General features: G+C 38.4%; 2 protein-coding genes across 3 annotated transcripts; one reads left to right on the top strand and one right to left on the bottom strand.

Moving 5' to 3' along the window:
• Positions 1-1,023: 1,023 nt before the first annotated feature.
• Positions 1,024-42,456, bottom strand: MRPS27 (mitochondrial ribosomal protein S27). Its single transcript, XM_041426920.1, has 11 exons — positions 42,347-42,456; positions 40,466-40,543; positions 34,979-35,049; positions 33,013-33,071; positions 12,982-13,096; positions 12,403-12,481; positions 11,018-11,133; positions 9,426-9,528; positions 7,115-7,257; positions 5,445-5,600; positions 1,024-1,433 (listed from the first exon to the last, which is right to left on the bottom strand). The coding sequence occupies exons 1-11, from the start codon at positions 42,408-42,410 to the stop codon at positions 1,194-1,196; spliced, it is 1,224 nt and encodes a 407-aa protein (XP_041282854.1). The 5' UTR covers positions 42,411-42,456; the 3' UTR covers positions 1,024-1,193.
• Positions 42,457-42,467: 11 nt separating this feature from the next.
• Positions 42,468-60,082, top strand: PTCD2 (pentatricopeptide repeat domain 2). 2 transcript variants are annotated; one of them, XM_041426921.1, is made up of 10 exons: positions 42,468-42,592; positions 45,001-45,093; positions 47,378-47,507; positions 48,274-48,391; positions 49,685-49,763; positions 51,103-51,194; positions 53,948-54,061; positions 55,491-55,565; positions 56,305-56,418; positions 57,798-60,082. In XM_041426921.1, the coding sequence occupies exons 1-10, from the start codon at positions 42,487-42,489 to the stop codon at positions 58,017-58,019; spliced, it is 1,143 nt and encodes a 380-aa protein (XP_041282855.1). In that variant the 5' UTR covers positions 42,468-42,486; the 3' UTR covers positions 58,020-60,082. The 2 variants fall into 2 exon arrangements, with proteins under 2 accessions (XP_041282855.1, XP_041282857.1); XM_041426923.1 differs by lacking the exon at positions 42,468-42,592 and adding an exon at positions 42,645-43,039.
• The last annotated feature ends 12,007 nt before the right edge of the window (positions 60,083-72,089 follow it).

Consider the following 72,089-nt stretch of genomic DNA (forward strand, 5'->3'; position numbering starts at 1 on the left):
AACGTATGCTTTCCTACACTTAAAACAAGGTTCACAGGTCTGCAGCATATTCTCACGGGATTTACAGTAGGATTGTGGTGTGAGTTTTATCACTGCAAAACTACACAGATGCACAATAAAACTTGAAATGCTTATTTTATTAATTTAAAAATAAATTATAAAATTATAATTTCATTATTTAGACCCTGTGGTAAAGCACAGTGAGACAACAGTCCTGTTGCCTTAACAAACCTCAGTTACATCAGGGCTGTTGCTCAGGTCTCCCCTGTTTTAAAGGACCTTGTCCCACTACGCACTCCAAAAAGTTGCTGCAGATGACAAGATTCAGTGGGAATGTATGAAGGGATGAATGCTGATGTATCACAACCACAATCAATGCACTATGATTCTTTCCTCCCTTGCCACTTCCTTGTGCTCTTGTGAATAGCTACATTGTTTTACTGATCTGAAGAATGGGGCATGGGACCATGAAGGGAATTAGGTCAAAAACCTAATGAAACAGTGCCCAGAATATAAAAGGAAAGCGCACTGCAGTATGAGGCTCCTTGGTGTGTGCCGAGGTGATTGCACATTTCTCTAGTGTCTAGAAATGGAGCAAAGCAGCACCAGTAAATGCAGAAATTTCTAACATCCTTAGAGTAAAGACAATCTGAATGCATGCTCAAGTGCTAACTCACTGGGCTGAAACTCTTGTAGTTTTAAAAATAGCCTAAAGTTAGGCTTCCTACCTTCTTACTCCATACACAGAAGCTTGAATTTTCCAAATGGGTTGGGAAAAAGAAAAAACCCAATCAATATATGTTAATCCTCTTAGTGTCTGCAGTTCAGAGTAGCAAAGGCATTCTTTCCTGTGAGAAACCCCTACTGAAACAACTTGTGTTTTAAATTCTTCCCTTTTCTTTTGTTATTTCCACCCTCTAGACCTTTCATCACAAGCAAGCTACTCCTTATACTTTTGTTTCTTTGTGTTGTCTTTATCTCTTGCCTGGCCAATGGTAAAAAGAAAACACAGCATATACAGGATGAAGATTTCTAAACCACGTGTGCTTTACTTCAGGAAACAGAGAAAATGGGATGCTTAATTTGCATACAGCAGTCACACCTGCAGCATGATTGAAGTGAAATATTTATAATGGTAAGCACTTCAGTTCACTGACAGAGGAGTGCACACCACTGCATTTGTAGTTCCAGTACTAAGCAGATGCTTTAGCTAGCTTCCGAGCTTCCATTTCCTGCTTAGCCTGTTCTCTCATGTCTCTTTCTCTCTCAATGAGAAGTACTTGTAGTTCTTCCCACTTCTTGAGGTTCTGCTCGTATTTTGCAATGTCTTCCACTTCACATTCTGGCAGTTTCTCCTTGACAAGTTGGGTGGTCAGGGTTAACAGGCTTTCAGATTCAACCTTGCCAAGTGAATGCAGTTTGGAGTACAGCTCCTGTCAGAAAAAGAGATTTGGTAGGAGTGTCAAGGAGAAAGCCAGTCAATCACAAAACAATCAGACACAAAATACTTCTCTACAGCCAACACATTGAATTGTTATTATTATTATTAGTAGTAGTAGTAGTAGTATTGCTGTTGCTGCTGCTATACAGGCCAGGTTAGTATCGCAAAGAAGTGTTTCAACTGTGGCAGTTGCTACCATTTCTTGAAATACTAACCTCTAGAGTATTTGTCTTTATAGCAACAAAACTGAACCAATTAAATTTCATTTTCATTAACTATTCAAATTCTCTTCTTTTTCCAAGTTCAGTTATCTGGTATTAACAAAGATCAGTTGACCAGTCAACCAAAATAATTATTATTTAGACACCTTGGGTTTGTGTCTTGCCTCAAAACCAACTGCATGATTTCATCCACACTGTCTGCATCAGCATCCCTCCCAACAGGTGCACTTCACTTCAAATGTTCTCTTTCTAACTGCATACTAAGTAACTCCCATAATGTTTCTTCCAAACTTACTGTGCCTGAGGTGTGACTACACTTACGCACATTACAAAACACTATTAAAGGAAGTGATATTTTTTCAGGGATACTCTACACTGAAACAAAGCAAAACCTCAGAAAGGAACTCCAGTTTTCTTTCTTAAGCTTTACTTACATAGATTTCCTGCAGCATAAAATGTTAATACACTTAAGATGATTAATCATCCAGTGATACTGTTTCTGGCTTTCTGTGATCTTTCTGTGATGGCTCCTTAACATTCTGATTAATTGCCTTGAAAGTGCAGATACACAACCAAGGAGAAGATGATACAGCAATGGAAAATTCTTTATCCTTTGTTCACTCATTAGGTGAAAACACATTTTCCCAACCCTTCTTTTAAATAAAACATTTTACCCAGCCCAGCACTTGCAAAAATGTTTAAAGTAAGTAAGTGTTCTAATGAAAGGTACATTTGTATTTTCTTCATTTGAATGAAACTTGTTTTGCGTTGCAGTACAATGGAATGAAGATGTGGGGATTGTTCTCCAAACAAAATGGCAGTTCCAGAGCCATGCAGATATCCAGACTTCCAGTTATCACTGGAAAGTTTAAGCACTATGCAGCTGATCCACAGTGTCCCTCTAACCCAAGCTCATGCTGGCAATAATCTGCAAATGCATATATCCTCAGCTCCTACCTGGAGGCTCTGCCTTGCTCTTAGGCAGGAAACTATTATTCCCCTCTGAGGCCTTGCCACTTCTCTCTCCCTCAGCCAACACAACGTGCAGGCTTTGTTGTGTTTCACCTCGGAGGTCTGAACTGGACAGACAGCGGATTGAAGACTGAAATGCTAGAGAGGCAGGTCTGAGTGGCTTGCATATTTGGTTCTGTCTCTTTTTTGATTTCATGATAAAGAATGAAGACCAAGCCAATGTCTTCAAAGCTAATGAACTAAAATCAAACTCAGTAAAGTATTTAGGTGTATTAGTCTCAGTAGGTACACAAGGCATCAGTGAGAAAACAAGAGAAAAGAGCTTGGGTTTGGGGAAGAAATTTGACAACAATGTTCACAGATTAGATATGTAACTAGTTTAGATCATTCACACTCTTCCTACTAAACTCTACCAAGGATGTCCTGAAAAGGGGCTGAAACACCTTCCTAAAACACAGGAAATTGAAATACAGAAAGGCAATAAACTGTAAACTAGCAGGTCATGTCTCCTAAGCCATTACTGGTATCATTGGTATCCTGGAATACTTCCTGCTCTTCTCTTAAACATTATTAATAGTGATTTAGGAAAGCAGGCTGTATGTCCCACAGGTACTAAAAGAGCACATTCTTAAATGGTTAAATCATTATTTTTATAAGCAGTCTCCATGCCTCTGTATGCAGACAAGTTAGGGAAGAAGGTGCATTGCTTTTGGAGAAGGTGTTCCCAGCATTTATGTGATAAAATGTTTGCCACCTACTGATCACTGACACAGCTGGAAAGAATTGCCTGAAGAACACTATAGTGAGCAGTGAGCCTCAGCATATAGGATCTGAAAACAGGTAATTACAACACAAATGAGTGTCAGAGTCTAGATTACAGCTCTAACAGCTTTTTGTGGAAAGAGCCAAATGCCCTTAGGTCCTCTTTTTTTTAGTGGAAGCAAAGACAAGTATCCGTATCTGTTAGACTTCCATGCCTTTTTCAGGAACTTTACAAATGGTTGTTCTGAAGGTTGGTATGAGACACAGAGGCAATTCAATGGAGTACCAAGGAGGAGCATGTGTATGTCTGGAGCAAACCCATATGCTTTTGCCTGCATGCTGAGGCGTATGATTTGTGAAGCAGAACTGGGAGTCCAGGCTAATTAAGGCAGGGCTAGACAAAGCGCAACTGAATTTTTTCAGCACCAGAAGTGCAAACCCTCTGCTGGGGTTACACAGAAGGAGCAGATGATCTGTGCTGGGACAGCAGCTGGGAATGCACACATCACCAGGCTGACTCAGAGCTGCCACCTGCCCTCACACCTGTAGGATTTCTAGTGCAACGTAAACTACACCTAAGTGTCCCAGGGCACCTGGGAAGAGCCGCTATGGCTGGCCTAATGGATTTGAGAAAAGAATCTAGGAACTCCTTCAGGCTTAGCTGAAATGGCATTCTAACTCATGAGCTCCTTTCCTCATTCACAAAACCAGAAATTTTGGCTTATTACTGCTGGATGCCTAGATGTCACATGGTGCCACGGTCTTTCTAATATTCAGACTTTCCTGGTCAGATTTTAAACAGCGGGACTAGTTTTTTGGCCAAAGGTCACTGCCACACCAGGGAAGCCTGAATTGGGATTAATTATGGAATTTGAGGAAAGGTTGAGCTGAAAAGAAAACTAGGTTCTTGGCACTAGTCCCCAGTTTGATATTCAGACCTCATTTTGAGCACTATGCATTATTTTCTTCAAGGCTAGACAATGGATGGACAATAAGAGACAAATAAATAAAATAAAAAACAAATAAAAAACTTCTCATTCCCTCCTTCAAAGAACACTTGTGTTTACCTAATCACTGAAATTCATCCAGGCATTACCATGTGCTGAGCATCCACTGATTCCCAAACACTTCAATTAAAAAGTTTTAACTGTCTACAACACAAGTTTAGTATCTATAGATTAGTGGCAAAGTTATGTAAGTAAAAATTAAAGCAAGGGAAAGTGTGTGTGTGAGCTGAAACCACAAGATACTACTCTTTTAACTTTTGAAATTTCTTTTGAACAGTCTGTATCCAGCACAACTGTCCAGCACAACTGTCCCAGCCATCCAGCAGAAACAATGGAAACTGATGGGTTATGGAAAGAGTACTGCTCCTGGAACTGTAAGCCAGGTAAGTTTCAACCTGAAGTACTTGATTTTTACCACAGCACATATCATTTAGCTAATTTTGAGACGATAAATAAAATCAGATGATCAAATTAAATGCACTTATTATATAGATTGCCTTAATGAACAGCCTTCTGTGTTTCTTAATGTTATCATCAGCATGATGATAATAATCTAAAGATAAAAGGAAGGTGATATGAACCTAATTTAATTCTCCAGTCTGAAAGTACAAGATACAACATTCCTACATAATTATAATGTACACAAATGGACAACAAATTCAGGGTAGTCTCACATCCATTTAAATTTATTTTAATGAGCAAGAGCCCACACAAGGTCACATAATAGGTCTCTAAAGACATTCCACTTTTGCAAACAGGACTGGAGTTACCATTTTCATGTATGAAAAGTGAAAATAAAATCCCAGCAGACAGACAAAAGACAAGTAGCCTTGAGCTTTTATGTCTTTGTAGGCTGCTGCTTCCTGTTTGGGGAAGTGAAAATGTAAGGTGACATTAGTTTCAAAAATGCCAAACAGAACTCCTGATGCACTGAAAGGGTGTCAGTCTACCAGCCATAGTAAGTCAGCATCTGTATTTTCTAGTATGCATCACAGAGATCTACCACAGCTTAGAATATTTAGAGAAATTAAACTGCCTTACCTTGAATCGGCTGTAGTACTCAGGTACTTTGGACTGCTCTGTTTCTTCTGACTCTGCACATTGCAATTTCTGCTCTAATTTCTTGGCTTCTTCAGCAGATTCTGGATCAGGTTTGGCTTTAAGGACAGACTGCAAAATGGTCTCCAAGGCATCAATCTGAACAATCACATTTGTCAAGGTTAGAATCAAGAGTTTGGGAATACAATATAAGTAACACAACTGTCATGCATTCAAACAACTTAATTCATTACCTTGTATTTTGAGATGACTTCTGTATATGCTAAACAGAAAACCAAATTCTAAAAGGAAATGAGACAATCTTGGAAGAATTTTGTATTGTGGTTGGGAACTTGGGAGTGTGTGGCTCTCACTCACAGTTAATGCATTACTTTTTGGGCTCTACTACTGGGTATGTACAGAAATGCAGCATTAGTAAAGAATCAGCAAGAGCCTTCTTTTACAAGTTCTTAGTTATTTGCTGAACAAAGTAAAAAGTACCTCTATACAGATAGCATTTCTAGATATTAATAGCATTTACTATTTTTAGAGTATCAGGATGCAGACAGATACAATCTTCTATAGACCTACAGTACCAGACACATACAGCCCTGTTTCAACACTAGGATGTTCATCTACAACTCAGAGCAAGACGAGAAATTGCTGAATTCGTCTAGGGTTTGCAAGCAGAAAAAAACCCCACAAGTGTATTAAGTTGAGTTCTTCAGACTTGAAGTGAGAAAGATACCTCCAAAACCACACACCTGAAGAGGTAACTCAAAATTGGTGGAAGTCGCATATGTGACCTGTCTTGGACTGAGCAGTATTATACTGAGAAGCTTCAGAAAATGGAGCAATAGGTACGAGTACCTGCTGAGCAGTGCCCCAGACTTCTGCTTGTCAGGGGAGACTGCAATTTTAGTAGTGACATGAGCAAAAGGGAGGCTCTCATCATCAGGGGCACCTTCAGGAAAAAGTACCAAGAGAAGGAGAGACCTCAGCAATGTTTCTGTGCTCCAGCCCATTCGGTAGTGACATACTAAGTTACTCCTAAGCTGTGTGATTCCAGCATCAGCCTGACTCCCCACAGCACCCCTAAGCCCCAAGTCGCTTAGGTAGTGCCAACCTCACAAAAGGACTGAATCTAGCCATCCTTCCTGACTGAGGACAGTACAAACCTTCTAGAAATCATTCTGTCAGCTTTTTGGACCAGTACCACTCAGGACATCATCTGAGGGCACAGAACACATACAATTAGTCATAAGATCAAGAAGATGTGACAGTTCGTCCTCACTCCTAAGAAATAAGTCTCTGAGTGGTTTCAAAAACTTGAGAAACAAAGGTGTCTTCCCATCCCTACAGACACTTGTTTCCTGTGACACAAACACAGCTGTCTCTAAAGGGAGGGCAAGGCTTAGAAAACTTACTTAAATGGTCTCTGGCAGTAGCACATACTCATTGGCAAGGACATGCCAGTAGACATTATCACTGGCTCATCAACTTAAGCACTGATTCTGTTCTAAACATTACTTCTCCTGTCTTGTAAAGACCTATGAAGTTTGGAGGGCATCTTTTCAAGATGCCCTCCAAAGGGCACAGAATTCACAGGTTTTACTGAAGTTTGTTTTATATGAAATTCCCCGTGTTCAGCGGGTTATAGCCTTTATACTTACAGCCTCTTTACAGATTTTGATGTCACCTGACAATGAAGCCACATTCTCCATCACTTGTAAGGCTCTATTCAAATATCCAGGTGTCCACATCAGTGGCATTAGATTGTATACAGCTCTTAATCCTTTTGTCAACTCCACCTTTCCTGTGATAAAAACACACTTTATTGTTAGTATTTCAATATCTGAATCTTAATGGAACCTGTATAGGTTGGCTCTGGTTTCTAGCAGTAATAACAAGTGTCTTGGCTTCGGTGGTAAAAACAACACACTTCTACAAAGTTGCTCTTATAGAATTTCCATTGCTCTAATTTTATTATTGTGCTTTTTTTTTGCTCAACATAATCTAATTATGTGCATGTTTCTGGTGCCTCCCCATTCCCCCTCACCCAGAAATTTTGCCCAGATGGAAATCAGAGTAAGTGGCCAGGTTTTCTGGTTGTCAGGCTTTGTAACAGCAGCTTGTAGAAGGACACTTGAAGATCTCAGACAAATGTCTCCTTAGCTTTCAGCTGACTGTGGAGCATATGTGCACTAAATCTGATTCTCTAGATTTACCTCTGTGGTGTCTAGGGTTTACTCACCCATAACAGCACATGTTATGGCTAAGTGCTCAGCTTACTACCCCTGTTTCTGCTGAGGCTTCCTAAGAGAAAATATGGGACTCCTGCCAAAAAGGAAATTTTGGTTCTTGATATAAGACAATCCATGCAACAAGGTGTCCATTGATTTTAGCAGGATCTGTGATGTACTGCACCACTTGCAATGTGGCTTTTCTTCTGACAGTAATTACTTGAGATCATGAAACTCCTGCATAAGAGAGGAAATGCATAATACATTGTAGTAGATGCAATTTACAATGATTGTCTCTCTTGGGCTTTGATTTTGTTATTGTCAGCATAACTGACAATACTTCTTCAAGTGCAGAATACAGGAGTTGTGTCCAAGCTCTCAATCCCATTTGCACTCTGGCTATAGTAACATAAAATAATGAGAGACACCATCTTTACATGAGAGAGAACAGTTTAGGAAAAGCAAGGTAATAAGTGCACAGACAAAGCCTATGGACCATGGCTAAATTAAAAAAGCTGAGGTTCTTGAGGCCACTCTGTGCCTGTAGACATATTTTACTCTCTCAGAGGTCAGCTCCATTAGCGTTGGCAAGACTTTGCAATATGTGACATAACAGTAAATAGCTTTTGATCCACTGAATGTCAATGTCATGGACCAAGCACTATTGCTCTCAGACAAGAGTGAAGTACATTTTTGAAATACAGACACTACTCCACCAATCTATATGACATTTAAAACTCTCCAAACTGAATGCCAACTGGACAGCAAAGTCCCTGTTTGTAACAGTATCTCCACTGGATTACAAACTACAGCGCTAGGAAAAATCCTCCTTTCAAATTAGTTTTCAAATTTATCCCTTTTTGACTGAAAATTAGTTTTTTGTTTTACAGTCATGATAAATACAAATCAGCATCCTAACTCTGCCACCACATATCATATTTTGAGGTGACATTTGAAGAACAAATTCACTTTCCATTACCCTCAATAATGCAGTAATGAAACAAAAATTTACAATAAATTGTTGACTACTTACTTTCTAGTAAATAATAATTTTGTAGAGAACAAAACCTATCTGTATCATACTCCACTAAAGAGTCACAGGAAATTCAAGAACTGTTTGCCCATGTCCCTTCCCTTCAATTCTGAATATACTCTGATCTAACTTCTCTTTAATACTATATAGCGAGTTATTAACAGCAAAGACTTCTTAACAGATACAGGAAAAAGGCACTGCTATCTGCTGTTCACAACCCCAACATTCACTCTACAGCGCCTAGTGAAAGTTCTGAACTAAGTATTTTCCAGGCTGTCCTCTCCCATCTCATAAGGTTTAAAGATTATTTTAAGATGCTCATTAACCAGAAAAACAGTCTGTTGTCCATAACCTTATAATGTGTGCCACAGAAATCTGTACTTTAGGGGTTTTTTTTAAGTTTGTTGGTCAACCAACAAACCAATCCCACTGTTATTTAAGAATATCTTCTCTCTTTCAGCATCTAACCCAAACATTTCAGGGAGCCCTAAAATCGGTTCTGACGCTGTCTGATGAATCAAATTCAAATCAGTTCTACCCTCCTGGCCTACAAAACAGGTTCATTCGTAACTCTGAAATTGTTCTTCCAGTATTTCTTTTTGTCCTTTGCCTTCTCCTTGATTACATTTTAATAAAACAAAGATGCCAATTTAATTCAACCACTGAAGACAACAGGGGAAAGCTGACAATGAGGGAGGTAAAACTTACCAAGGAATGCATAGCCATATAGCTGGGAACTAAAACCCACAGTGTTACTTTGCTTTAGACCCGCAAGCAACAGCGAAGCTCCGATATTTCTCTCTTCTTCCCACTGCAAATAATTTATCAACTAAGTAAGTGCTCCTTTAACAAACACAAATATAAAATGGCAGCATGCATGGCTTTTATCACATCTTAGCAATAAAGAATTATTAAATATGCCCAGTGTTCAGTTACAGTATATCTGTCCTGAGGAACAGTACGAATTTTACTGAGGAACAACTCTCTTTGCAGAAGACTAAAATGTGAGTGGTTGTAATTTTGCAAGAAAGCTCTTCTTACTATGTCTACCCCTAGGTCTTAAACCAAAGACAGAAAACTGGTTCTGAGCATGATGAAGTGTTGAATGGTACTTTGAATGGTGTACACAAATAAAAATGTAATTTCATTGTTGTCTTTGAATGGGATTACTTCAAAATGCATATTAAATAAGTCACAGCTATATAAATAAGCTTGCCTTAAACATGTCTTATGTTCACACCACCTTTACTTGCACATTCATTTTTCATGAAACACTACACATACTGACAAATGCTAATCTCTAAAGTATGGATATACAAACATGGACAAACACAATGGAAAAATGAGTTTTTTTTAATCCTTTTGCTTTTCACATACAAGTGACTACACATACTTTATTTCTAGGCAATGAAGAAAATATGCAAAACAGTAAATGTGCTTTTCTCTTCTTTAGTGAAAACTCAAATTACAACCCAGCTGGGTAAAACCTGAAGGTACCTGTAAAAGGCATTTTGGAAGATGTTTCACATAACACAGATGGAGGCTTCAAGCATTTGCCATTTAGATAACAACATGCTATTCAAGGCTTGAGCCAAACTACATTAAAAATAGCTTCCTACAGAGATCATGTCAGAGCCCTTTACTGAGCCCCTTCTGCAAAGGTAGAATAATGCCACTTCCAAGACCCTGAACTGTCTGTCATTCTGGCCTTAAGCAAGCAAGCTGTAAATAATAAACACATAATCCTTGGAGACAGGAGAAATGTAACAAAATTAAGTTTTTAAACAGATATGTAGTAAGAAGCAATACACCCAAAACAATACACCCAAACCCATACACCCAAAAAATAAATTTTTAGAATCCCAATCGGGATACTAAAAAGCCTAGTAAAAATGCTTTATAATTATCAAGGTCTAATGGTGAGCAATACTTAGCTTAATGGGGTCCTATACAATAGGTGACTTTTTTTTTGGTGGTAATTGAAAGAGTCTGCTTTGAACTGAAGTGTCAATTCACGTCCTTCAAATGGGCATACATTACATCTGAAAATTCCTACACACCCTTCCTTTCAGAGAAAGGATCAGAAGGGGTAACAAGTGATTTAATGGTTTTCATGTTCGGTTGTTTCTTTTTTTCCTTTCTTTCTTCTGCAGTTGCAAAAATAATGACAAAATGGAGCATTTTTTCCCCAGGTAAAATAAAGGTACATAAAGTATGTTCATGATTGAATGTCTAATTGACCTCACCATAACACTGGGAAGCAGAGGCTCTGTGTACCATTCTGAGTGTGGTCAGCTTACCGTATGTTCCGACTTGGTTGCCAGGTAGTGGTATAAAACATAGAGAGAAAGAAGCTGTGTTGATAATTCATCAAAACTTTCTTGGAGCATGATCTCTGTTACTACTGACATAGCATCTATGAAGGAAATCAATACTTAATCAGCATAGCTTCCAATACATATCTTCCTTTTGCAGCCACTCATGTTCACTGAAGCTTTATTGCTGTGATATGCTTTGAAATAGTTGAAGAGGAAGTTAAACATTTCTTGCGACTAGAATATACCTATAGAATTAGTCTTATTCTTTTGGGTTGCTCAAACACACTGCAAGAAGGAAGAATGGGTTGTATGGCATGAAACTACAGCCAAGGATCTCTTAAAATCATCTTAGCTCTACACAATTCAGTTGACTCTTCTTTCCTTAGCTCTTTAATCATTAAAAAAATTTTAAAATTATTTCTTTGTTCTTGCGTTTTGATGACAAACAAGAGAAGACTGACTTAACTTCATTAGCCTTAGGGTGACAGGAGAGTACAAAGGATAAGAAATGTTGTCAGAAATCACCCACAGTGGTCTACTCAGCAAACAGTGCTCTGGAGGAGCTCTACATGGAGTTCCAGTGACACTCCCTTATCAGGAAGGACAGTTTGGAAAAAGGCCTTCAGTTTCACACAGAACAGAAATATGGATAAAATAAGGGGGAATTCAAAGATGGAGGGGGTATGTCTCAAAATAAAAAAAATATATGTATTAATTTGTTGTTTAGCAAAACCTTTCAGTTCCTTTCCATTATCAGTTTTGTAAGAGCTTTATGTAAAGGAAAGCTTACTGCAAGTTTACAGTACTAGAAAACCTGAAGTGAAATTAAAATCTATCATCAAAATTAGTATCTGTCATCAAACGTGAGAGGACTCATCCACACACTTAAACAGTCAATAATGAAAAGTAGCCCCAGTATGGCAATTCAGCATAGCTGGCTGCCTCCAGTGGCAGACAGAAAGCTTACACAAATAATTTATATATGTAGTTTTTTGAACAGCTAAATGTATGGAAGATGAATACCAACACACATTTTAATTCTGGTAACACTAATCAATTGTCACTATAAAAGTCCTATCATATCATTACCACGTATGTCAGACTTGTAACTGAAGAAGATGGTTTACACTTGCAATAGGATTAACAACAGTAGAAAATGGGAATCTCACAAGTTTCAAAACTATGAAATTAATGAAGTCCAAAAAAAACAAGAGAAAAACATGCAGAAAATATTTCAAGGGAAGGTGAAGTTTTGTTTTATGATGAATTCAGAAAAAAATATGGCTGCAAGTTTTTAGTTTAAAGAAAAGCTCTGTAAACATAAGAGCATACAACTAAGGATGCAGTATTGGTACGTGTTTTCTTACCTTCATATTTCTTCTGCTTTATGAAGCAATCCAACAAAATATTGAATGTAAAATTATCTGGAAAAATTCCATACTGAACCTGAAGAAAAGAAGAGAAAAAAGTTGTGTGCAAATGTGCTGTTCAAATCTTCCCAAGTACAGTGCTGCAGATACCAGAAAGAGCAGAACCACGGCACTCCACACTGATGCAATGTACATCAAGCAACACAAGAGATTAGCATGGCTCCTGTCATGTAGGCTCTCCATCTTCTGATGCACTGGGTTTGTTTTAGCATTTCATCTGAGCCTTTCGGACAAGGAATAGCCCTGCCTATCATGTTATTATGCCTCCCCTGCAATTAATATGTTTTGGACACCAACACTTAAAACCAAAGAGCTTTCTGAGAAAATAGAGGATTTAAAAGCTGTAAAAAAGGCTATTGCTAAAATTGAAGAGCAATAGTAATTTGTTATTTGACAAAGAAATCTGAACTTAAACCACAGTCTAAAGGTCCTGGCCGCAACAGGAATTCCTGTCAAGCCACACCTGAATCAAAAGCCAATCAAAGACATTCGTGTCTCTTCCTTACCAAAACCTACCTTGTTTTGTATTGTGTATAAGGCTTTATCTTGGGCACCATATTTTAAGCACTGTCTGATCCAGCTGTGAATGGTCCAGTCTCTCAAGTACCAAGAATTTGGGCTATGCCGAAACCTAGATGAAAAGAAGTCCTGGTGACATTATGACTCTGCAATCACAGAAACAAACTCTGTAATCAACCCAACTATGAGTTTCAAAACCTCACCATTCATGAACTCAGATATAAATTTCTCTGTGTTTGATTTGGCAGTCAATCACCGCTCTCTAAAGAGCTCCAGATAGCTCTTTCAAATAAGAGAAACACAACTTTGACACATTAATAGTATGTACAAAGGGGAATACGACCTTTTCACAAATGCATAATATTTAAACTTCTCTATTTCCAGCAAGCCTACTGCTTTTTTTGGAAAAAAAAGAATACCAAAAAATAACAGTTCGGTATATTTATGATGGCCAACTGAGACTGGTATATATACTGCAGTATTTTTTGACCTTGTCCTTATGATTGTGTAAGATTGCATTGTATAACATTTTGACATATAATAATGCTGGGCTTGCCAAAGAGCTACAACTGATGACATCAGCAAGTATCAGAATTACATCGAAATATAACTGCATCTGAATCTTTGGAGTTTGTGTAATCTGTTCTCTCTCATCCTCTGTAAATCATGCCTCAATTCACCAGTTAAGAATTCATTATGCCTCAGCAGAGGTCATTCCTGGGCTGCTGCATGCTCTATTTGCCTTAGAAATGCTTCATCAGTGAGGCATACCTCATGCACAGGGAAACTCTGGTGGAAAGCTTTTCCCTGCCCCTCTATACTGGCCTAATCTATTCTGAGATACCTCATGCCATGACTTCAGCAGTCTTCCAAGGCAACTCACTCCAGTGCTCAACCAATTTGGAAAATTAAATACTTTTAATCACATTTCATCCTTATTCAGACACATGCACTTTGCTCCATATTTGAACAAACAGTGACAAAAAACACATGGAGCTTTAGTTTTGGCAAACATTCAAGCACCAGTTAAAAGTTCAGTGGTAGGAGTTGCTGCCTTGATCCTGAGCTGATTTTCACATCCACGTGTGAAGAGATGTATGCAGTCTTTCTCAATTCAAATGAAAACTGATCTCAGTCCCCAGCACAGAAGTGACTGCCACTTTCTGTGAAGAACACCAATGACTGAGCTGAGCTCATGTGCAGATGCTCGCAGCCCCAAGCCAAGATGCAGCACCATTTAGAGACAGGGTAGACTCTTCCATCTGAGTGAGCATGCTTTCCAGAACGTTTATCAGATTAATGCGGCCACCAACCCTCTTTCCCCTTCAGTAAATCGCTTGTCTATCACTGAGGGCTACACAGATGACCAAGGCTGGAAAAGTACTGCAGCCTAGAGAGCCTTCAGAACAAAGACAGCCATGCCAAAAGTGGAGCTAAACAACTACAGAATCTAAATACAAGTATTTGTAAGTGGCATAGAAATCTCCCCATTAAATTAGAACTTAATAGCAAAAGAAAAGCATGCTTTGAATATCAAATTGCAAGCATCCATTCTGGTGCTATAATTACTTTCCATTTTCTTCTCTCTGGAGTTCAAATACTGAGAGCAGCAAGAACGTGTATTTGCTTTCACTGAAGTCCTGTGTCATGGACAAATGCTTTCAGCAAGTATCAGTTACAGGAATTTGGATTTAATAATATTTTGATGAAAAAAATTATCTAATTGCTACAGACTCTTTCACCAGCCATTTAAGAAGGGTCAAGTTGGAACACCAGCACCCAGCAATAATGCTGCCAACATATTTTAAAGTTTCATTAAATGGTTAATATTGTTTCACAAGTGGAAAACAACAGACTTGTCTTTCAAAAAACATGACACCGATGCTCTCAAATATTCAGGCTTTCTACTGATAGAATCTTTGCAAATGAAAAGCAAGTATTCAAACAACAACAACAAACCTAACCAGCCGTTTTTAATGCATTTGAATATTCAACTTTTTTCACAGCTCTGTTTATTCTCCTGAGTACACCACAGCGAGAGAGAGCACTCCTAAACTCCCTGCACCTTGGGATTGCTCAAGCTTACTGTAATGGAAGTTTCTAAGTTTCAAAGTAAAACTGGATTTGGACAGCAGAAGGCCTAACAGGGATACAATATGGCCTAGAAACAGCATGAAGCTGATCCAATCAATGCTCATTGTTGAAATCAATATGCACAAAATCCAGAGGCATGTCGTAAAAAATCTGCATATCAGCTGTTATAGTGCTGAACTGATGTGTGTGTGCGTGTGTATGACAACCACAGGATCTCTCAGATATAATTACTGCATGTATGTTACTATTAAGATCTTTATGTTCAGATCCGGTCTTGCCTGCCCTAGGTGCTACGCAAATGAAAAGCAAAGAGCTTCTCAAAGTAATTTTCTAGTTAATTCTAACAATTAATTACAAGTCAGTTGCATGGGAATGAAGAGAGGGGACTGGTGCATGAATGCAATACATATGCATGTACAAGATCCCTCAACACTAGACACTTCCATTAATCCATGATGTGGTAGGAGAATTGGAAGGGAAACAACTACACTGCAAACTTTAATTGCTTCTGATCCATATAATGCTGAGATAAGCTCTATCTCTATTGTACTAGCTGAAAAGAGAAACCAACAGAGTATCTTTTTTTACAGTTAACCTAGACAAATCAACCAAATGTTGTGGCAGGCACTTGTATTTGAAATGGAATCAGGAAAAAGAGGAGGTTGCTCATCATTTTGACAAGCATTAACATCCTCCCCCTTCTCTCTGTCCACCAAACAGGATATAATTAAGCAAGGCAATATGTTCAGGGACAGATGAAAAGACAGAAGGAAGCTAAAACTACAGAAAAAAAGTGAGGATTCAGAATGAATTAAATAAAGGAAGTCTCTAGCAACTGCTGTGTGTTTGATGGAAAGACCAGAAGGTTATCTTGCAGATGCCTGTTGCTGAAACTCATTTTTCTGAGAGCTAATAAAAACCAGAGAAGCCAAGGTTCTTACAATGTGTTCAGAAAAGACAAGATGGAACTGTAACAGTATTGGAGAAGCTCTCTGTTGGTACACTTTAATGTTAATGGCTAAAGAATCAATATGGTCATCCTTCCAGTCACTGAACTGGGAACATCTGCCTCTATGGGGTATAAAAAAAGAAGTATTTGTAATACATGAAGAGCCTGAAATATCAACGTCATTGTGAATCTAACAGCACACAATGCAATACTCTAGAGAATTAATTTTATTTTTTAAAAGCTGTTCAAATTATGCAGTCCAGAAACTCGATTTTCACTAACAGTTGCTTTGTACTTGCAAAATGATTATAACTTGGAAGAGATAGGAGTGTACAGCCTCAGTACAAGGCAACCAGAACATTTTCAGCCAAGCAAGTACATTCTTCTCTTGCTCACAAATAGGCCAGTACATTGGGCTACATTGTCAGTTTACTAAGTTACCGCATAAAGCCCTACTGCTCATTATTTTCAGTAGTGCTGGGGTACTCATGCTGTGTGAAAGAAATTAAACAACAAAAAAGTTTAACAGATGCTGGGAGTGCTTCATGGGATGCTGTACTACAACAGCAAGCATGACTTATTTGGCGCACTGGTGCACTCACACACTGCAGAAAAGCTGAATTCCTACTCATTTATTTCAGACTAGCAATTTGTTTGTGCCATCAAGTGGTGATGCACTCTAGTTGCTTTCACAACCCTGTCTTCTCAAGGAAAGTAATGCAGCAAACCTGAGAGCAAACAGACCACCCCTTGCTGGAGGCAAGGGGCACTTCATTGCTTTGGGGACAGTCACAAATGAGGAAGATGGTGAAGGAAAATTTGCTGAATTACAGAGGAGAAAGTGCTGCAGAAGTGACATGACATACCATGAGGAAGAGCTCTGCTCTTCCTGGTCGTATAGAGGGAAAACCAGCTCAGCATATGGGTTCCCATTCTTTGTTGATCACAAGTTCCATTTTGGACTCTGGGGCTTTCTTAAGGGCCATTCCAGTTCCTGGTATTCCCAGAAGCTATCCTTGCACAAGACACTATTTTCTCTCTTCCCCATCCTTCCCCAATCTGTGAAACAGAAGGAAGAGACCCTTCCTTTCTCCACCTTTACCTGACCAAATGAGAAAGCATCTTGTAATGATCCACACATTCTACACTTCCTATCTCTCTTCTTTTAAAACTAGAGAGAAACATGGGTCTGCATGTTCATATATTTTCAACAGAAAGGGAGAGTGCCAGATTACCTCTCATCCACTTAAAATTCTACGAAGTCCCAATACAAAATGTTAAGAGACTTAAAATGAATAAATACAATAGGAAACATCTCTGCAAACCAGGAAGAAGCTATCTCAATGGAATGAATCCAAAGCAATTCCACATTTTACATGAGTCATACAGGGCTGAGAAGCATTAACAATGCCATGTTTTTTTCTTCCCAGGCACATTTTTTTCAGCTACAGTGCATAATGATCAAATGGATTCCAGGCAGGCTTAGCCTGGAAACTGGAAGGCTGTCACCCAAAACTCTCCCTTTGTTTGTCATTTCAAGCCACAAGGCTTGGGGAAAATCATCTACATTTTAAATGGACCCAGAGGCATTGCTCATATGTCAGTGTCAAAGAAAACAATTCTGGAAAAGCAATCATTATTGACAGAAATTTTCTTTCAAAAATGAACAGAACTCTATTTTTCCATCTCTTCTTCGACTGCCATTTTAGCCTTCACCTTTTTTGTATAAATCTTGTAAAAGTTTCTTGTGTAAACCTACCATTCCTATAGGAAATGCCTCACACATTAACTACCTACACTCAAAAACACAGGGAACACATTGCTTTTGTATTGAAATAAAAACCTCAAGCAGTATGTGTACTATAAGAAATCAATTATCAAAAGCAGTAATAGGACAGGTTAAAAAATTAGACATGACAACTGCAACAGAGCATAGTCTAAGGCTGAGGCAGAATCTTACACAAGCAGAAAGCTGGTTTGCAGACTCCCTGAAAAAACTCCACATTCAGCCCCTATTCTAATTCTTATTGACTTTCCCCTGTCTTTTATTTTGAACAAATTTAACTTGATTGCTTTGATGTTAAAATTAATTCTTTTAAATTAAGGTCTCTCCACCTCCACATGAATTCATATTTTATGCACAACATTTTTTGTTCAAGACTTGCACAGAGCTCTTACATCACTAACGCATATCTGATGATGGCCCCAAAACAAACCTAAATGATCAGATATGGAGAAACTACAGTATAGAACCACAGTGAAACATCAAGGCTGAGCAGGAGACTTTAAGGATATTTTAAGTATCATGTCTTGTTTCATGTAAACTACATTAAGGTTTTATTTCTGTTCACTTCAACATTACAAGTTCATCTTTTTCTTAATCCTTAAGCTTAGTAATAAGACTAGATTTGGAAAAGGAGATATTTTGGCTAGAAGTACCTACTACACAGTTATTTAGGAAGACTCAGGATATCACCTGGGTAACTTTCCTCTACCAATGACTGAAGGGAGAAAATTCATTATTCAGTAGTTTCAGGGTAGCTATTGCATTGCTCAAAACTACACTCATGCACAGAAAGCTCAGCTTCACGAAGTCTCTTTCTAACAGAGAAACAGATAGTGTAACTATCACATAGCATTCACCATATACCAGCTAGGAAGTAGTTTATTCTTTATTGTCCTAGCTATTTTGATAGTTTTTCTTTTTTTTTTCCTGTGCATTGTTGTCAGCCTCTTATCACCAAATGCTCTTCCTCCTTTTGATGAATTTAAGGAACCTTCGAGAGTAAAGCATAAGGAACAAGCTTTATTACATTAAAAGTTTATAAAACAATATGATCAAAGAGTTGAAAAATCCTAGATAAATTTTTAAAATCTCAAGATAATGTATGAAAGGACAAGCAGTTTACCACAGCATGAAAGAAATGCCTTGCTTATACATAAATAGACCTAAGAGCTATTACAAAAAAACCAGCAATACAACAGATAAAGAGCCTATGGCAAGTTTGAAGCAATTTATTGGTATTCCTGGTATCGCAATATTTTAAACAACTACTGGTATTCCTGAAAAATATTACTCCTGTATTATTTGTCAATCCTTCCATCCAGAGGCAGTCAACCTAACAGAACTGCAGTAGAGCTGCTCTTCCAGCCTTCTGCCAGCAGGTTACACCAAGCAGCCCTGAACCCCCCTAGAAATATTTGCAAAGCACAAAGCAGCAATCCTTCAGACAACCTGATTAATATCCCATGTTTACCTTATATGCTTCAAATCTTTATTCTAATAAGTTCAGACTGAAAAAGCAAAGCCAAGGCTCAAACAACATACACTCAGTACACTCTTTCTCTGTTCCTGAGAAAACTCTTTGAGGCTGCTGAACGTGTTTTCTAACAAGTTCCTCTAATCAAGTAGATTTTCAGAATTATATATTCTCTGGCAGAACTCTAATGGAAGTTCACTACTAAGAAGGCTGTGAACTAATCTGTGTCAGTTTGGCTGAACATGCTCTGTATGCCTAACCTGAAATAGGATGACATCAGTCACAGGCCTTACCTAGCTGGAAGCTAAAGACCTTAACATTTAAAAATCCAGTATCAACACAATTCCTTCTTCTAAGTTAAAGGGAAGGTCACCAGCTAGCTCACTAAAAATGGACATTTGGGGATCCTCAGCTTGACTTGTAGGTAAAAGAACACTGCTACCAAGAAAAGGTGGTGATGCCTGTTTTAGTCTCAAGAAGAAGGTAAATTTATCACATTCAGTTTTATTTCAAATGCAAACTATGAATAAAGCAACCTCCCTTTTCAACTTAACAAAATGATGAGGTGAACTGCAATGAAGAAAACCAAATAAAGACATTTTTGAACACAGTACTGATATTTTTCTCCTTTTTCCAGGACAACAGTTACCCACCACCCTTCACCTCTCCTACTCCTTTTGAAAAAAGACAATCAGGAAAAATCTAGTTTTCTTCTCACATACATGAGGAATCTATACTACTTTCACCATAAAGATGAAATTCACTCAAAGAGCAACAATTAAGAAGAAAATGTAGTGTCATAATAATAACAATAATGAAAAACCCAACATCTCCCCAAACTACTGACTATAAGGGACACAGCTCTCTGTGACAAACACTTCTGAACTTACAATTGAAATTACTGGTTTTGAATACAAATGTCACCAATACTGTATAGAAAGTATCACAGGGTGAGAAAACACACAGGGAATGAGGAAGTCAGCTGTTGCTATAGTGATGCTGATAAGATTCTCTCAAGTGCCTTTCCTTTTCCCCATGCAACCATAATCAAGTCTAATTTAAAACCGACTCCTCCATTAATTATATCTTTTTCCGGTATCCTGGCATACAAAAACAGACAAATTAAGAATCATACAAGATACTATATTTCTTGCTTCAGGGAATTTTTTTTTAATCTCAGCAGTTTCAAAGTGCATCAGGATAAAACTTGCTGTTTCAAAGCTCAACAAAGGGTCAGTTCTGCTGATTCTTTTACTTGGATCTCTGAAAACTGATTAACACAAGGCTGTAAAAAAAGGTACATGAGTAAATCACTGATTTGATTGTTACTGTTTTACTAACTCAGCTATGCCTGTCATTACTTCAACAAATTAAACCTGTCTGAAAGCTAGTATACATGTTATAAACTTGTTTCTCAAAATAAAAACCAAATGTTTGCAAAAGCTCGCTTGCAATTTCTAGTTACTGTTACCATCTTTGCACCCAGTTCACTTTGCCAAGCGACTAATGACTGCCAGAAAGTCAGTTTCCAGCAGAAAGGTAGCTCCCACTAGCTGCACTTCAAAACTAAGTTTCAAATCTTTTGTGTATCAAATAGTACTTGCGTCATGGACTTTTTTCAACCACAGATAACTCCATGTCATTTGAGGACTGAATTGCTTTAAAGCTCATTAGGCTTAATTTTTAAAAAATAAATTACTGCAGATGTTTTAGAAAACCTCCATCTCTTAGCTCTACTGCAGGGATGTCACAGTAACCATTAACCAGTAACCATTAACCAAACTGGACAGAGATGTAGCACCAAGGGCTTTCCATGCAGACAAAACAGTGATTCTAAGCTCTGTAATAGCTCAGTGTCAGAAGGAAGTGCATCACACATTAAGGTGTTTCTGCCTTTTAGCACTAAGCCTAAACTATGAGAGAATACTCCATTCACACCATATTAAATGGGCATACTTCATGCATATGCATAAAAACTGCTGTCAAGAAAAGCAGTCTTGATTTTACGGCAGGAAAAAAATATCAGCCTCTAACAGATATTGCTATTATTTTATTTGCAAACAGCAACTTTTTAATAACAACTAATATTCAGTGTAGGTTTAACTTGGAGCAAAATTAATGTAATTTAATTAAGAGACCTAATCACTGAAACCTACATGTAGCATAGTTACAATGTAGACTGAAGTCTACATTGTAACTATGCTGCATTTTCCATTTATGTTACTAAAATTCTTTATGATTCACAAAACACTTCCCACATTAGCTTCAAACCACTGTAACATTACACTGACTGACATAACCCTTGACACTTTTCAGTTTGATCACATTTGAACTCCCACAGATCATAAGTGATGTATTTCTGTCTTGAGTATGTCAAAGGCTGCAATACAGAAGTGTACAAGCCAAACTGTTTATTCTGCAGAATTAGTTTCACACCACAATCAGAGCAAAAAAGAGGTGCTGGGAAGACAGTGCTTCAGGAATACAAACACTGAATGGATCTCAGTAACCAACTTAAGCAGAGGAAGAGCCAAACCTTGCATTTGCTGCCAAATACTTCACAAACTAGATTTATACAGTTCAGGTTTTACCTTTTCAGATTTGCTGCCAGAGGCAGACAATTCAAGTTAGCCTAATTTTGACCTAATAAATTTACATTTTTCACTGCTACAGTCTGATGTCCTTGTGCATTTGCTCTCCTTCTCCACCCCATTAATGAAGGGGAGGCAGACAAGAAGACTTAAATATTAAATATAAACACCCAAAAAGAGGACAAAACCCCTGATACCTGTGGTTTCATACACAGCCATTGTCAAAAAGGCAACCATTTCCAAAAGGTCAACCACTGGTGACTAGGCCATGGCTACCACGCAGTTCATCATTATTCTGTTTACTTTTCACATCATGTCTCAATGAGCAATGCTTACTGGCATTTCTTTTTTCTTCCAATCTTGCATTTCCTAATAAAAATACTTTTAGCAAGGAGTAACAAGAAATGCTCAAATCCTTTACACATTTTAAACTGTTCTGTAACCACAGTACCCAATCACAGTACTTCTGAGGCATCTAGCTAGCTCTTAGTATATCTAACTACTGAGACCAGCAAGACCAAAATTGAGTGCTTTGCCTCATTGCATGTGTCAATCCCAAGGAACAGCAAGTACATCAAGGATAAATATGGCAAACTGGACTCAAACATTTTGTAAGGCAGTTTCAAATTTGTGGGCTCTTACCAGGTACATGATTGTTTTATTCTTTTCAGAAAAGGACTGTGCTATCAGATCCGTTATTTAAAGAGAGACGGCAGCTACCTCTCTTTAAGTACTGCACGTACTGTAGGACAAATGCTCCCTTGCGTAGGTAGCTGCAAGCTGCACAATAAAATGAGGTCGTGCTACCCAAAACAGGCAGAGGATTTCATAATGCAAAAAGGTATTTGGTAATTTCTCCCCTTTTGAGACAGGAACACATCCAAGATTGCTAGTTACAAATATAGCGGTGACAGCACCAAGGCTGCCAGAGTCCAGTAAGCATTTGGACAATGCTCTCAGGCACACAGTGTGATTCTTGGGGTGTCCCGTGCAGAGCCAAGAGTTGGGCTCAATGAGCCTGATTGGTCCCTTCCAACTCAGCATATTCTATGATAACTCATTAATGCTTTTGGTTCTGCTAATGACTGGCCCACAATGCAAGGCCAGGATGAGTTGCTACTTTGCCCTTTTACAGTCCTACTCAGACCTTGAATTCAGGCTCCAAACTGACATTCATACCACCACTTACAGAGAACGGCAAAAAGAAGTAATCACTGCAGGACAGTAACTTCAATGAAGACAAAAACATCTTTTTGCTGGTAAAGTGGACTGTAACCCTATTGCTGCACATGTTCTGCTGTCATGTTTTCAGAGTAGCTGCTACACCTCGTTCACCACCAGTCAGACACACCAGAAGCCAGTCTCGTTTGTCAACTTTGGCACAGACTGTGTAGACAAGGGGGAGGGAGATGGTGTCCATTTTACACCCAGCTGTCTGCTGCCAGAGGCCGTCTATTTAGCTTGTAGCTCAATTTAGTTCAGCTCTGCACACTCCCTAGTGGAACTCTGAAGAAAGGAGTATTTTTCCCCTTTTTTAAATGAAAGCAGTAGTTACAGAGGAGAGAGCAGAATAAATGTCAACATAAAGAGGATCATAGTAAAGTTGACTTTGGAGATTAAAGGTAGCTTTATATCCACACCAATTCTTAAACAACAGATATTACTCATAAAGGTGGAAATTGGTTTGCAAATACAGATGCCAAAATTTGTATGCTTTCACTCTGACAAGTTCTAGACTGAAGGAGTGGGGTGGGGGGGAAATAACCAAAATCCCTGTTCACTTTTCAGCATGAGAAAGGAACTAAAGGAACTAGCTGAGCAAACAGGCCTTTCTATCAGCTGCTCTCTTGTATGTCCCTTTCCAATTTTAACAACAAATCCAAGAAAGCATTCTTTGTCGCTGCTTAAATGGTCCCTAAACTAGATCCTGGGTCTAATCCTCACCTGGTCCAAAGAGAAAACACACAGTTCCTCCAAGCTACCAGGGACCTGCCCCAATCAGCCGAGGACCTAGCACTCTACACATGCACACAATCATTAATTAGATGAAAGCTGGGAGGCAAGGACAACCCCAGCACCTTTCAAGGATGTGCAGTCCAGCATCCCACAGAGATGCATCAGTGATGAAGACAGAAACCAACTGATGAAAGCAGCCACAGTGTTATTTCTGAAACAACCAACTCCACATTTAATTGAGTCCCTCAGGCCTTCAAACTGATGTAGCAAGGGGAGACAGAGAGGCAGCTGAAAAGCCTGGGGACATTCTCCTTCGGGGACTGGGGCACAAAAGCATTTTAGGAAACAGGAAAGGGGATAAAATCAGCTGACAAGAAAAGCTCGGACTTCTATCTAAGCTTCTTCCAAACCTATACTGTTGTTCCACCCCACAATACCCTCCACCAAAAAAACCCAGAAGAAAGGTAAGGAAGGGACTATTCAGGATTAGTCAACCTAGTTAGAAAGCAAGGATTTATCAAGTACATGTCTGAAAGAGGTAACAGAAACTATGGCAGAAGGAACAGTTGCAGGTAGCTCAGCAGAGTGCTTGGTACAGAGAAGCACAGAAAATGCAACTGGACTCATTCCAGCAGACAACATAGATATGTTATTTGGAGCATGCAGCTTCAAAATGCTCACTATTAAAGCAGCATTTAAGCAACAAAAAAAAAAAAAAAAAAAAAAAACCCCAACCAACCAAGCAAACAGCTGACAAAGCAACCAACACAGCAACAAAACAACCAAAAATGTTAAGTACCCTGAATGACTGTTCAGGGGTTTTTTTTTCATTTTGCTACTGAGCATCCTATATTCAGAAATTTGCACCTTAACATAACTTTTCTGTAAACAATAAGAGTAATAAACATGACCTTTGCTTATCTGCTGATTCAATACTCCTCTATTTAATTACAGCAAAGAACTGTTTTGTGGATCTGTCTGCAATCAAGCTTCTGCCCATAGGGAGAACACTTTTTCACAGGCACAAATGTACATGCAGAAATAAGAAGATATATACAAGCTGAATAAATGTAACTATTTATTTTAATTTTTGTTCTGCACTCTGATCTTCCTGGACATTTCTGAAGATGGAATTATTTAGAAAAATGAAACCACTGGAATACAGTAACATAATTGACTTTTCAAATTTCTTTAACTGGGGCCAAAAAAATCTACAGTCTATTGGATGTAATCACATAATTTTCTAAATGTCTTGATAACTAAATGTTTTTGTAACATTTTCAGTCCTACAAAAGCATGAACATCATTTTTTAAAATAAAATGGAGCTACTTGAAAATTAACATGCCAAATAATTTACAAGCTAAAGAAAGATGCATGCTAACATAAATCCACCTTCTTCCCATCATAATAATTTTCATTTGGTTATAAAATCATTTTGTCTAAAATGGAGTATAACAGAACAAAGTAGATCAGATCTATAACTGTGGTGATTATTTCATCTCTTAACATGGTCATCTTAAATGTTCTTTCCGTTTCCAAAGGGTTTTGCCTTCTGGAACTTGTATCACACCTGCTATCTGTTACTATATACTATGCAGCAATGTGCATTAAAACCACAGATAGTCTGAGCACAACAGATTATACTGGATCCACTCTACTGTATCATATTACTAAGCTGAACATCTTCACTGTTACCAACAAAGCACAGAACACTTTTCTTGACTATCAAGTCCAGTTAGATGGTGTAGGCCCTTTTTCATATGCTTGGTCAGATCATAGTCATCTTAAAAGCCTGCGACATAAGCCAAGATTTTATGAAACAATGATTTAAAACTGAGATCATATGGACTTTTCATTACATAAAGTAAAATGAAGGGATGTCCCCACAGAAATATTGCATAAGCCTTGTATTTCATACATTGGCTGAGGTATGACAGGAAAAAAAATATCTTAATGCCTTTGTCCTTCTCTCCATCAGTCTACCCTATAAACTAGCACATGACTTGCCATCATTCAAACATACTGGCAGTTTTCTTGACAAGTGTAGTACAGAATAGGAATTCTCAGGCAGTGGAATGTTAAGAGATGCTTTCGTCCCAGCATCCATACTTCCATGCAACCTGCAAGAGCATATACTGTTACCATGTAGAAAAACAAAAATGTCATGAAACTATTTGTATAGGTCTTACTAGCATTCACATTAGTCTCCTGAAAAAATGCTTCCTCAAACATTGTAAAGGAAAAAAAATATAGAAAACCAGACAGATATCCCTTTCCATGTTAAAATACCACGTGATATGCCCTGGAGTGTTTAAAAACATTTCACATTCTTAGTGGATGTCCAGTCCCACTTTCTTATAAGCCCTCTTTTAGTTACAAGTCAGAGAAAACAATTATAAGGAAAAACACAAAGTAAATTCTGGTAAGTGAGTAAAATTTACAGCACACACATTTATTCTAAGATGTATTTCCAACACAATAGCTGTGACAAGCTATGCAACTCCTATTTCCCAGACTGAGGACATTTGAAAGCCAACACTATTTATTGCATTATCTTCACTCTCCAGCTCATAACTTAAATTTTCCATAATAAAATTAACACAATACGGGCTCTAAATACTCATCCTGTTCTTAAAAATCAATTTTTAACAAAATGATTGATCTCAACAGAAGCATCCACAGCTGCTTGCAGAGTCCATTTAAGCCAGGAACACCCTGATTCACCTCCTTGGAAAACCACTTTTAATGGCAACAAAATAACATCACAACTTACCTCAAAAAACTACCTTTATTCTTTCTTTTTCTACTGATTACAGCAGAAGAATCTTGATCACTGACATTCCTAAGACATTTTCTGCCCAGAAGCCTTTTGACTTTGTACTTGGTCCTCTGTTTAAGACATTTAAACTGTTCAGGATTTTGAGTATGCTAATTGCAGTAGCACAAAAACCTGAATTTCCCAAAGTACAGGATAAACACTCCCACTTTTAGCTTATTTCATTATTTCGTATATGCTGTGTAAGAATAGATGAAAATGAAATAGCCTGATATTTTCATTTGAATGGCTACCCACAACCCAGTTCTACTCAGCACTACAATTCTGTAAATTAAAGCTAACCAAAAAATCAACAGAATTCCTATTTAAAAAATAAACCACCTCACATACCCCTCATTAAAAAAAAATCTGTATTAAAGGTATTTGTTTCCCCAAGAAACATATATTGTACAGGTAGCTTTACAAGAAAACTAGAGAAGGCTACTAGTTAAGCAATTGAAAACAGAATTTTTAATAACTATTGCCTCTTCTACAGCTGCAGACATAATATACTCCCTACTCTTCTATGTTATGTTTAGTTTAGCTCAAAAATTAGTAATGTGACTCAAAATAGCAGGAATGCATGCTTACCACATCTAAGCTGAAACAGGAATAACTAAATTACTAAAGCTAACAAAGGAACAGATCTTTGCTTGTACTTGTTTTAAATTCTGAATCTTATACAAGGTTTTAGTCTGTCCTGGCCAGTTGTATTCATATGAATGGCTCTCTCTCTACATTTCTGGCTGCATTTAACATCTGTCTGGACTTTCAGTATTTCTGAAACATAATGCAAGATCTGCCTCAAGACACGCTTTTTGCTGATGCAGGGGTTTACTAAACAACTTCTGGAATGCCACTGGACACAGCAAAACTGACCTTTAAGGAGGAGCATGGGTCAAACTCTGAGACAAAATTGCCCTATCTCCTTCAACATATGAGTGCAACAGTTGAGATCTGGTCACATTGTACTTTAGACTATTTCCCATAGAAGCTATTAGACAAAAAGCTTTGAGCTGTTGGCAAGATGCTGGGTAAAAGATATGGAAATTCTGCTATACTCTTTTCTTCCAAGAATTGTAATGAAAGCCTGTCTTCCAACATTAAATGAAAAATGTGTCCATTACATGTGGACCAAGTAATTTCTGTCAATTTCTGAACTAACTGGCTTTGTCTATCTTTTGACTCCAGAAATACTGTGGATGAGGAGGAAGAGAGATTACCCCCAACACCAATTTATTGCATTCTGTTTGTAGAAGAATCCTTCTTTTCCTCCTGTTTTAAATATAAAGCTTTTAAAATCCAAATGCTTATCCTTCTGGCATTGGCAACATACAACAAAAAAATCAGCGCTGATGAAAAGCCTTCCAACTTTTTGTGCCTAGAAAATTGTTGACTGGTTTCTGCCACGTTTAAAGAAAACTATATATACAAAAGGACAGATGAACTATGAAAAGCAGACGAATGAAAGGGCATGTATTACAGGAAAAGATCCTTCTGAATGCTCTTCAAGGTTTTATCTTTAACGATGGTTGTCCCACACTTCAAAGCATGTTACACTGAGCACACTGAAATTTGATGTTGTTACAGGATAAGGCTTGCTGAAACTTGGCTCTGGGTTCTGAAATGTAGTTACTAATGGTTTTTTTTCCAAAGATTCCAACAGTTCAGATGAATACAACACAGAAACTGTGAAAGATGAGAGGGAGAGTAAGAACATGCGCCCCTCTGTGTAGAAATGAGTGAATGCTGGCGCCAGAAGCACAGTGGAGTCCCTACAGCCAAAACACCTACATCTCACAGCTCTGGCTTGGATAGTCTCCAATATTTCTTCACATAAAGCAGCATCACACACTGGCAACCATAGCAGAACAGCACTAAACACTGGTATTTCTGTCATTCACATGAAAATAATTAAATATTCTAATGAGGTACATTGGTGTTTCCCTTCATTGTGCCTCCTTACCTTCTGAAAAGCTTTTGCAAATCTTTTGCAAATTAACTTATTTTAGAGTGCTCAGCCTAGGCAGGTGTCCAAACTGGTAAAACATACCATTCTGCCAACAAATTGTATTTTTCTCTTCAGATGCTTCCACCACTTCTCAATACCATTTAAAAATATAACTGCTGCATAACTTGAATAGCAGGCAGCTATTTCTGACTCATTTATTTTTATACCTTTTTTTTTTAACCCATATACTTCTCTGGAGGCATTGTAAACCAAGACTTGATCAGTTATTTCACCTACAGCCTTAAGAGGATGAAAATGTCTCAAAGGAAGAATTAATTATGTTATAGGACTGTGTCTACATCTCTTCTATTTGTGCTGGAACAGGTAATGGTATTCATTATGTACTGTAGATTTCTATACAGAAACAAAGTACCATAATAGTAAGAATGAATGCCATGCAAGTATCATTCAGAGATACTTTTTTTTGGTACATTGTGAAAATTTGTTATAAACAATACTTTAGAGTAACAACATTTTCAGACACTAAGCTGGTAGGAAGGTAAAAGTGCAATTTCTGTATCCACAGAACAGACATGCATAGCGAGTGCATATATACAGAGAGCGCAGGTGAAACTTATTTTGCATGTAATGTTGCCCTGAGCAGCAACACACAGGTATTATTAGGAAAAAGCACAATTTCATATGGACAGAGATTACAGCCCCAGAAGGGGCAGGCCTCAAGACTGTAACTTACTACCATCCAACCTAAACAATTCTATGATTCTAGTAAAAATAGTACATCTAAGAATAACTTCTAATCATTTGCTATTGTCCCATTTTGTGCTTAGAGTATGGTATGGACCCCAGGTAATAAATCCTGAAGTCTGCAGAAAAAGCTGTGTTTTCAAAAAAAAAAAAAAATTACCAATAACAGAAAGGCAATAAAAAAATCTAGCCAAGAATTTGTAGAGCACATGCACATACAAAAACATTCTCCAGACACTGTGTATAGTTTTTTCTACACGGTGGGTCATGGGTTTAATGCAATTAAAAATTCTCTTGAGGAGTTTCAACATAAGAAAAACTTCACCCTTTCTTTTCACACACATTGAAAAATCTTTGTTGGCATAAAACCTACATACAAAATCAGTAGTTACCTCATCACAAAACCCCTCTTCATTATGCTAATGTTTCAATCATAAGAAAAACACCCTGATGTGTGAAATAGTGACATCTCAGTGAGAGAGGACAAAGTACAGCGAACTGCAGATCTTTGATCTGGCTGAAAGTGCTCTGCATTCTGATGAGAATTTTTGCTGGGATCCTAGGAGATGAAAGGATTTTTTTAAAGTCTGACAGTTAACAGACTGGGGAAGTTATTCAGAAGAGAACAAAAAGAGAAGCACTGAAAGCAGATGACATCATGCCTCAAACTGGCCTTTAGCATCTTACTGACATGTTCCACAATAGCAGTTTCCACGCAGCTATTCTTGAGAGCTCAAGATCCTCTGTGGAGACAGTATGGCTGCAGATCCTATGCTTTAAAAGGACAGAAAATTTAAATAGGTCTAAATATAACAAATATATTTTATTTTGGGATCCTAAATGCATTATGGTAATGCTCCAGAATTTCTGAAACTATGTTCTGCCTCACATTATACATAGAAAGTCTCCAGTCTACAAAGCTAAAAATTACAAGATCTGTCACACCCATCTTCAGGAAAACCCCACACTGCATGCATGGAAATGCCATTACTTCCGTCTGATTCTTCCCACAGGCAGTTTGCCTTTTGTACCAGGAACATCTTACAACCTTGTAGGGACCTTGGAACTGATTACCTTTCCCCTCAGGTTCCCAGAAGCTCCAAACACTGGGGAGAGGTACCAGTTTTCCCTCTATATACTCAACAAGCATCTAAGGGGAAAACCACAGGATCTGGGAGCATTCTGACTAATTATGTTCAGTCAAATGCATATACAGTCAACTTACCACGCCAGGTACACAACCCTTGCTTGCAATAGACTTGTATATCTCAGAAAAAATAAAACGTAAAAAACAGATTTAAAACCAGTTTTTTTCTGATACTGCTTTTCTCCTGTTCAGAAGTTTCCTCTCCTTAAATAAAAGAAAAATTGTTCTTGGAACTTTCTCATTAAGGCAGAAAAATAGTGATTTCCTGTCAAAGCTTCTCTGCTTCTTAACTTTTCCTCTCTACACCCCTCATTTATGTTTCATGGTGTGGCCATTTACATGAGACATTTTTCTGTGTCAAATATCCTCACAGCTGCAAAGACCTGTATTTATAAAAATGTCTTTCATTTTATCTCCAACCTAAGTGCAAACTGTAAAGACCAACTAAAGGGTCTTCTAAATACCCACATCTCCTATATCCTGAAGCTAGAATGCTTATTTTCACTAGACAGAGAAAATGCTGTTACAATTAGGATTTTTACATGAATTACAGACCTCTCTATGCTGTTTCACTACCTGAATACACATTCATTTTAAGAATAGTTTGGAATGAAGTCTCCTTGAAAGTTGATGCTAATACCACCAAAAGACAGCATTTTGCAACATCAAAACACAGCACCATCACAGGGACACAAAGAAGAAAAAATTCAGCCAGAGCATGTCCGACAAGCCATGTGACTGACACATCAATACTTTTCTATTCTCTCCATATGGAGGACTAAAATCTGTATCAATAGCAAATTATTATATTTGATATGCACACAGATATACTCTCACCAGTCACAGTGGAATTTTATCTTAGGAAAATTGTAAATAACCATTATTGCTTTTGAACTGCAACTCTCTCTGCTAGAATGTGTTCTTAAGGATAGAAATCCTGTGTTATTACCTGAGCTACTAACCAATAATATATTAAGACTAAGAAGGATATTTACACGTCAGAGACTCCCATAATATTCTCTCTCTCTTACTATGGATCATTTTTTATGCTTTTAAGTTTTTGTCACTCTTTTTGAACTCCTTTTTTCAAGAAAGAATCTGTAAGATACATTACAGACACCTCACTGTCTGGATTTTATCTGTGCCATTTTGAGATTTAGCAATTAAAACTATCCCACTTTCCTTTGCATGTCAGGGAAGTCAAAGGCCTCTTGAAATCCCTGACCCTAGAGGGCCTGACTCCATCACAGAGAAAGTAAGGACACGTGACATAATGCAACACATTCAAGAATACTACTAAAAGGTACTAGAGGGCTTGCATTAAACTGGCTTTACCTTCTTCTGTTGTCATCTCTGCAGCTGCAAGAAATCAGGAAAACTGATTTCTGACCACAGATTCTGGTAAGACTAGTGGAATCCTGATCAAAAGGAATGAAAATGTCACTAACCTGCCCTCTGTGAGTGATTCTTCTTCCTACTTTTATTTTTAAACTACAGGATATTGCTAGTATTCACCCATTTCTATTGTTTCCGTCTTGAAGTTCCAAGGTTTGGATACTGTCCCAGTAGTACCATAGAACCAGGGACATCTGAAGTCTAATGCAGTCATGTACTTAAAACTGTGCATACAGTTAAACCAGCTATCCAGAAAACATCTTAACTAAAAAAACGCAATCATTATTATTTATAAATAACAACCTGACATTGTTTGTAAGGATGCTCTCTCATGCACTTTGACAGGATGTGTTACTTTCTCCATCACAAAACTTAGTTCTCAAAATGTGTGTGCAACTGTCATAAAATAACTAATTTATTCTAGTGATCAGCAATAATTGCTATCCTCTTAAAGTCAATATTGAGAGGTATTGACTTGAAACAAGCAAAAACCTGTACCAGAAAACCTGTACACTTCAATCAACACAAAAATAGTTGCCAAAAACCATAACAACTCATGCACAAAGTGAACTACACACAGCTTATCTGGGAAACATACGAGTACTAGGGGAATAATATATTTCATTCACCCTTGAATTGATTACCACAGGATGCCCATTTTCATTCTTCCGTGTTCTATGGAAACAAGCTTCCTTAAGTCCTACACTTAGACATCCAAATATCATGTAGGCAATTCAGAAAAATAATGATTCAGAGAACAAAAAAAAGTATTAGAAGGAAAAAGAGTGAACAAACATGACTGCTTATATTTTCAGCATCTCTAAAATAAACCAAAGCTGCAGGTTGCATTAGCTGCTAGCTCAGTATCTCAGATTAACATGCTTGACAGGAGACAATGCCAGAGGTCCAGAGAAGGGCAGCCACAACCATGGAGAAGGTGGCAAGAAAGCCCTTGGCTGTGAGTCGGAAGACAAGTAGATGCACATACTTTGCAAGAGAGAAATCACAGCCAAGAAGCTGGAAAGGGTCAGTCTTCAAAGGACAAGGCTTCATGGTATTTACTCGTATGACTCAAAGTTCGTGTTGAGGGGAAAAGATGCTTACTTGTAAAGGTAGTACTCGGCTTGATCCACTTCTTCTCGTGAAGAAATGTTGTCAACAAACTATTACAAAATAAGAAATAAAAGCTTAAAAAAGGAGGACTCACATGAAGCATATTAGAAGAAAATAACTAATAACAAAATACATTTGTCTGGAACATTCAGCTGTCTGACAGTACTGGAATTCTTCATATCTCTTCTTGCTCCTAATTCTGGTTTCTTCTAGACTGCTAAAACTCCAATCTTTTTAAACTGAGACAACTCTTTCCCTTAAATCTGAGAAACCTTATGCATCTTGAAAGCCGTCTGAGGATTAAACACCTATAGCTCAGTATCCTGTATTTTTGCTGTTCCTTTAAATATTTTGCTCTTTAATCACACCCTTTATTTTAAGCATATATTCAGTTCCTTACATTTTTTTGCCACAATTTTGAGACAGTTTTGACATGCCTCATAGGTTTTTATTCAAAAAACATTATTTTCTCTAAAGTTTGCCTGCTGTGCCTATCCACAGTACATATTCTGAAGCACAGGGACAGCAAAATTTTGTATTTCACTATAAACAATGTTAGGAAAAAAATCATCCTCCCATGTTGTACAGCACAATTGTCCTCTCACTTACAATCCTGTCTTCTTACAGAACTCCCAGTGCTATCAATTACTTAGATACAAGCCAAGTTTTCAACCAGACTTTGTCTTATGGTAACAGTGCATCCTGTTTTCCTGTACATTTTACTAACATAAGCATAAAGGTGTTGGAGCACTATGGCATCTTTATAATATAATATCTTTAGTTCAGAATAAACAAACGTTCTCAAGGCCTGTACTTCTCTTACCCTAAGCCTAATCTAAAAACAATAATTCAGCCGACTGGTATTTGGTCTCCCATTCCTTCATTTTCTTTGCATTCTGTATACATAGAGATCTCATCTTCTGAGCATGGCAATAAGCATGCCTGTGTGCTTTACCTACATTCCAGAAAATAAGAAACTGATGTTAGCTCCAGGTATTGGAAAGTGGGGCTATTTGACAATCTGAAAATGCTACTTCTCCAGGGAGGTCAGCCCAAAGCAGGAAAGGAATAAATCTGATTCATAAAAAGGAGAGGAACACCCATTTCCTTCGTGGACACTGTGTCAAAAGCAATGGTCAAGAATGCTTGATCTGTGTAAATGCTTGCTCTTGTAACTGAACAAAGTGTTCAGTCACTCCTCAGTTAGTGATGCAAATTATCCTAATTAGTGGTATTACTGAGATAACTCAGCTTCTCTGGATAATTTTGAAGACTGAAACTAGTTTGTTGTTTTGTTTTTTAAACAAACAACTTATTTATTCTCCTTCTTCATTACAAACACTCATCTACGCAGGGAATTTAAAAACACATATGTCTGCTTTTCCTCCCCTTTTTCAGATTAAACCATCCAGAGGATGGAACTGGTTACCCTTCTTCCCAGTAAAAATAATGGCTTTGCTTAACCCATGTCAGCATTTGTTCTGCCTCAGTCTGCTGCAGTGAAAGAAAGCTATAAAAGCAAAATATGTCCACCTCTGCCTCACTCTGAAAGAAGCCTGGAACTGGAAGAACACAGACAGTGCAGTGTACTAATTCAATGCATTCCCTTAGCAGCCTGGGCTCTTATTCAGTGCCTGAGGAGGTTGTAAAGCTCTCACAAAGAAACCACAGGAAGACAGGAAACACATATTAGGGAAATACACAACCCAATAACAATGATGCCCAATTTTACTGAGAAAAAAAATCTGTTTTGAAGACCCTATGATCTGGGTACTAACTAATGAGTACAAAGTATCAATAAAACAGCTTTATACAGCAATTTAATAGTATAACAAGACATTCATGATTCCGAAACTCCTAACAGAGGTGGTATCATTTATCACCTCACAGCTCACTTCACTACACAAGCATTCCACAGTCACTTCTACCAGTTTACGATTGGGATTTATTTCCTTACCCGGGCTACTGTCAAAGAGCTGACAGGCAGTTTTCTTTCATAGGTTCTGTCCATTAAGTGGGCTAAGTCAGCTGGAGAAAGCAGAAAAAGTATGTGTTTAATCAACTGGCGTAACAGGAAAATCTGCAGAGCCATCATATAACCTAGAACAGAACCTATGTCCATGAAATCAAATTACAGGTTCTTAATATTTCCATTTTAAAACTGTATGAAAATAGTACTTTTAAATATTGTTGAACACTTTAACAGAAATAACATATAAGAAAATTCTCAACACGATCCTAACTTACTAGAAAAAAAAAAGGGTAAAAAAACCTACTCTATAAAGTGCTGGATGAAATTAGTATAACTAATATAAGTCACTTAAAACAAAAAATTAGCAGGTGTGTTTGAAATTCCCATTTGCTTTCAGGCCTAGCATATGGATTTTTATTTTACAGTAAAACAATGAGACACAGAAACACGTAGTACCATACTGATAAACCTTACAGTCACAAACAGCAATCCAAAGAAATCCCATTAATCAAATGGGGCACTGCGCCAGTAACTAAGTAGCTTTACAGCATTCTGCTTCAGCAGTCATGTAACAGTATTAATCTGACCATGCAGGAACTTAAACTTCTGACTGTCGAACAGGCAGACAGCCATTGCATTTAATGAATTAATTGGAAGTTAATTCATTTAATTTGGAGTTTTAGCTTTGTACTGTTCCTGGAAAATAAAGATTATTCAGAAAGAGTAAGCTGCTTAACATATGCTTAATGTCATCTATTTGACCATGAACTGAAAATATCAAATCTATAAGCTTTAAAGACTTCAACCATATTCTTTCTTGCTATTCTCCTCCATCTTGAGGACCAGAAAACTAACACATTCCCTCTGCAACACTTGGAGCTTGCTTCCTCCTTTGCAACTGTTACTCAGTGAGTCACCCCTTTGACACCTCTCAGTAAAGCCCACTGGCCATCCTTTCACATGTCAGTGAAATGTACGATAAGCAGAAATTGAAGCACTACATCAGAATGAACTAACCCTTCTACTCTTGCAAAGTTATCAGGGGCAGGAAATAGCACTGCATCAGTAAAATGCTCTGTCTCTGAGGGATGCAGTCCACAAAACAAGTGATATCCCTTATTTATTACTTTTAAAACAGCTGTATCACAGTGAACACTGGAGGATACAGTTCTAACAGAACAAATGACATTTATTATACATAATCTCTCAAATTACAGCACATGGATGAAGTTTTCAGTAAAATGACAGAGCCCTGACTTGGCATACAACAGTTAACTCCTAGTCTCTAAAATGCTGTTGTCTGCCACATAGCAGTATTCTTCATTTACTTAACAACTTTCCTCCTGTGGAGTTCTTCAAACACAAAATAAGCATTTATCTTCTGCCTGAGGAAAGGCAAACTTTTCATGACCAAGAAAGCAAAGAGAAATTTGTGGCAAAGTTAGTAAGGCTGGTACCAGCTCCTGCAAAGGACAGCACAGGACGCCGAAGTGATGTGTGCTATCAAGGCTATGCCATACAAGTTAACCACTAAAAAAAAATGCAATTTTTTAATGGTAAAGAAATTTATATGGGAATATCCTTACAAGAAGTGTCTCTAAGTGTCATTGACTCTGTACTACCCATCTCTCCATAAGTGACAAAGCCCATGACGAAGCACATGGGTAAAGGCACAGGGAGCATTCCCAGTAGTGCTAGAATTTAGAGAGAAGGGATGCTGTGACCAACCAGCTTATCCAGATCAAAACACACGGTAGGTCCTTGCCTAAATGAAGCCAACTGTCACCCACCATTCTTAATCTCAATTTTGAAACAGCTGGAAAGAAATGTTTGTTTCAAAATCTGGTATCTTTGATGATACAGCAATGTGGACCTGAGACTCAGAGTTCATCTATATATTCCAGAACTGTTTTAGTTATGCAGAACCTCCCAAATCTAGAAGGCGATCCCTATGACCATTCTGGGCAACCCTCAAGTCCTGAGCTTGGCATTTCTTTTGTCTAGGTGCTCATGAAGATGAAGAGCCTGCTCTAGAAAACACTGACTACTTTAGCAGAATATAAACCAAATTAATACAATGCCATGAATACAAGATCAAAACACTCTTACCCATTATACAACAGCATCCTCTGAGAGATTTCACACATAGAATTTTAATGACTGACCTTTATTGCTGCCTACAAAGCTGAAACTCTCCATAAGATTTACAGATGGAAAACACTTACCTATTTAACTCCATATAAACATTAAACACTTATTTTCTCCAGTGTAAGAATCACAACAAAATAGACTGATTAAATCTAAAATAATAGCAAATGAAGACAATGGAAAATTTACCTTTGTTTTCAGACAAGTTGCACCTTCTGCAGGAATTAATTGCAATGAGTAATTATTTCCTAGCCTGTTTTCTGTGAAGAACACCTCAACACCTCAACCAGACTTTTTTTTCTCAAATTCAGAATTTTTGTAAATCAAGTTTGCTCCATAAGTTGCTATTCAATAATCAAGACTGAAGTTTCTTCTTAGTTAAAGCATCCTGATAGCAGTACTAGAATGCAAGGATGTGAATGCCCAAGTCTCCTGGCATTCACATCCTGTTAGCAGTAAAACCTGAGTGCTTACATTGTGTATAAACCAAGCCAATATTTTAAGGGCCAAATCAGAATTCTATGTACATTTTAAGAGATACATACTGCAAATCCTTTTGTCTGACTCATCAAAAAAAACACTAGTCTATACAATCTCTCATATACGCTGCCTAAAAATACATTTCTACAGGATTAACTCCATAAATTTAATTTCTCTAAAAATGTATTACTGTATGTTCAAGAACTAAAATTAACTAAACAAACTATAAATATAACTTAGGTCATTCAATTTCGGGCCATGACTTCACAGAGATCTTGATAACACTGGTATATGAGACATCACTTTCATTTTCATGTGTCCATATTAACACAACAGGGTGGCTCAGGACAATGATAGAAAATACTGACCCTCACCTTCCAAGTCAGTGGTTATGACTTCTAATACCAGTTTGGTGGCCTAGGAAATCATTATAGTTTCAGTTTGATTCACAGTGTGTATCAACCCACAGAATGTAGCCACACCAACAAGCAGCACATTTTCAATATGGGACATATCTGGCCACCATATAAGGTCACTTTTATTCTACTTACACCCTCGTATTCTTAGAAATGGTTCACTCAAGAGAGAGGTCTGATCCAGTGGTGGGAAATGACAATAAAATGAGATGCAAAGTCTACCTATCCTGTGTGTGATGAGCAAAGCTAATACCTTAATTCACAGGCTAACTAGTGCTATAAAGAAAGCCTTGTTGTATTTTAAAGACTCAACTAAAATATAAAGGCCAAGGCAAGTATTTTGCCTGAAAAATTTATTTGTTCCACATTTATCTCTATTTCCACATAACTGGAAAGAACTTCAGCTTTGTACTGAACAAGGCTTTGAATGGGAAGTTATTCATGTCTGTAAGGGCAGCACCGCCACCTGGTGTTGCAAATGAGCCAATTTAGGTACTGTGAATCTTTCTAAAAATAAAAAAAAAAGAAATTTCCTATCTCACCTGGATTCTGCCATCCCCTGGGACTCTGGTTTCCTTTGTACTTCATTTTTAATAAAAGGAATCCAAATTACTACTAAGCAGGCATCCTCCTACCAACAAGCAATTTGCAAATTCCAAATTAACACATTTTCAATTCCTATCTTCCTGAACAAAAGCATTTTGGTACACAAAATACAGTCTTGCTCCTTCCCATACATTATTCAGTAGTGAAGTTTGCTAAACTCATTCATATCTGGATTCTAAACTGCAGTTACAGTGAAGACAAAAAAGCATGTCTTACATGCACACAGCAAATGAATTTGTGTCTGGGATAGCACATCACTGCAGCAGAGAAATGGAACTGACTTTAAATCAAAAAATACTTCTTTTGCCTTTAAAAGTATCCTCACAACACAGTTTTGTGTAACAACAGTTCTAAAACCACAGAAATAAAAGAGCATTTACTCAACACGAGGAACTCACTCTAGCTGTAATCACCAGTTAGTAGAGACAAGATTATATGTGCAACCAGACAACTGACAGCTCCAGAGCAGACGTCTGCAGGGCTGTCTCCTCTCTGAAAATGCTAATACAGCTGACACCATGCTAACTTGTTTTCTCTTTTCTGTGAACACAAAATGAAAATGCAAAGTAGTTCTTTGAAAATCATGGAATAGACATCTGCTCTGGCTCAAGACCATCAGTAGAGGAGCAGCAAGAACTGTTCCTGCCAAACAGTCACAGAAAGTCTTGCCAGGCCTGCAGAAAGCCAAACATGGACTGTACCAGCATCAGCACAATGTTTTTTTCTGCAGCGAATTTCTATCGGCCATGACACTTGCCAAAATAAGAACCCATTTTCACCTGGAGGTGTGACTAGTCCGAATGCATCCCAGGGCACAAATCTGTGGCTCCAGCCCAAAATACACAGCATGAGCAGTCCTATTGACAGCAAAGTGTAACACGGTATTAACAGTCTCTGCAGGATCCAAGCTACATACATAAGGACCCACTGACTATTTCTCATCCATGTAGAACCTAAGTCCCACCTAAATGCTCACAGGCAAATAAAAGAAACAAATTAAAAACAGTCTGATTACTTTGGCTGTCCTCCTGCCTGACAAAAGCTCCTGAATTTCAGCTGATGGTTCTTCTTACAGCCTCATAATCTGTGCTGCAAATAGCAACCACAGTTCAGGGGCCCAGAAATTAAAACAAACTATGAATTATGGAGTCTCCAAAACACCTGTGGCGCAAAGTAAAAAAAAAAACACCCCACCTTTAGCATGGAAAAATGCAAGACGCTTCGTAGTCACCAAAAAGACAGTGGAATTTCAAACAGAATCTAGACAAATAATTTAGCTATAAAATTTGCACAGCAGATCTCAGTACCATGTGCAGATACAGTTTAACATATAACTTCTTGAAAATAAAATTCTTTAAATGAAAATGTTTCATTCCCCCCCCCCCCCAAAAAAAAAATCTGTAATTCAAGAAGAAACTGCAAAACCCCGAGGAAATTTTCCTCTTTAAAAAAATGTCTTTAAATATGATTGTCTGGTAATAGAATAGCTTTTTTTTTCACACTGCAGTACTGTTAAAACAATGTTAATGAAGACATCAGTCAGAGACAGTCACACACTCTGGATTTTGTGAAAGAAAAAAATGAGTTCATAGAAACTGAATATTAAGTAAACACGCAAATTCTAACTTGTTTCTGTACTATGGCTTTGAATACATATGACAAATTTCTAAACATGTTGAGTGCTTTTTGACACAAATGCTCAGAAGCATATTGTTTCATACCCTTTTTTTATTCTGAAGGACTTACAGATGGTAAGGTAAACAAAAATGAGCTCAGGTTAATTAATTAGACAAAGTGGAGACAAGAAACAAACTTTTCTCACCCAGGCTATGCTCCTCTTTTTTTCTCTTTTCCCATTTTGAGCTATCCACATAGGCTGAAGAAAGAAGAGATCTTCGACCTAATTAAGAAAGAAAACACTACGTAAGCTGAGTTACTTACACAGCTCTGCACAAACATTTTATTAGGTGTACCTTCTTCTGTCATATTTGCCAAGTGGAATGCATTAAACTGTCGTTATGTCAGTAACTACTAATGTAACAATTCAGATTCTTTATATGTGGATCAACTATTACATTGTAATATTTAAAACTGAAAAGCTTTCCCCAAAAGTTTTTTTTACAGCATGAAACATATATTTCCAAACCTAAATTCCGTATTTAAGAAAATACCAAATTTGTAAAGGTAGAAAAAACCCTCAACAATACAAGCAACTTCTTTGTGCACACAGAGCTTTTTCATTAAATGTTAGCAATTAGATAAATGTTAAAAAAATATAAGCAAAAAACCTCCCACATAAACATGCTTTTCTGTTGTTGCTGAATGGTTATTTCCATCTATAAAGGTATGTCTCACTGAAAATACTTTCATTTTTATAATCACCACTCTTCCATCTCCTATGAACTGCAGACTCACTGAAATATTTTTGAAAGCTTTTTCCAAACACTCTTTGTACCATAAAAACTGCTCAAGATGCTGTGCTAGCTTTTGAAACAAAACAGAAAATGCTTCAGCTGGAAGAATTTGTGTATCAGTCATAGATGATGAGGTCTTGAAAATGCATGAGGAACACCTGGATAAAACTTGTTGAAGGAAGATGAAGAAATACATGCAGAAGGTCACAGAAATTAACGTTATGAAATGAGACTATTTTTAAAAATAGATAGATACTACAATGCTACAGAGAAGTCTTAGCAACTACTTCAAAGCCTTAATCTAAATATCTTTATCCATCTATCTGCTAGCACTAAAAGTTTCGTTTTGGTTGTGAAACAATTTTTCCTTCTCATCACCCTTCTGACATGCAATTATGCCCCAAAATCCTGCACCGAACACCTCATGAAACTACCATCAAAAAGATTCAGAACACAGAATTCCGCAGTCAGACTTCAAAAATATACACAACACTTTACCACAGTTAGAAAATAATAATAATAAAAAAAAGGTATTTCTGGTTGGTTGGCGGTGCTTCCTTTAGCAGTCTTTTTCCTTGTGTTGATAAAAGAGGCACACAAAAGATTCGGGGGCTTTGGGGCGGCGGGTTTGGGTCTTTTATTGTCGGTTTTTTCCCTCAGCAAAAACAAAAAGTCATTCATTCATTCATTCACAGCTAGCGATGCCTCTAGCAAGCACGAGGGCTCCAGGGCTTTTCCGCAGCACAGGCCGCGCGTGCGGGAGCGCGGCGCCGCGCGGCTCCGAGGCCGGGCCCAGGACGCGGCACAGGGAAACGCGCGCTCGGCGAGGGCGGAAGGCGCAGCAGCCACCCACCGCCACCACACTGTGCCCAGCCTTACTGGGCTGTTCTTCCCAAAGGTCAGGTCTTTGGCTTTTCCGAAACACCAGCCTTGGTGGCGCCTCTATCACCGCCGGTACCAGTTTTCCTGCCGCGGGTTTGGCGGCTTCCCGTAAAATTCGGCGCTGCTTTTTCGCCCTACCCCAAAAAGGCAAGTCGAGCTATGAAATCGGCTCGGGGGACCACCTATTAAAAAAACAAATTGCGAACAGTCTCCTGCACTACATACTAGCCATTAAATGTCTTCTAGCCTATCTCCAATTCCACACATGCACACAGAAGTAGATGAAGAGGGAAACGTAAGTGAAGTCCCTGCCCAGCACCCCGTCCCTGCTCATGCTCCCCACCGCAGCCGGAGGCAACCACGACGGCTAGCGCCGTGCCCCCCCGCCCCGCCAGCGGCGCACCGACCTGGGGCCGCGCTGAGGGCGCTCCCGCTGCAGAGCACGGCGCGCCGGAGCACGGGGGCGGCCATGGCGCCGAGGCCGGAGGAGGCGGGCGGTAGAGCGGGGGGGGACTACGAACGCCCCGCCCCGCGGGCTCGCAGGGAGATGGCGGTGGTGCTGACGGGCGGCTCCGGGCGGGCGGCGCGGGAGGCGGCGCGGCGCTCGGCAGTCCGCCCGCCTGCCCCGGGCGGCTGGGGCTGCGCGCCCGCAGGTACCGCGGCTTGTGCGGGGGGGGTGGTGGGCGCCGGGATGCCCGCTGTCTGCGGAGCTACCGGAGTACTGCGGCTCCCGGCAGGCCCGCCCGCCGCTGCCAGCTGTGTGCCTGACGGGAGCTGTAGTTCTTGTGCGGATACCTCGCTCGGCGCGGGGTGTTGTGGCGGGGAGCGCCGCGGATTGTGCTGCGGTGGACAGGCCGAGCTGGCTCGGCAGAGGTGCCGTGCGGGGAGAAAAGGCGTCACAGAATCGGTGAAGCAATCACATAGTGGCCTGGGTTGGAAGGGACCTTAAATATCATCCTCTGCGAACCCCGTGCCGTGGGGACACCTTCCACTGGACTGCATTGCTCAGAGCCCCATCCAGCCTGGCCCTGAGCATGTCCAGGAAGGCTAGATCCACAGCTTCTGTGAGCAACTTATTCTGCTGTCTCACCACTCTCCCAGTAAGGAATTTCTTCTTTATATCTTACCTAAACCTATTCTCTAATCGAAGCCTTTGACTCCATTGGAAGGCCATTCCCACGTGTCCTAGTACTACAAGCCCTTGTGCATGTTGCACTCCAGCTTTCTTGCAGGCCCCACAGAAAGGCTGCAGTAAGGTCAGGGGGTCAGTGTTAGTCAGCTTATTCCCTGCTTGCTACTGTCAGGATATGACATTAAAAAATAAACAAGCAAATAAACATGAAGCTTCATAAATGTGTATCTGTTCTGGGAGAGTGACAGCCTTATCCAGATCCTGGGATTCAGAGATAAGGAAAAAGTGGCACATGGAAAAGAAGTGTGGCAGAGGGCTTCCCAGCCTAGGCCCTGACAGGGCTCCTGTCCTGCTGTGCCAGCAGTGCTGAAAGTTTCGCTCGGGTTACGCCTATGTTATACCCCTGAGAGACATGGAGACCCCTCTCTCTGAGTGGTGTTCTACCCATCCGCTTCAGGGACTGACTGGCTGTTTACAGGGTTGCAGTGTGCCTGACACTAAGCAGTTTGGTTGGTTGAGTTCTCTGAGATAATCTGGACTACCTGCACATGTCAGCTCTCATATCCATCTCCCGCCTTTTTCCTTGGCAGTCCCTTTGGTTTTGAAACATTTCTGTAATACTGTAAGGTATGTGTCTAACAAAGAAAATTGAATTCAAGAAAGATAAAATTCTACTGCTCTAATCTCTCTATTGGCACTGGCCACTGAGAGTCCATGATGTGTGGTGCACTAGTCCCACCCCAGGCACCAGCATGATTGCTGCACCAGCTTTGGAGAGGCTCATAACAAGGATGATCTTTCAGTGCTAGACCAACAGAGGTCTGTGGGAGGGAAATGTCAGTGTAATACAGGTCAATTTCATGCTGAATAAAATGTATTTGTTTACCCATTGGAACTGTTTCAATTAAATTTAATGGATAAATGTGCCATTTAATGGATTTTTTTTCCTTCGGGTTTTATGAAGCATCTCATTATCATGCTTCACTTGCTTAGAAAACAAGTGTTTTTATTTACATGGCCAGTTACATTTTCCTAGGGATATGCAGAATGAGAATAAACAACCTAACTCAGTTCAATACTTGCTTTTGTGTTTTAATGGTTAGAATAATTCCTTATAAGCCAAAACCTTAAAATATTAGATTGTAATTAGATTGTAATTAACAGTGTAAGCTGTTATTGTGACTCTGTTACAAAGTCAGTAGCTGCAAATAAAAATCCTCTGGACACCTGTTTTTATGAGAGCAAAAACTTGTCAAATAGCTTTTGCATGATGCTTGTTTTAAAGCAGCTTGCGACACAGTACAGTTAAAGTCAGCACCCAAAGTTAACTTTGACATTCTAGACTCAGTGACTGTCTTACCTCTGATGTCTGTACTGCAGCAGAACATTACTAGGTCTCTGGAGTGTTACTACAATCCAAAGAATACACTTGTTGTTTTTATACATTAAAAAAATAAGCTTTTTGTGACTTCCTACTGCATTTGGAGCTTCCAGAATGTTTAATTTTATAGTAGCTAGGACAGCACTTGTGTGGTAAGCAAGCTGTCTCACTAGTGAATTGTGGAAAACAAAGGAAAACAAGACAAATCCTTATGAAAGTGTAAAGGAGGGAGCAGGAATTTTGTGCAGAATCTTCTTGTACCTTGGCTTGGTGGAGAGGAATGCAGCCTCTAGTTTTAGTTTTGCACATCCAATAACTAGATACTTCTTAGTCCTTGTACACATAAGCTCTGGAAAGCTGTGACACAATATTTTGGTTGTTTTGTCAGTGATGTGAGTAACTGCAGTTTTTGTAGTCTGTTTTTTAGTGTCCTGTCCCAGTGGTCTGGCATCACACAGTTGTCCATTATTCATACGTGCTAGGTTCCATACTATTAAATCATACAGTGTAACATAAAACTTGACCTTCCTCTTTTTTTCTTATGTCAGGGAAGCGGTATCTGCTAACAGAAGAAGATATAAAGTTACAAGAATTTCAGCAGATGAAAGTGGCGATTAGAAATGAGCTTCATGGCAATAAAGGTATACCATTTATTTCATAGTCACCACTTTAGCATGAGTCTTAGGAAACAAACAGCCAAAGTCATAATAATACGACACCAACTGACCTCATTTAAGGAAACAACTTATGTCTTCCTCTTGCAAATATTTTGTATTTAACATTATTGGAAGATCTGAGGCTTTGCAGAATGAAATGTAGTAGAAATGTAGTATTATGCTGTGTTGAGAATACGTGTTGAGAAGCTTTCATGTATGTAAGGTGTTTATACAATACCTGAAATGTTTGTGCCCTCGCTTTTCCAACCTTGTCAGATAGTCTAATAGAAAAAACTATTTCAATCTACAAACCTTGCTTGAAGTATAATTTCAGCACAGAAAGTTAATACAAAGCTAAATAGTTACCTTACTGTCCAGAAAAGGGCTTTCACAGTATTTTTTTTATTTTCTCCCTAAATTTTGTTAGCATATTTAATTTTTTTTGCCTGATGTGAGTTCTCAGTTGTACATCTGATTCTAAATGATATATGCTACTGAGAATATGAAAAATTAATTCATGTTTTCCAAATTAATGTAGGAGCAGGATCAGTGGATTTTTTGTGGTCTTGCCATGCTATTTAAAATGTATACAAATTCTTTTTTTTAAGAAACATAAGTATAAACATGAAGCTGCCCTTATTATTTAAAAAAGCGAGGTAAAACTCCTGGTTTGTCATGCATGGGTATGCTAGTGATACAAATTGACAGCTCTTCCAAAGGTTGTAGTTAATTTTAAGGCAAGAAGAGACAAACAATCAGATCTAGTGTTATATAAACCACTCTTCTGGGACAGAGAGGGAAGTAAAATAATCCTGATATTTTTTCTATATTAAATATAATTTAAATTGTGCAGTTGTGTGTCATAATATCATTATATTTTGCTGGGATAATTATATACTCATATTGTAATTTATTCATCCTGTACTTGAGAAACATTTAAATTTCTTCTGGGGGTCAATCATTTCTGCTAAAGTGGGTTAGTAGAAGCCAAATATTTCACTTTATAGGTCACAGTTGACCTTCTGGTTTTGTGCAAACTGAATCCTTTGAAAACTAATGAAAACATTGTTCCAAGCACCTATTTGTCTGTATGTGTGTGTGGTTTCTGTATTGAGTGTTTAATGTTATATTTGAAAGTTGAAAAGAACTATGGCTAGTAATAAACTTTATTTAGAAAATTTAGGAAAAAGCAGTAATAACTGTTATACAAAATACATAATGCCTATTAATTATTGTTGTTATGAGGCAAGTATTAACTACAATTGTTTTACTGTAGTTACAATAGTTACACTATTAGCTACAGCAGTTATTCAGTTAGCTAAAATACTGTAAAAACAGTTCAGATGCCAATTATTTTTTAAATTCCTGCACACCTTTGAACACATCACAGCCATTATATGTGCATACTTGTACATATGCATTCGTCTGGCTTCACAGGCTTCAATTCTACACCTCGGTCTTGAGTAAGGACTTGTATTTGCATGTTGCCACAGATGTGTATTAAGTAACTGTACACATTGTTCTCTGGGGTGCCTACTTTGCACCCTTGTGCAGGTTACTAGCTTGGGAACAGCAGTGACCCAGCAACTGCTGCAAAGGAGTTCATTTCCCAGCCCAAGATGCTGGCAGCACCATGAGAGGAATGGAGATGCTAGGTGGTACATGTGATTTTAATCTTGCGTATATCTGAGTCAGAGGCTTGAAATTACCAACCGAAGGACTAGTCTTTCTGCTTGCTTTGTCATAGGAAAATGTGCTGGATAGAGAACCCTCTCTTTTAGAGTAGAGGGGTAACAACTCCAAATTTATGGCTATTGAAAGAAATAGGTAGATTATGTATGAAAGTCTTTGTGTGTTCATCCTTCAGCTGTGAAGGAATTTAAGTCTTTTGTCTGAACAGTATTGAGTGGAAGTTCTTATGGTCATTTGAATGCTGAGTGGAAACGGTTTTGTTTGCTTGCTTGCCTTGTAGAAAAATAACATAAAATGTCACAAAACTTTGTTCCTTGTTAAAACTTTTGCATTACCTGATATGCTCCATAACATATGTAGTGGAATTAATCACAGTAAGCATCTTCTTGGTTTTCTAAGTCTGACATGACTTCATGGGGACATATTGGGATGCTTGTTTGTTAGAAGTTTTATGTAGTTTTCTTGATGAAAAAAACAAAAGTTCTGCTTCATTGAGTCTCCATGTTTCAGGTAGTAAGTATGTAACACAGGTAATGGAATTGTCTATAGACTGCTGCTGTATGTGTTTTATTTTCAGATCAGTATTTTAAAAACATTGAAGAAAAACTAAAGAAAAATGGAATCATTCTCAGAAATGAATTAAAAAAATTGCTGCATTTATGTCAGAATTCATCTGATGTGGAACTAGCCAGAAAAATTATTTACAGGTATTTTTAACAATCCAGGTAACACTCTTTTCTGTCTTTATCTTTTTGCTTTTATTAGATCATCCCCAGGCTATATCTGCAGGTGGGGCCTTGTCCTAATTGCAATATGCATAGTTAATCCCTTATTTTAAGGCTGTTTTTTTCTTTAGATACTTTGAATCTTCCAACCCATTAGAGACTCTCAAGTCAAAGGAGGGTTAAGCTATGGGAGCAAAGTGGTGTCCTACAGTATGGTCCTACAGTAAAATTATCCCACAGCTGCGAGGCAGAGGTGTTCTGGGCCATTCCAGCCAAGACATGCCTGGTTATAAACTGGCCTGCAACCAGTAGTCAGTAGCAGAAGGTTTTGTGAATGGAAACTTTCCCAGCAGGTATGATGTAGGGACTACAAGGAAAAAAAATGAAATGCTTTATCTTTTTGTTGAGCTACTGCTGCTAAAATAAACTGCTGCAACTTCCTTTGCTGTTGTTCCGTGAAGAGAAGGTAAAGTAGCTCAGAATTTTCAAGGCAGAGACCCATTCTATTATTTAGTCAATGAAGGTTACTTTATTGGTAATAAAAGAGATTATTTATTACCAGTTAATTTGTTTGTTTGATCAAGGCAATAATATTCCTTAAAATTTATTTCCTGTTATCTATGTATCTTTGGCTGATGCAGCTAGGTGCCTCAGTCATTGCACCTACAGATCTTGCTGTCTGTTTAAAGCTGTTCTCCCTTGGCAAATTCCATGCCCTGTGTGATTAATTTTTTAATCTTTCCCATAGGTACCATGAACAGAATAGAATCACAGCCTTACATAATTTTAAATTTGGGCCACTCTTTATGAGGCTGTGTTATGAGCTAGATCTTGAAAGACCTGCAATAGAACTTATCAAAGATCAGGTAATTCCCCTGTATATATATTAAACATTTGTTGTTCTTATTATTAGTCAGATATGAGCAATGGTATGCTACATATGAGCCTTGCATGAGCTGATAGACTTGAAAATGAGTTGCAGTAACAAAGATGTCTATGACATTAATGGGGGTGTATAGATCACATGGTTTTGGGTTTTTTTTTATTTTAGCACAGTAATTAAAAGGAAAGTAAATGTTAGTTTGATTGGTAACTTTATTTCTGCATCATTTGAATAAAAATTGAATAAAAAGTATTGATGAAAGAATAATTACTTAAATGAATACAGCTGATGCATGTTTCCCTGCATCCTGTGTTGCATTAAATCATTCTTGGAAATGAGCACTTGTAAGTTTTTCTGTGGTAGTTCTCTGAAATTCCTTGGATTACTTGCACCAACAGGTTCACCGTGTTGCTCTGTACTTCAGTGTCTCTCTGAGCACTATAGAGGTGGTATGATACTCATCAGCTCAGGAATTTGGCCGTTTTAGTGCTGAAGAAACTGAAGGACTTGTTTCTGAACATTTCTAAAATTCTCTGTGTGCTATTATGGCAAGACAATAATCAGGCCCAGTGTGTGTAGTAATGTTGTGACTTCAAAAATCTCTGGCAGCCAATGAAAATCTCGCTGATATTAATTCATTAAGGCATGAGATATGTCTAGCCAGAAATGGGAGAAGTCTTGCTATTATTCTTAATTTAATTGAGATCTGTATCATTAAGACAGGAACTGCTGTACTTATAATACTGGTGCATACAGGTACAGTACCACTTCTCCAGATTCTGCTGCAGAAACTCAACATTTCTGATATATTTTGTTTATTCCCAACACACAGTGTTTAGTGTCCTAAAATTTAATTCCTCTCTCTTCTGATACTCTTACCATCATCACTCATGCTCTTGTGCTGATCATTTGATGTTGTGATTAGCAAAAAATTAATTCAATTTCATGGTGCTGGTACTTCATTCCAAAAGATGCTGTTTGTCAGCTACAAACTGTCAGTGACTTCTGCTTCCTTTGACTTAGAGGTCATTAAAAAAACAGGATAGTGGACTCTCTGGGAAATTTTTGTTTAATTTTAGTGAGCTTTTGACCATAATGACTTACTGGTATTTTAGACATCATTTGACAGAGAGACAGACAGTCAAGGAACCCAGAGTGTTAAATGCTGAGCTTGTAAAGATCAGACTTATTCCAGTAGGAAGACCTGTTAAATGCTGTGCGCAATAAGACTCTTCACTGTCCTGATTTTTTTATGCTTGCTCTATTTCCTCTCCAGAATTTGCATGGTTTTTTCTCAGACAGTACATCATTCCATATTTTGATGACTATGTTGTTTAAAAAGGGCCATTTTGAAAGTAAGTACTGTATTTGCTAAGGCAAATTAATTTTGGGGAAGATGCTTCTCACTGTAGTTGGTGCATGTGTGTATATATTTATATGTATTGGCTGATTTGCTATGGTTTTAGATGGCCAAACATCATATAAATAACTGTGGATTTGAATGTGTTGCACTGTAGTGTAACACAAATGGAAGGGTCTATTTGTTTCACGCTCCCCACAGAATTCTTGCCATTCAAGTTCCACAGAACTGTTGTTATCCAAGAGGGTTTTCCCACAAACCCTCTTCACTGACTGTTTCTTTTCTTTGTTTCGTAATTTCCCATAGCATTTTTTCTTCCCTATTCAAAACCTGGTTTAAGTGAGCTTTGGAATGTTAATTTCCTCAATGATTTTTTTCTTCCTTCTACATTTGTGTCAGAGCAAGGAAGACTACCTTTTTACTTGTATTCTCTCTCAGAGTGGCTACTGCAATGTAGAAGTCCAATGCTTCAAATCAGTTTGACCCTGTATGTAGACAAGGAGAAATCATGTGACCTAAATTAAAAGACTTCCCATGAGAGCACCTTAAAGCTTTTCAAGCAAATCCCTTTATTTGATATTTGTTGAACACATAACAGCTGGTCTCCTAACATTTGGCAAATTTGAGTCCAGCAGTTGTCCTAAAAGTTGTGACTGGGCCACTGTAAAAGAAACCTAGATCAGCATCTAAATGCAGAACCAGAGGACACAGTCTTAAGCTGCTCCAAGGGAAATACAGGTTGGATACTAGGAAAAAGTTTTTTACAGAATGGGTGGTAAAGTATTGGAATGGTTTGCCCGAGGAGGTGGTGGAGTCACCATACCTGGATAGGTTTAAAAAATGATTTGATGTGGCACTTGATGCCATGGTCTAGTTGAGGTCTTAGGGCTGGGTTGGACTCTATGATCTTGAAGGTCTCTTCCAACCTAATGATTCTGTAGTCCTGTGATTCAGCGTTGTGAAATGGACCATGTGAGTTAATGAGAAGATGCTATGTAGTTGGCCTACAGTGGTGGAAGCTTTCTGGGCAGTTAGGAACAATGAGGGTGGTTTTTTCAAATATATAGAATTTAGTTTTAGATTTTCACATAAAAATAATAGAGGAATAAGGCCATGTGCTAGTGTAAACTGAAAACCTCCTTGCTATGTTGAAAGAGATCCAAATGACCATGCATTAAACTTCTTGAATTTTTTAAATAACAGATTTCAGTTTGCATTCGTATTTTCAAATAAAATTATTAAACTCATACCTTTTTGACTTGTTTCTTCTTTTCAGTTATGAGAGATACAGTCTTAAATTTATGAAGTCAGTAACACTAATATATTTTTGATAGGTGCTCTGGAAGTTCTGGTTGAAATGAAAAAACAAGGTATACCTTTCAGCAAAGAAACCTATCTACTTGCGGTTGCAATATGCTATAAATTGGTAAGTATTATGAATGAAGAAGTGTTTGAAATGCCTGTTCTCTTTCTCTTCCTTTTTTTTTTACTTTAAATTTTGGACTTTTTGGGTTTCCATATTTTCCCTGTCATAATTTTGTATCTAGTGCAAGTATTTTAAACTTACATATAGTCCCTAAGGTGCTTCATTGTACATGATATGGTGCACATACATTTGTTTCCCATACAAACTAATGTGACAAAACAAATCTCTAAAAGGTTGCATGGACATGAGCATTAAGAAACGAATTTAAAACAAAGCCTTTGATTACCTTAGAGTATTCTTTCTCTGTGATGTTTACATCTCTTAAGACAATACGCTGTGCTTCAGCCTCAGTATTGGTTTTATAGTCTCGTTTCCTTAAGGCATATACATGATATGTTCTATTTGCCAGACATCCCCCATCCATTTCTCCCCTCCCCCTACAAGCAGTCTTGTAATTTCATTTCTGTAATTGTACACAAATTTGACAAGGAATAGAATCGTAATCTGTTCCCTACATGCCTGATGAAAATGGACAGCTGAATGGAGAAAAGAAGTGTAAATGAATGTCTTCAGATAAACAGACAACCCCTTGAACTTACCTGTACATTTAGCTCAAAGAAAAAGAGCATGAGCGTGGTAAGAAACTAGAATACGTCAGTTCTATTGGTGTTTTCTTAGAACTGTTTCCCTTTCATAGCAAAGTGAGATCCCAGAACTTTTTTATTTTGATCTTCCTCTCCAAATTTGAGTCAGTTCTGCAATGCCCTCTTCCAGACCCATCTGTGCGTCAGGGTTTTGAAATTGTAATGTGAACCTTTCCCAAACTCATTTGGAAACTCTTCTTCCGTTTTCTCATCTTTTATAAAGATACTAGCTGGAGAAAAAAAATTATACCGCTAGACTAAACTTCCTCAGGTTTCTTAGTTAACCATACAATGAAACTGAGTGCATTTGTGATAACAAAGAGATAGCTTAAAATGGTACCTCAGTAAGCAGTAAGTTACATGGTTTTTCTGAAATTCTTAGTTCCAATGAATTAAGCTGCCTTTAGGTCTGCTGTAGCCTCTTTCCTGAAATGTTTACAAGTTTTTCTAACATGTCCTGCAATTAGAATGCTGGGATCCAAGGTATGTGCAGCAGGAGTAGGTTCCCAAGGCTTCTTTTTCCTCTACTTCTGGCCCTACATATATTTTCAATAGAGAATCTGGCCCATTATTACTATTGATGAAAAGAGAGGGGGAGATGATTCTACAGTGTCACCTGGTTGGGTTGAATAGTCGCAATACATTTGTGGGGCTTTTTCACTAATATAAAATGCTAGCAGTGGGGAAGTAAGCTGTAGTAACCCTTTATTCACTAAATAGGATTAGGTGGTGCTCTTTTAAAAGTTTAATCTATTGGCTTATCTCTTAGGAGGAGGAGGAGAAAATGAGCAGCTCAAACTTGCTTTTTCTCGTGACACAAGATAAGACGTGTCAGAAAAAGTCTTGAAATTAAGTATCTTCAAGATGTAGTACTCATATAATAGAAATAACGGTACTGGTATCATTAAAAGCTTTGCTGGATTTTTACCATTCTTGCTTTCTTTTGAATAACCTTGCCAGAGATCAGTAGAGAAAAATGTACAAGGCTTAAACTCAGATTATTTCCAGTGAATAAACAAAGGAATTAATGTTTAATCTTTGCACAAAGGTAGTTTTGAGGTCAACCACTTCTGGGTTGCTTTAAGTCTGTGTATATTGCCATACTCTGAGGTAACAGATGGTCTTGTCTTCAGTGCAGGAAAGAGCTATGGGCCTTTTGATGATAACAAACTATTTATATAATAATAATCAATCTTCTGGTGGTCAAAATGTTTCTGAATTTTCAAGGAACATATTTTAAACCATATTTTGCAGGAATGACACTTTGAATGCTAGGAACAGAAATCAGCACCAAATCTGAGGACTCTTATCAATATTGGCGGTACCCATTGTTACAAAACCTTCCTGCTGCCAGCTTTTAGGTTTGACAGATACTATTTTGTTTGGGGTCCAGTCAGTTCCACTTGTGATTTCCAGTGTGAGCAGCACTGGTTTGGAGAGTTGATAGTTTCAGAAGCAGCACACAGCTAAACTCATTGCCTTTTAGTATCGCCTGTTGAAAATTCCCAACAATAATGAAAGCCTTCTCTGTTGGAAAAAAGCAGATTTCTTAAGCTGTAATATTAGAATATATATTTTGTAAGCATTTTCCATTAATTAATCCTTAAGAGAGGCTAAAAATGTCTGAATGTTCAAATTCACATGTACACAGATTTCTTTAGTGGAATGGTACTTAATAGTTCAAAGCTTAAAAAATGTTGATTTTCAGTAACTATCTAATGTAGCTTTTATAATAAAGTAACAACAAAAATTAATCTTCCTTCCTGATTTAGAAATTATTTGAAAGTGAAAATGAAAATGTCTGTTTGTTTAGGATACTGATCTGTTGCAGAAGCTCAAGTAGTTAGGGCAAGGTGTAGTTGTACAAGTAATAGAAGTTATTTATACCCTCCTGTGACCTCTGTCACTTCAAATATTATATTTTTATAATATTTGTATTTCTCAAAAAGAGCTTCACAGAATCTGCTTGGTTGGGTTCAGATACATATTGCTGTTGTGATTGTACAGTATGTTGACTTCTGACTACCTTCTGAATATGATTGTAGGTGCTTATACTCCTTTCAAGTAACCAGAATAACAAGCACAACTTCCTCTGATATTTCTGTGCAGGACAACCCAGAGTCTTCCAAAATCTCTGTGAGACTGCTTGAAGAAGCACAGCTAAAAGGTGACATGTTACCACTGCGAGCATACTGCTTTGCAATGGCAACTGCTCTCAAGCAGGTGTGGTCTCTTTGTTTTCAGTTGTGCCTGGGTCTCTGTAGAGAGAGAGAAATACTCTCTAGTTTGGTTCTAGATGGATGGTGAAAGGAAGCTAACGTGTAGAAAGCCTAACTATGTAATAGCTTCAAGTATTGGAACTTTTAGGCTCCTGAAATAGTAGGATTATAGACAATGTTCACACAAATTGAATATGGAAGTTTCTAACTCTCAACATGTCTTGAGTCTAATGCATGTGTATTTTGTAACAATGCTATCTAGAACATTAAAAAATTATAGAGTTAGGCCTACAGGTTAGGTGTCACCATGGATCTAGTCCTGCAGATATTGCTACTTAGTGGTAATTTCCGTTAAATAGAATTAAAATGATAGTTTAAAGTATTTGCGCACTCATCTCTTTTAAATGTTTGTCTTGGGAGGCAGACTCAAAGGTTTTGGTATGTATTTCACTGCTGCCAGGGAGGTGGAATTTCTCCACAATATGTTTCTGCCTGTGGAGGTTTTGTTTTATCTCATATGCCTAAGTACTGGTGTGAAGAGGCTCTGACACAGCACAGGGGGAAAAGTAGAGCAGGAGCATAACTATTAGGAAATTCTAAAATTTGGAATAAAGTTTGGATTTCCTCTGCCATTAATTTGTGTGTGCAGGTTGGGTATGTCCTGAACCTTCTCTGTTTCATGTTAAAATGGAGGTTAGAGACGCTGGAAGTGCTACAAATTTAATCTTACTCACAAATTTGGATGAATGGAGTAGAATTTTTAAAAGTTTCTATGCACTCTGTGGTCTTTTTCACTCTGTCTGTGTGAATGGAAAAATAGCATCATTGAAATAAATTTATTCATGTCTGCAATGGCATGATAAAATTCTTGTTTTGCAAATGGAATAATTCTCCACATTATATTTAATTGTTCTTTAAGCTGAATGAATTTTGACAGCACTCCTTGATGTAAGAAAGATGTTTCTTGATTCCAAGTAACATTGCTTGGTCTGGTAAATGTCAGTGTAACATTTAATGTCTATTCAAATCAATTGGTGACTTAGATACAGTATTGTAAATATGTATGTCCAAAATGTTAGAAGGGCTGGACAGGATAAATACACAGAGTAATATATGCTGCAATTCATTATTCTGACATGTGTTGAGCTGAGCATGTGTGTAAACTTTCCACCTCTTAGGTGATCTCATGCTCGAAGGTGGTTACATGTGACAGACACACACAGTACTAAAGAGTCAGATGGCATGGGAACTCCAGCATGGGGTATTCCTTTTGCAGGCTGGGGGCTGTTTGGTGTCAGTGGGTCTTGGTAAAAGGTTCTAGATGCTGCATTATAATTTACTGAAGAGTTGTGAAGGACTGTTGTTTTTCTTTCATTGTGCAAGTTTCTGACACATGTATGACTATTTTTGTATTATTTATGATTCCTTCCCAGAACGATGTAGCACAAGCCAAATTTTACTGTTCCCAGATAATGAGAACAGAGAACAAACTATACAATAATCTTAAAGTAAGTATGCTTGCCTTATATTAAAATCTTGCAGAGTATGCTACACTGGCCAATAAACTCCCAGTGCAAAGTAACAGAAGACCAGCCTCTTTCTAGCACAGGCATGTGTTGGTAGTGTTGCTGAGCTTGTTTTTGAGCCAACAGACAATTTGTGTCAGTTGGATGCCTTACATTCTGAGCTGTTAACAATCTCCACCCGCTTTCTAAAACCACTTCCTGCCATAGGTGGGAATGTAAAGTAGACCAATCCTACATCTGTGAGCATAGACCGATGAACAATTTATAGCTATGATTTTTGCTTTCTAGCTCCAAAAGATTTTAAAAACCTAGCTCCAAGTAAATGCTCTGCCCACTTCAGGCCTCCTTCAGCTCTGCACACCATGTCCACATGTGTACATGCAACAGTTTTTTCTTTAGTTGTGCAGTCTATAAGCTGAGAGAAAGTCTGCATGTGCCGTGTAAGTGACCTCTAAACTATGGTAAAAACCACTTTATTCAAGAGCAAATAGTGCAGCTCCATCCGAGGAGCTCTGCCTCAAGCCTCAACCTTCCTTTCCAGGTCCCCAAACATTTGAAGAAATTGATCATTCCATCTTTTTCTTTGGATTTTTCTCAGTGCACTGTCTGGAAATGTATTTTGTCCTGCTTTGCTTCATGTCTTCCTCAAACACTTGTGTAAAAATTTGCATTCTTATGATATGTACTGTTTGTGTGGTGTGTTTTTTATTTTAATTTTAAGGTCCTCGTCCAGCTTAGATCTGGTTTGCTAAAAGAAGTTATAAATACATTAGAGGCAGCAGTGGAAGTAGATACACCTCTCTTTGTGAAAAGAACTGAGTTTTCTGAGCAGGTGGTAAGTATACAGTGATGAGAGAAGGTTCATGGTACTGGGCTGAGCCATGACAGTGGTGGTTCACATACAGAATTTCAGGTTGAGTTTGCCCTGCTCTAGTTGTTTGGGTTCTGGTGCATTCCAAGGCCAAAGCAGCTGGCTGGCTTCCTCTGCTCTTGGACAAAACACTTATCTGAAGCAAACTTTTCTGTTTACTTCGTTTTTTATTTCAGATCTTGCTTCTAGAAGCTCATAGTTCATCTGAATGTAGGTGACACTTTCCCTAGTGGCGTTAAATGATTTAATCCCTTGCCTCCTGTGCTATTTTCATTTCATAGGAAATGAGAATAAAGTTTCTGGTAACAGTGATATTGCTAAGTTGTTAACATATGAAAGACCTATGATGCTATACAGGGAAGTGTTATATAGGAAATAGTAGCTCTTGCTATTTAACAATATTTTACTGTGAAAACTGGTTTTACAGCCTTCAACAATAAGGTTTCCTTCAGAACACATATGAAGCCCCTCTCAGTTTGTCAGCATTTCTGCTGCTTTTCCTGAAGCTTTTTATTACATTATTTTGGATATGCCTATAGAACAAGACATTTAAGACTGTGTTAATAATTAAATACTTAGTCTTTCACTGCTGCCTATTAAACAAAATTAATAACTAATATGCAAAATAGTAAATATTAGGAGAAGGGGAGGGCAAACCTTTCAAAATATAGCCCATATATATTAACTGCTGTGTTGAAAAGAAATTCTTTAAGCAGCATTTTGTTTTGTACAGTTGTTGCAATAAACATGTGTTAGTGTTGTATTTTGACTTTGTTTGGGAAATTTTTAGCTGCCAAAAGAAGACTAAGCATTAGTCCTAGCTGTCCTCTTCCACAAGAGTTTATTGATAATAAAATTTTTTAAGGAATTTGCCTAACACTTGAGCTCATACTCTTGTGTATGACAAACAGAACTTCTCAGTCTTCTATAGTCTGAATTTTATGAATTTGTACTGTACTGCGTATTTACAAAGATACATCATAATAATTAAAATTGTGCTGATCTGGAAAGTAGATTCCAGGAAGCAATTATGTTTCCTGGATTTAAATAGAAAATAATTGTGTTTCTCTGTACCAGGCCTGAAAATAGGATTGTACGACTCTGAGGAAGCTTTAAATCTAATAAACTCTCTTTAATAGATAACCAGTACCTTTCCACCATTTTGTGGTAATGCATAATGTACTTTCCATAAAATCCTCATCTTATGAGTCATTGCCTTAGCCACCTACCTTATACTGTGTACTTTCTTTTTTTACTATGAGTTGTTGCTTTTCTTCAGTGTGATGGTAGAATGAGAACTCCACTTGCTGAACTGTAACAATATGTCATTTTCTCTTCCTTAGCTGGCTGCAGTCAGGGAAAAGATGGAAGAGAGCCCTGACCTTTCTGTCAAATTAGGAAATATTTATACAAAACTACAAGCTTCAGGACAGATAACCATGTGCACGCTGGAAGACATGCTTTTCCATATTCCTAGTTCAAAGAAGACCACTGCAAAGCTTTTAAATCAAAAACAATTGGGCTGTCATGGTGCACCATTTTGGTCAAATCTGTTGTTAGGATAGCTCTGTATTTGATGCCAAACTGAACTGCTGATAGCATCTCTGATAATCCGGGTTCAAATAAAATGTCTTTTCCCTTTTTACACAGTGAGAGTTTTAAGTTGTTTGTATAAAATTTCATTTTAAATACAGATAATGTATCTTCCATGTTTCAATTTTGATCCGAAAATAAGGATCAACAATGCAACAGTGGGTATTTGTGTGTTGTTCAGAAATGAGAATGATAGAAAGGTTTGACTTTTTCCTTAGGCTTTTGTATCCGGATTTTCCTATGCTAAATATTCTGGAAGTGAGTGGATGGAAGTGAGCAAAGCAAGCAAAGTGGTATGAGTATCTGTCCTGACTTCTGTAGTTCATGAGAAGAAAACTTGGTCTTCATCACATTAAATGTTCTGACTGAAAGGATAGAGGAGGCAAGAGTCCAGATAAAAGGGCATGGAAGTGCTTGAAGTGTTAATTCAAAGTCTGTAGATCTCAAGAGAATCAGGGGGAAGCATGAATCTTTTGTTCACTTTCATATCTTTTTCTTCTAAAGAAATATATAGTATTTTTTTCCTCTCAACTGGGATCATGGAAATGCCATGGGAATTAGCATGGTGACCAAGTGGTTGTTTTCTCACTTGAAGGAGATTCCTGATCAAAAGTCACTCTCAGAGTAAGTGGCTACAAAAAATGCTTCCTTCTCTTTTTCTGATGTTAAGATTCCTAGGATAAGCCAGTCCTGATGCAAATTTGCAACTAAGTAATAAAAAGTTTTAGAGCAATTATGATCACATTTTTAGCTATATTTATGCCATCTGCATAGTTTACCCTATTTTTTTGATTGAAAAAAAAGTACAAAGAAGCTTTACTGTGTCCAACTTTAATGACTCTAGATCAAATGTGTTGGACTATATCAATAAAAAGTTGTTTGTGTCTGTGAATCCTGTGTACCCAAGAATGTGAACTCACTCACCATCCGGAATAGAAGGAATTGGAAACAGAGATGTCTTGGCTAACATTCATGTGCCTTTGGATGCCTTTACTTGTGAAATGATGAACACATTGATAAAAGAACCTGGCAGTCTTGTGAACAGAATACTAGGTGGAACTCAGCTTGATACATGCCAAGCTGGGCTGCATTATCTCTCCTCTGCCTTCTGTTTATTTATTTTGTCTCTGCCCCACTCAAGCAAAAGTCATAACTCAGAGTATATATTCCGTGAATAAATATCTGCATCTATGTCACTGAAGCCAGTGGGACACCGAAGAAACAAGAACTCATTAATGGTTCAAAACAAATGTGACTTCAGCCAGTGGGATGTTTCCTTCTGAAGCGCTAGCTCTGTAACTTATGTCTTTTGTCACAGTGTGTCTTGTCAATATTTAAAATGTGCAAAAACTGTTACAAAGTAGATGGAATTTCATGCAAGTGAAGAATAATATGAAGTGTGTATCGCACTTCTGTGAATTATGTGTACCCTTTTTTTGATTGGTGGCATAGACTAAAGTACTACATACATTAATCTAAAACCACAGCTATTAATTTTTCTGTAATATTGTGTAGTATGTAATTCCACATGTAGTTTCCCTTTGTTGAAAATTCTTTCAACATTTCCAATACTATGTGGTGGACCCTTTGGAAGTTCTCAGTCATTTCTCCACAAATAAATTTGATATGAGATTTGTAAAGGCTGCTTGCACTGTGGCATGGATTAATGGTAAAAAATTTAAAGGAATGAGTTACTGTTCAGTTTACTGTTTGTATGGACAGGAAAACTGTCTGGTGTCATCCAGTACAATTGGGACAACTGTTTGATGTTGAAAGTGTATAAATGTCGCGTTTTTAAAGGCCATCAAAAGACAGCTTAACCCATTTGGCTTTACATAGCAAATAAATAAAGTCAGTTCTGTTTAATTTCCTAACTTGGCACTTTAAAACTTGTATTAATTACAAGAAGTTGTTGCATCCTAGGACTGTGCGTGTGTGTTTGTTCATTCTAATCAGAATTGTTTAGCTTCCTAACCAAGGCTGTCCCCTACCTGCAACTGAAGTAATCATAACTTTTATTAAAATTGTCAAAATATTTGATGTTTTCCATGTTTTTTTCTCTTGACTACTTGTTTTCTCGAGGTTAGAGTTTTCTTGAGGTTTATTTGTAAGTTGACTTTTTAAAGAGAAATAACATCTTTGTCTTGAAAAAGAAAGGAGATGCACTTAACTAACAGTACTTCAGTAGAAAAGGAAAGCAGGGACTTAAGATTAAAGGATAGGTTCAAAGAAACATACACCAAATTCAGACAAATAAAATTAGAATGTTGACTGTTGCTCTAGAGGTGTGGTAGAAGACTGCTAACATTTTACCTTAGGGAAAAATAAAGCTGGGAGAAATAAGAAAATTCTAATATTTATGCAGCTGGTTTCCAGCGAAGTCTAATTTGTGTTACAAGTCTCAGAGCCTGTTATTTGGATAATCTTGGATTTGGGTGATTATTTATCAATTCATCTTTTGGTGTATCAAGATTCTAAGCACACTGACTTTCATGTTGAAGAGTCTTCAGTCTGGTGCTTAGTTGAGTGTACTTAGGTGATGTTGAATCCTGTTATCGCAGCACCCAAGATCAGGAACCCAAGCTTGTCTAAAGACAGGAAAATACTTAGGGGTTTTGCTGGATAATAGTGGCTGGAATGTCAAGAGCTGAGTTGATAGACAGCTCTCATGGAGATGGCCTCAGAAAATAGGATGAGCATTGTTACTGGAATTGATACTCAATTTTTATTAATGATGAACCTTCAACTCAAAGAGAAGTCAACATTCTTAAAATCAATTAACTTTTTTTTTAACAATCTGAAAAAAACCCCAAGGCATTTACATTTCAAAGTGAATTGCTGCATTTTTTTTTTTCTGTAGGTTTCACAGCAAGAGATTCTGTAGGAAGTGCTGCTTAACATTTTATGTGTTGTGAATAGCTATGGTGAGGATCTGAGAGCTCTTTGGGGTATTCTGTGGAAAAGGACTGCTCTTTAGCATACTCAGATGTTCTTCCTCCAGTAAAATGCAACCTGAGTTTTGTGCATGTCCTTGCAGCAGCCTTTTGGAACAGTGATCCAGGAGACAGCAGGTGGCGTTTCTTGACCACGCTCTCCTGCCAACATTATTTCCAGCGATGACATGCAGTGTCACTTATGTAAGGCCAGGGCAGAATGAATTGTTTGCCCTATATTTAGCATGTGCCATCTTAAAATGGACAATCCAGGCAAAAGCTGCCTCAAATTGTTAGTCATGGTTGGCGGTGACTGCAAACCTAGAGATTTACAGCACTTACTTTGCAATTTACAGCATTTATTGACATAACTTGTCTTTGTCAATGATCACAGTACAGTGTGTACAGTATTCTGTGGAAATCCTAATCAGTGATCTAGATGACAAGCAGTTGATGTTGCTTCTTGTACACAAAAGACAGTTATAAGTTCTTATATTGGTTATACCTTGAAGAGAAAGTTGGACCCTTTTTTCTTAATTGAAATTTAAATTGAATTTAAGTTGAAATTAATTTAAATTGAAATTAAATTGAAATTCTTAATTGAATTTTAAAAGCATTCATTTTTACATTCAGATAGATCTGGATTGTATGCAATCTTCAAAGGACTGACATTTCTCTGCTGTAGATGCTTCTGCATTTCTCCATGAGTTTATACTTCATTGTTTTTCATATTTCTTTCCACAAGCATCTTGAGTCTTGGTGAGGAAGGTTCGCCTTTTTTGTGTTTCTCTCAAGTTAATTTTCTTCTTCAACACAAGGTTGCTTCAGATTTGCATCCTTCTAAAAAACTTTGATTGTGAAATAAGAGACGTGAAATAAATATCATCTGTTGTGGCTCCTTGCATGCCCTTCTACTGTCACATTCTCCTTAGAATAAGTTTTTAAAAGAAGATGTCATTCAACACCTTCATCTTCTGTTTATTTCATCCTGCTGCTTATTATCAGTACTTTGAACTCAGAAAATGTCTGGTTGCCTACTCGCAGACTACTTTCTAAGTAATTTCATTTTCATCTGAATGGTAAATTTAAGCAGCAAGATGAACTAGGGAGACTTAAAACTGCTACTGGTACTACTGGTCCCATGTTTTGTAATGTGAAATATGGTGCTATTTTCTTACCTGTCTTTGCTTGTGCTATTGAAGATGGTTGGCTGTAGACCTTCAGAGGCTTTTGTTGAGTTTTTATGCAGTTGTCTGGATCTCCTAATAATTCCAGCAGCATGTGCAGTAAAAACTGAGATAGTTTGACTTACCAACTCCCCAGGCATCCAAAAGATGCTGGTTTCTTCCAAGTACAGATGCTCTAACTACAAACCCTCCTGTATGGTACCCTTGTTTACCATCAAAGCCAGCTTCGAACTTCTTTTGCCAAGCAGCAACTCAAAATAAATGCAGGAGCACTGATATTAGAGGGAAGTTGTGTTAGGAATCATGCACACAGATCAGATATATGGGATCAAAGTCAGCTGGGCCTCAACCGTGTGTCTGTATGAAGGGTAAAAGCACTCTGTTAATTAAAGGAGACCCCTTCCTATGGAGATGAAGGCTGTAATCCAGCAGCCAGTCTGGAATGTGTGGACGTGCTTCTCAGGCTTGTTTATCTGATGGATTTTTACCCTTTGCTGATCTTCCAAGTGGGCACCTGCAATGGTGCTGAGAGCAACCTGGAGTGCATTAGGGATGGCTACACTTGAGAGGAGGGTAAAGGGCAGGTGGAACAGTCGATGTCTGTCAGATATTGACCAGGAGAGGGGGAAAAGTCTAAGTGGACTAAGCATGGCAGGGTGTCAAAGCTTGGCTGCATGGCTGGTTTCACAGACAGGCCTTTGGCTTCTGTCACCACAGTCACAGAGAGAACTGGTTGGGGTATGCTTGACAAAGGCAGCCTGTGCAAACAAGCTTCCTAACCTAGTGAGGGTGGCTTTACATGAGGTATGCCAGGAAGGATTACCATAACATGGAGAGAACTGAGGGCATGAGAGAAAGTGCAGCTGAATGTGGCAAACAGCATGAGAGGGAAGGCTCTCTCACTTCCCTATAAAAGCAGTGCAACTTGGGACCCATCTCGAATGCCTCTACACAAATCTATGAGCATAAGGAATAAGCAGGATGATTGTGTGTAGACAACTGTAAATCAAAGACCTTGTTAGGATTATGGTGATGTGGTAGGATAGCTCTCATGACTATAGTGCTGCAGTGGATGGATGCAGAAAAGACAGGGTGGGTAAGGATGGCAGTGAGGAGAGATTGAGCTCTGTGTAAAGCAGGTGTGTGGATTTTGCCTTGGGACAGGTGATGAGTGAATAGTGAGCTTTTGGGTAAGGATCAGAGGACAGACAAGCACAGGGATGCTTCAATGGTTATCTGCTACATCCTGCCTGATAGAGAAGGTGTGCGCGCGCACATACACAAACACCGGTGAAGCATTCTTTAAGCAGCTGGAGAAAGTCTCAGTCACAGACCCTAGTTCCTCTCTGGACCTTAGTCACCCTGTTGGAAGGACAGCATAGCTGGACAAAATCGGTCTAGGAGATTTCTGAAATGTACTGAGGACATTATCTTGGTCCATGGGACAGAGGAGCAGGTAAGGGAAGATGCACTCTTGGACCTGTGACTCATAAATGCACAACAATTGCTGGATAGTCTAAAGGGCAGCATTGTTTGCTGTAGTAGGAATTATTCTTGTGGAGTCAAGAGTGTGAAGTTTAAGATTTTGAGAGTAATCTAGATCCAAATCTTCAGAAGAGTAGGTTTTGGCATGTTCAGGGACTTACCTCCAGGTTCCTGTAGGAAACTGTCCTGGAAGGAAAATGTCTGGGGTGATCTGGTTGATCTTCAGAGCACTGGAATGATCTGTCTCAATGTGTATAAAGTCAAGCAAGCTGGAAAAGGGCCAGAATGAATACAGAGCTCCTGACTGAGCTCAAACACACACAAAAAAAAGATGCACACAGAAAATGGAGGCAGGGTAGGCTACCAAGGAGGAATGCAAAGACATCGCCTCTCCATTCAGAAATTAAGTCAGAAAAACCAAAGTTTAGTTGCACTTGAAATTAGCAAAGAATGTGAAAGATGGCAAGAAAGGTCTTTTCTGAGGATATTGGCAGCAAAAGAAAGTTTGAGGAGATTGTGGCCCTACTGGTCAGTGTGACAGGGGAACTAGTGACAATGACAGGAGAAGACCAAGGCACTCTGCCTTTTTGCCACCAAGCTTGTCAGAGGAAAAGAGGCTGAGAGAAATGGATTTGCTCAGCCTTAAGAAGAGAAGGTTTAGAGAAAATTATTCCTGTCTACAGCATCCTGATCAGATGACAAAGAGATGGTGGAGCTAGACTGTTCTCAGAAATGCATGACGATAGGATTGGGCATAATGGCCACAAGCTGAAACGTGGGACATTCTGGTCAGGTACTGGGATAAAAGAAGTTATCATGAGGGATTTCAAATACTGAAAGATTTTACCCAAAGAGGATGCAGAATCTCTATTCTTGGAGGTCTTCAAGACTCACCTGGAAAGTGGACACAGCCCTAAGAAACTTTACCGGATTAGACCTGCTCTGAGCTGTGGTTTGAAGGTCCATTTCAAACTGAATATACACCTGGATGACCTACTGACTATCCTGTCTTGTGAGAAACGAAGATTTCATATTCCCAGAATACCATGATGTAGCCATTTTCTACACAATTGTACAGAAAACGCTCTCTTTTTAGTCTCTTTGATTCTGAGACTCATGATTACCTATCCTGACCCTAATGCTCACTTGAGGTGTCAGGGTTCTGAGTTACAATGGAAGTTCTGGACTCAAACCCAGCCTCCCTGTTGCCCCTTTTCTACCAGAATGCAGCAGTGCAAATTCCCAAATCATATGACAACTATGTGCTCTGCAAATAGTCATGATGATAGCTAGTCTGGCTAATTCTATCACAAGGGGATGTATGCTTGCAGCAGTCAGCCCCTGTGTCCACTCCAGCACCTGGCCCAAGAAAGAAATTGCCATCTTAGTTTACATGAAGGTGGTTTTTTCAAGGTTTGTGTTCTAGATAGACTGTAAGTTGAACTTCTTGTGTCCAGTTTCCTAAGTGGCAAGCTAGTCCTTGTTTTCAGTTTCAATGCAGTTAAGGGAAGTTTGTGGAGTCTCACTCCCACTGACCTGTGAGCTGCTTGGAGAGAGATTAGGCCCTCACCTAACATTAGGGCCTCACTAATATCCAGCAGAAACTGTAACAGCAAAATGGAATATAAAATCACCAGTCATGTGGCTGCTAGGCAATTCAGGCTAGCAAATTATCACATTTACTTTAGGAACTGGAGATGTCTTGCAGTAGGAGACTTGGCAGCACCAATCTTGATGGAAAATTTTAGAAAATAATATTAGAAAAGATAACTAAATAGTAATGCTTGAAACGGTTGAGTGTGAATTCCCATGGTTTAACCCCAGCCAGCAGCCAAGCCCCACACAGCTGCTCATGCACTCCCTTACTGGAGAGACTGGGGAGATAATTGAAAGGATGAAAGCTGGAGAACTCATGGGCAGAGAAAAAGATAGTTTAATAGGGAAAGCAAAGGCTGTGCACAAAAGCAAAGCAAAACAAGGAATCCACTCACTGATTCCCATGGGCATGCAATGCCATGGCAATTCTCTAGGAGGGCAGGGCCCCATTATGCAAAATGGTTACTGGGGAAGGCAAATGCTATCCCTCCAGATGTGCCTCCACTCCTCCTTCTTGTCCCCACTTTATACACTGAATTTGGTGCCACAGGGTCTCCTCTGGTCAGTTTGGGTTACTGACCAGAGGAGACCCTGTGGCAGGAATATCCCTCTGGTCAGTTTGGGTTACTGTCCTGGCTGCATCTCCTCCCAGCCTGCCAAGCACCCCCAGTCCCCTTCCCAGTGTGGCAGTACCAAAAGCAGAAAAGGCCTTGGCTTTGTGCCAGCCCTGCCCAGAAATAACAAAAACATCTCTGTATTACCAACTCTGTGTTCAGCACAAACCCAAAACACAGCCCCATGCCAGCCACTGAGAAGAAAATTCACTGTACCCCAGCCAAAACCAGCACACCAAGTAACAACTCTCTTACAATTATTCCATCTATAAGTACTTACAAGTGCTCTAACACTTCTTTCAGCTTTATGACAGTAAATGAATCTTGCTGTGGATGGCAAGATTTTAATAATGTTTTGTTTTTTGGGGTTTTTTTGTTGCTGACTTAATTGTTAGAAAGAGTGGTCCTGCAGTCCTTTCAGCCACCATGTGCTGCAGAACTAGAGACAGAGAGTCCAACATAACTTGTTAGAACAGGAAAGAGAATCAGTTCACAAATTCACTTCACGTAATTGAAAAAGTCTTAAGTTTATGCTTAAACATGAGCAAAATAGTTTGGGAAACTTCTCATCCTCCTTCTCTACAATACCATCACTTGGGGAGGGGTAAAGGGAAGGGAGGAATAAAAAGGAGAAATAAAAGGGAGAGACATTGTTGAGAACTTCTTCTTTATGTTTGAAGCTTTATCAGTTCTCATATCAGAATGACAGAAAAAGAGAACTGTGATGGAGAAAGGATGATACATCTACAGAATTGCCATAGTGGTTAGGTACTTTCAGGGGAAATTCAGACCATAAAATTTGCTCTGCTGCACTTTTACTACCCTTTGGAAGGGTTTAATATTTGTAAGCATTAGCAAATAAAGGCTTTGAAACATTTCTCACAAAATGCTGAGGAATTTAGGAAAGAACCTGCAGTGTCTGTTACCCTCATGCACCTCTTTATGGACAGTCACACAGATGAAAACATTAGCATGTCAAATTTCAGGACTGAGAGTTTACACCACATGTACCTTTGCATGGGCTCAATGGGTTGGACTGCAAGGCATTTGTCCCTTGGGTTGTCCTGTATCTTTATCTTTTGTGCATTTTCAAAGTAGTTTTCTACCTTGAAGAATGTGATGGGAAAAGTGTGGTGCCTTGTAAAATTTACATTAACAAAGACAGTTTTAGATTTTTCCTTTTTTAAAATGTGTTTGTAACTATCTTAGTGACACCTCTGTTTTGGGTTGATTAATTTTTTTTTTTTTTTAAATAAACTAATCACTGAACTATAAAGTAACTTACAATGGGAGAGATTTCTGGACCTTGCTTTGTCCCACCTCCCATTACATATCAGCAGAAAATATCATGAAACATCATCAGAGAAAGGAAATTAAAAGCCTTGCCTGTGCAACTGTAGCCATGTGCATGTAGCTGCCTTTTTTACCAGTGAAATCAACATTGTTCTTTCACTTTTTATTCCTTTTAAGAAATATGTATTTTCAGTTAACTCATTTGCTTTGCACATTATTACAGGTAGCTCCTGTTCTTGCCTACTCCTGAAATGACTGAGTGTGTTAAGTATGAGCTGAGAACCTCTCCAATTTAGGGCTTGCAATAGTAACTAGCTTTTACTGTTTTGTCCCTAGGTTGGGGTGCCTAAAAGTGTCCTGTGATCTCCAGAGAACAGAGCTAAGAGCTGTTTTTGTACTGACAGGTGATTTTAAGTAACTTACCACTGCTCCATTCTACTCTGCCCACAGATTATTTCTTTCCTGCTGGGTGGATATAATCAATCACCTTCTGCTACAGGTGAATCTCCACAAAAAACAGTACACAATTTGAAGTCCCATATACTTCATTCATGTTCTTTTTATATTTATACTATTGTTTTTAAAATACCTTTTCCTTCAGGTCAGAGTACATGTACAACTTCCTGAACCAAGTCAATACTTCTCATGCCAGTCATCTAGTGGAATACTTACATAGATAGCCACATTTTTTTCCTTTAAGTCCTAGGGGTTGGAGTGTGATATTTGTCTGATAAGCTTTTTCCAGATCCTGATGACATATCTAGAAATGTCAATAAAAGACTTTTCACACTGCCAAAATATCAGCAGTAAGAAGCAATATCCCAGTATGTCTCTGATTATTCCTGTGTGAGAGTGTTACAAGGCTTATAAGTAATATTGGTCTTGCTGTCCTGTCTCTTCTCCTTCATTCAGATATGGATGTCCAAACAACAAGCTGCTTTCTCTCCCAGTCTGAGTAGTCATACATTTGCTCCAGTCCCAAGCTGACATGTCAGTGTGTCTCTTTTCTCTCGTGCTCACATATAAAGCCAGGTGCGATTCTGTTCCTCCATTGTGCTGTTCTTGGTCCTATTCCTGCCCTATAATTTAGCAAGTGGTCTAAAACCGTGTTCAACTTGCTAATTATCATGCATGTTGCTGTAATGCTTTGTTCACCTACATGCTTAAAAGCTGAAAGCCTTCCTGTTAGCTGCAGGGAATAATTTACACGTGCGACTTTTGTCCAAGGTCATTTCTATAAATAGCATGTCAGGCCATTAGTGTGTGTTTTGAGCAAGACTGCTCCTGTAATTACTCTAAACATTTATGCAGGCAGCCTGAGAACAGCAAGTTAAAGTCATACTGTTCTGTTCTTCTGTTCCATTTCTTAATATTTCTGTTCTTACACTTGCACACTCAGAAAGGAGACACATGAAAACAGGGCGTTGGGGAAAGGAAACAAGACCTGCTTCTCCATGGCAGAAGAAAACTACATCACTGTGTGTTTAGTTCATCAGAGATGTTTTCCTATCCTGGCTGCAGTCACAATTCCTGGTGTGAATCAGGGCAAAAAAAAGAAATGACAAAGTGTAATAACAAATCATGTGGTCTCTATTTATGGCAAGAATGTTTCCCATTTCTTTCAGCACCATGATACCTTATTAAATAACCTAGTATGCTTCCAATAAATAAATAAATAAATAAATAAATAAATATATAAATAAATATATAAATATATATATATATATATATTTCAAAGGAAACACATTGAAAATTATTGTAATGCTGAATAGTTGAATCAGGTCTACCATGCAATTCCTTAGAAAATTTCCTGTGACTAGCATGAGAGACTTCCATTGCTCTCTGATTGTGAGTGCAAGTATATAAGTAGAGATGTAGTCTCAAAATGATGTCATGACCATAACCAAAAACTCATGTGAGAACTGAAATCAGTTCCTTAGAAACACCTGAGATAATTTAGCCATCCTGATTCCTTAGCTTCTAGCCAGAAACACCAAGGGTCTAAGAAGTAACATTCATGTGAAAGGATTATTCCATGTATTTTATGGACAAATATGTACTTATAGCCAAAATGTCAATATTTGCCTCCGTTTTAGAGAGATCATCCCTAGAAATTTAGGGACAGAATTTCAGATACTGTTTCACATTTTCTATGGATTTCTGGATTTTCTATGCTGCCTGGCGGCTCAGAAAATTGTACAAGGTAATGTGTGCCAGAAATGAGGCATCTCAGACTGGATGCCTTCCTTAAAATTGTTGTTGGTAATTTTGGCTGGTAGCTATATGGTATGTTGGTGACTTCCTGCTGTGAAATTAATTAATAGCTCTTGGCAGTCAAGTCGCAGTCAAGTCTCTCTAAGTGTACTTAATCAGGGTGATTTACTTCATAAGCCCTTCCTTCTGCCACAAATATATATGTGTAAGGATGATGCAAAGCAGTGTAATTTTGCATTTTTTCCTACATGCCTTATAAATCCAAAGATCCTGAAATCTTGAGAATTAATCTGAAAATTTCCATAAAACATAGATTATTTTGAAGTGGAACTAATTTTATTTTACAGTATCTTAGATTATTCCACTCAGATACATGAAGCAACTAGACTTACGTATAAACTCAAGAAAATATAAAAGTCAGACCCACTGGTGTAAATTACTGTGTGCCACTTTGCTTCATTTCAGCTCTGATTACTTCTGTAAGAGAATTTTTCACTGGATTCCAACACCAAGCACCCAGCCTTTAGACCTTGTAAATACGTTTAAAAGGCCAGCTCAGCAAATGCTCTTGTTTAAACAATAAGCAGAAACTTAATATATGAAAATGCTTCCTGTTTCTCTAAATTACCTTAAGGGAACACATGAAAGTATAAAACTGAGAATATCAGGCATTTCTTAAAACTGCCTTTTTGGGTAATAGAGACAAATTCAGTCCAGAAGCATAGAAAAATCCACAGCAGATTTGCAATTTATTGCATAAACCCAATTTTGGCCTGGTCTAATCTAACTTGTTTTCCTTGTTGTGTGAGTCAATAAATGCTGCATTTATATTTTTAAGATTCATGCCTCATCATTGGCAAGGTTATTTTGGCATGCCCTGACCTTCAAGGAAGCAATTCTCCCTGTATTGATATTTGTCTGTGCACACAGATTTGCCTCTCTCTGTGGGGGCAGTATTATTGCTCAGTGCACGCCTCCTGCTCTGCCAGGTAAGAGAAGAGGTAAGAGAAGACTTTTATCTTTGCCATAGAGGGATCTTTCTTCATGCATTTCACAACTGCAGCAGCTGCTGCTTGTAGCTGCAGCCTTTCTCCATTGTTTCTTGTTCCTTTACACATACGGACTAAACTGAGACTCTGAATTCACCATTCTTACAGCAAAACAGTGCTAAATGTGTCTTGCTATGTCTGGACCCCTCTATGTCTTTTTCTGCAAAGCTAAGGCAAGACTGTAATTAAGTTTACTGCCGGATTCACATGTTTGAAGACTAGTGAGCCAAAGGGCTTTCTGAGGAAAAAAATATTCTGCTTGCATACTCCAATGAGGCCAGCTGTTTCTTTGTGCACTTCCTCTCCTTAATGATGAATGTGATACTGCTTCTCTGGCATAGAACATCTTTTTGTTTGCGTAAACTTTACACTGTGGTTGTAGGCGATAAATTTCAGCAGCATGGACAGAAACTGGGCAAATCTACAGAAAAATATTTTGCTGTTTCATGGGACCAGGTAATTGCACATGCATTTTGAAGTATGGTAAACGAAATAATGTGAGATCAGCTCACAGTGATACAGAGCATTTACATCTGGAATCAGACCTGGCAATACGGATATCATCATCATGCTGAATCAGCAACAGCAAAAGGCAAGACAATGAAGGTAAGACAAAGCAAGAACTTTTCAGGCAAGTTAAAAAGAGCTGTATCTCAAAATCCTGTATGTCATATACAGAATGACCAGTTAGGGCAAACTGTATCTACACAAGAGACACTATCTTCAGCTGGGGACCCAGAGAGCAAGTGCTAGTTATACTAAAGAGTCCACAGAACAAACTCTATTCATACAGTAGAAAACCAAAACAAAACAACCCACCCCCCTGAAAATAAAAACAAAAACGACAACTAAAAAACACCGAAAAACCAGATCAAACAAAAAAGAACCAACAAACATACATACAAAACCCCACAACAAAAACCCAAACAAACAAACCCCAGACAACTAGGAAACAATGTTTCATCTGGGCAATAGTTATTTAAAATTTACTGTGTCTATTGCATGACATATAAATGAAATTAATTCTTAACATTCTTTATATGTAAGGAGGAATGTTGATAATACTTCTGATGTGTTAGAAGCACAACTGCAAGTTTATCATTGACCCAGTAAGAATGGTTTACCTAAATCCAATTACTTGCCATATTTTAGGTGATGTGTTGGGTTTGAATGGCCTGGTTTTTGGTAGCAGGTGGGCCACAGAGGTGGCTTCTGTGAGAAGCTGCCAGAAGCTTCCACCATGTCTGGCAGAACCAGTCCCTGGTGGCTCCAAAGATGGACATGCTGCTGGCCAAGGCTGAGCCAGCTAGAAATGGTGGTAATGCCTCCGTGATAACAGATTCAAGAAGAAATCAAAACAAAAGTTATTGCGCAGTGGTAATTGTGGCCAGAGTGAGAACCTGTGAGCAGAACAACCCTGTGGACACTGAGGTCAGTGAAGACAGAGGGGCAGGAGAAGTTCCAAATGCCGAGATTCCCCTGCAGCCCATGGAGATCCATGGGGAATGCAGAGATCTTCCTGCAGCCCATGGAGGAGCCCATGCTGGAGCGGGTGGATGCCTGCAGGAGACTGTGACCCCGTGGGAGACCCATGGAGAGAGGGGCCCTGCTCCCAGGCTGCAGCAGTCTGGGGAGGACTTGCCTGTGGGATGGGCTCACACTGGAGAAGTT

This window comes from Onychostruthus taczanowskii, unplaced genomic scaffold (assembly GCF_017590055.1).
Source record: "Onychostruthus taczanowskii isolate IOZ18803 unplaced genomic scaffold, ASM1759005v1 scaffold96, whole genome shotgun sequence".
NCBI lineage: Eukaryota > Metazoa > Chordata > Aves > Passeriformes > Passeridae > Onychostruthus > Onychostruthus taczanowskii.

Excerpts from the sequence above, each read along its gene's own strand:
- MRPS27 (XM_041426920.1), bottom strand. The coding sequence starts at position 42,410 with ATGGCCGCCCCCGTGCTCCGGCGCGCCGTGCTCTGCAGCGGGAGCGCC. Across the intron at positions 40,544-42,346 it reads CGCCCTCAGCGCGGCCCCAG|GTCGAAGATCTCTTCTTTCT; the intron begins GTCGGTGCGCCG and ends TTTCTTAATTAG. Across the intron at positions 9,529-11,017 it reads CAACCAAGTCGGAACATACG|TGGGAAGAAGAGAGAAATAT; the intron begins GTAAGCTGACCA and ends AATTATTTGCAG.
- PTCD2 (XM_041426921.1), top strand. The coding sequence starts at position 42,487 with ATGGCGGTGGTGCTGACGGGCGGCTCCGGGCGGGCGGCGCGGGAGGCG. Across the intron at positions 45,094-47,377 it reads TGAGCTTCATGGCAATAAAG|ATCAGTATTTTAAAAACATT; the intron begins GTATACCATTTA and ends TTTTATTTTCAG. Across the intron at positions 48,392-49,684 it reads TAGAACTTATCAAAGATCAG|AATTTGCATGGTTTTTTCTC; the intron begins GTAATTCCCCTG and ends TTTCCTCTCCAG.